This window comes from Lycium barbarum, chromosome 5, assembly GCF_019175385.1.
Source record: "Lycium barbarum isolate Lr01 chromosome 5, ASM1917538v2, whole genome shotgun sequence".
In the NCBI taxonomy this organism is placed as follows: Eukaryota; Viridiplantae; Streptophyta; class Magnoliopsida; order Solanales; family Solanaceae; genus Lycium; species Lycium barbarum.
In genome coordinates this window covers 114,045,011-114,117,099 of record NC_083341.1, presented here as the reverse complement: position 1 = coordinate 114,117,099, position 72,089 = coordinate 114,045,011, and the positions used below count along the sequence as shown (strand labels likewise).

Genomic DNA, 72,089 nt, shown 5'->3' with positions numbered 1-72,089 from the left:
ATGCCAAGGCAAGTTGTGTGTTCCCGATGTTACAGGACTACGCCGCCAAATATTGAAAGAAGCCCATTGTTCTCGTTATTCTGTCCACCCCGGAGCAACAAAAATGTATCATGATCTTAAATCTATATATTAGTGGAATGGGATGAAGAAAGATATAGCGAAATTTGTTGCTCAATGTCCCAACTGTTAGCAAGTGAAAATCGAGCACCAAAAGCCGGGCGGATTGTTGCAAGCTATAGAAATTCCAACTTGGAAATGGGAAGTAATTAACATGGATTTTATTACAGGCTTACACCGATGCCGACATAAGTATGATTATATATGGGTGATTGTGGATAGACTTATGAAGTCAGCTCATTTCTTACCGGTCAAAACTACATATGTAGCAGAAGATTATGCAAAGTTTTATGTTAAGGAGATAGTGCGGCTTCACGGTGTTCCAGTATCTATTATCTCCGATAGAGGGACTCAATTTACAGCAAATTTTTGGAAATCTTTCCAAGAAGGTTTAGGGACTCGTGTGAGCCTTAGCACGGCATTTCACCCACAGACAGATAGGCAGGCTAAACGTACCATTCAGACTCTCGAGGATATGCTACGGGCATGTATATTGGATTTTGGAGGTAATTGGGATGATCACTTACCACTTATTGAATTTTCTTATAATAATAGTCATCATTCTAGCATCCAAATGGCTCCGTATGAGGCTTTATATAGGCAAAAGTACAGACCCCCAATTGGGTGGTTCGAGGTAGGAGAGACTAAATTGATAGGGCTAGACTTGGTCCAGCAAGCTATAGAGAAAGTTAAGCTCATACAGGATCTATTATTAACAGCAACGAGTCGTCAAAAGTCCTATGCGGATAATCGTCGAAGGGACTTAGAGTTCAAAGTGAAAGATTGAGTATTCTTAAAGATGTCACTGATGAAGGGCGTAATGGGATTTGGGAAAAGGGGGAAGCTTAGTCCTCGGTACATTGGACCTTATGAGATTATACGCAAGGTAGGTAAAGTGGCTTACAAATTAGATCTACCTCCTGATTTGGAGTCAGTTCACCCAGTTTTTCAAGTATCGATGCTTCGTAAGTGCATCGGAGATTCATCTAGAATTGTACCAATAAATGATGTCCAAGTCACCAAACAATTATCTTATGAGGAAGCCCCCATTGCCAATTTAGATAGGCAAGTACGAAAGCTCAGAACCAAAGAGGTAGCTTCAGTTAAAGTTTTATGGAAGAATAATAATAATAGAGAGGAAATGACTTGGGAAGTCGAAGAAGACATGAAATTCCGGTACCCACATTTATTTTCACCCCCAGAGGAGACTCAGGCAGAGAGGCCATTATCCTCAGGTATGTAATGCTTTTCTTGATGTTTTCTTGGTCGTGTGTGGCCAGGGTATTTGTCGTTGTTGTTGTATCCCTATGAGGCGATGCATTTTGGGTTGCTGTGTAGGATGGAAGTGCCACATTATAGGGGAAACTCTGGCAAAAATTTTATAGAATCCCCGAGAACCTAACACTCGAGGACGAATGTTCTTAAGGGGGGAGAATGTTACACCTCGAAAAAATTTCATGTCGTCGTATGATAGATAGACTAATGCAAGGTGAGATGAATACGATGTTTCTATAAGTAAGAAAGGTTATTAATGATCCTAGTTAAGATTTCAAAGATGTTGGAAGTAAGAGGAGAAAGTTCCTTAAGAAGGGCAAAGTATATGTCGTGTTTCGGAAAAATTCCGTAAAGTACCGAGCTAATGTTCACTTAATGATGTCTTAAAGAAGAGTTGTAACTCTCCTTAGATTGTTAATAAAGTGTTAAACAAGTGTTAAGAAGGTTCCATAAGAATTGGAGATCAAACGAAGCGACGGAAACCATTTCAGGGAAGTGGAGTTATATGACCACTTATACAGTCTGTATAACTCTATACAGTCCGTATAAGGGGTCCGTATAACCCCCAGCAGGAAGATGTTTTTCATGATGGTGAACCACGGCCACTTATACGGACCGTATAAGTGTCCGTATAACACCCGACGGGCTGAGTTATTTTACAAGTATATAAATGTGATCCCAGTTCATTATTTTCATTTTTCACACTTCACCACTTCTCTCCAAGTCTCTAGCACATTCCATACATTTCATATACAACAATCCAAGGGAAACCAAGGGCTCATATCATTAATCCAAGGGAATCAAGTATAAGGAAGCTCTTAGGGGTTGCTAGAGTCAAGAAAACTTTATGGATTGAAGCTAGGGTTTTTATTCAAGTGAAGTATTTCCATCCAAGGGTTATTCCTACTCAATCAAAGGTAAGTTTTATGATCATTGCATGTTATTTGGACTATGGAGAGGTTGAAAGACTAGGGTAGAAGAAGAAAGTAGAAAAGGAAGTCTAAATGTAGCTTTTATGATATTTATGAGTAGTAATCTATATGTAGTCGTGATTCTTAGTATGTTATGGATATAATCTTGTTATGGAAGGTAATAATGGTAATGAATAAGCATCATATGTAAGTGTGCTAAAATGGGTATGAAGTTGTTAGTATGAGTTGAACATGGGGGTGAATATTGAAGGCTTACGGTAATGTGATTGCTTGAATTGGATATTATGAGCGTATTATGGATGTTATTGTGGTTGTTGGGAGTTTTTGCGTAATAGGGTAGAAGTTGACGAAATAGGGAAAATGCTGCCCAATTTTCATTAGGTTATGAATTATTCTAGTTTGGAGTTATACGACCACTTATACAGTCTGTATAACTCTATACAGTCCGTATAAGGGGTCCGTATAACCCCCAGCAGGAAGATGTTTTTCATGATGGTGAACCACGGCCACTTATAAGGACCGTACAATGTTATACGGACCGTATAAGTGTCTGTATAACACCCGACGGGCTGAGTTATTTTTCAAGTATATAAATGTGATCCCAGTTCATTATTTTCATTTTTCACACTTCACCACTTCTCTCCAAGTCTCTAGAACATTCCATACATTTCATATACAAGACTCCAAGGGAAATCAAGGGCTCATATCATTAATCCAAGGGAATCAGGTATAAGGAAGCTCTTAGGGGTTGCTAGAGTCAAGAAAACTTTATGGATTGAAGCTAGCGTTTTTCTTCAAGTGAAGTATTTCCATCCAAGGTTTATTCCTACTCAATCAAAGGTATGTTTTATGATTATTTCATGTTAATTGGACTATGGAGAGGTTGAAAGACTAGGGTAGAAGAAGAAAGTAGAAAAGGAAGTCTAAATGTAGCTTTTATGATATTTATGAGTAATAATCTATATGTAGTCAGGATTCTTAGTATGTTATGGATATAATATTGTTATGGAAGGTAATAATGGTAATGAATAAGTATCATATGTAAGTGTGCTAAAATGGGTATGAAGTTGTTAGTATGAGTTGAACATGGGGGTGAATATTGAAGGCTTACGGTAATGTGATTGCTTGAATTGGATATTATGAGCGTATTATGGATGTTATTGTGGTTGTTGGGAGTTTTTGCGTAATAGGGTAGAAGTTAACGAAATAGGGGAAATTCTGCCCAATTTTCATTGGGTTATGAATTATTCTAGTTTGAATTTAAGATTATCATTAAGGCTTAACCATGGCATAAATCCTTCTAAATGTAGATTATTCAAGCTTCCACGGTGAACGTTAGATAGTTGAGAAGACAAAGAGGTATGTAAGGCAAACCCTTCTTTCAATAAGGCATGGTTTCTTGGCTATATATATATATATATATATATATATATATATATATATATATATATATATATATATATATATATATATATATATATATATATCCTTTTATGAGTTCTATAATGCCCTCCAAATGATTCCATCTCTAACGCTACTAAAGCTCATGATCCTCGATACTTTCATGATTCCACTGAATCCTTTATATGATAGTTGATCCTCCAAGGATAGGCATAACAAAAGAGATAATGGTAATGATGTTGATGATACTTATGGACTCTTAGGTATACGTGTCTAAGTATGTATGACTATTATGTAACACCGAGATTATATGACCGGGTATGATACCTATTGCGCACGCACCATTGTAGTTGGGTATGGATGACACTGAGTCTTGGTAGGGCCAAGTATGTATAATCACTAAGCCTTGTCATAGCCAGGTATGTGAAACCACCGAACCTCCATGGGCAGGTATGCTATGGATATGAATATGTATATGAATACGGATACGAATATGGATACGGATGAAGACATATGTATATGTATATATGTGTGTACACGAGCACGCATTAGAAATGGAAGGTCCCTATGAAAGACAAGTAAGTAATTATGATGATGGCTCTACTATCTCCCGATTCTCCCATCTTATGCTATTTTTTTATGATGTCTCTTAGGCTCCTATTATGATGTTGATTATGCTTTGCATACTCAGTACATTATTCGTACTGACGTCCTTTTGTTTGTGGACGTTGCGTCATGCCCGCAGGTGGCCAGGGAGACAGGCTTGATCCATAGCATTTCTTATTCAGGGACTACTTAGAGGAGCTTTATTTCATCCGGAGCTACAACTTTTGGTATTATTCTTTTGTGTACATACATGGGCAAGGCGGGGTCCTGTCCCGCCTATATGATGTTGCCTACTCTTCTTAGAGGCTCGTAGACAGTTGTGTATGATTAGATGTCTTTAGCCTTGTCGGCTTATATTTTGTACATCATTTTGATGGCCTCATCGGCTTATGTCTATTGATATGGGTATAGTTGTTAATGATGGTATAAATGTGTTGTTGCCCAATGAATTTAGCATTGTTGATGTATAGCATTCACGAGTAAGCTATGTGGTCCACCTAGATGTGAATATGGATGTACGATCAGGGGTGCCCGGGTGGGTTAGCACCTTAAAGGGTTCAAATAAGTTTTATAAATTGTTCAGACCAATATTTTTTATCCTTTAAATTGATGAAAAGTTTTTCATGACATCACAAATTTATTTAGAAATCAATGACTACTTTTTCGACATTTTATGTGATGCTTGTTAGATTTAATCAAAGGAAAAAGGGCATTTTGTTTTAAAATAATAATCACTATCTAATTGTTAAATTGTCAAAAATCAAAATTAGAAAATACTTTATTTCCTTTAATCCATGGAGTTTGAATTATTTAAATAATTAACCATTTCACCCTTTAATATTTCTTGTTTTGCATAATTGTATAATTTGTCAAAATCATTTATAATTATCTATAAATGTTTTAATTAGTCAATTAGTGGTCCTTATTGCAAATTGGTGTTTAAATTATTTAATTATTTTGTTATGACCACAATTAATTTGACCAATTCATGGTTTAAAGAAATTGGGGTCATTTTTGTAAAATTAGTCCCTTAATGGCCTTAATTGAAATGACCAAACTCTTAGCTTAAATTAATTAAGGTCACTAATGCAATTTAATCTTTAAATCTACTAATTAAGCCAAATATGGCCATAATTGAAATAACCAGTTAGATTAAAATCAATTAAGGCCAAATTTGGCCATAATTGAAAAGGCAGTTGGATTAAAATCAATTAAGGCCACATTCACAATTTTAAGCCCATTAAAAAAATTGGCCAATTTTTAATTATTTTAATAGGATATTTATGTCCTGATTTTCTCTACAATTAAAATATCATCAATTTTTGTCTTTACCAATTATCAAATTATCTTTATATATATATATATATATATATATATACATGGTATACATATATATGTATACACGAGGCATACATATACATGTATACACTAGGTATACTTATATATGTATATAAAGGGGCCAACCTTTTAATTTTTAAAATCTAGACCGAGTCCAGCCCAAATGGGCATGACCGGCCCAGTCTCATATCAGATAATGGTTATATCCCCCTTTCCTTTTATTTCTATTTCCAAACGCCCCCTTTCCCTTTCCCTTTTCTCTCTCTTCCTCTTCCAAGTAAAACCCTAATCGCTGCTTGAAATTTTTCTCTTTCTTGTCCAAAAATGGTAAGAAATCATAGCGTGCAGGCTCTCCACATTCTTGGTGTGTCCATTTGCACGAAACCATCAGGGCTTCAGCCCCAATTTCGATATTTTCTTCCCAAATGCGATAATACCCTTCCACCGTTGTAATTTTTCTGTCGATTTAAGTCAAAACAAAACGATTTTCTTGAGCATTTTTGTTTTATTGCACTTGTATGTTCAGATCTCTCATTGGTTCAACTCGAATCGACTGGATCGAGAAAGGACAAGCTCCGATCGAGCCGTTCGTTGTCGATTTAGTTCAATCCAAGCCATAGAATATGTTTTGTTGAGTTATTTTTAGGAAATCTGCCCTGCACCACATCGAGACTTACTTTGTAGAAAAATTTTTGGGATTCTATAAATAGAACCCCAACCCTCTTACAAAAAATAGTTTTTGGAGGTCAGAAAAATTGGAAAAAACTAAAAAGGGGCTAGAAACATCGAATTTCAAGCCTCTTAAGTATAAAAATTTTAAAACTTCGACTTAGTTTGAGATTTTTTTAGTTCTAAATATTTGTTTCTTTCTTGTTTTTTTTCGAGTCGATGTGGTTGAGTGTGATTTTGGAAGTACCAAAGGCTTTCAAGTCCAATATTTTTACCACGGCTATACTTTAAAAAGGTAAAATTTATCCTTTTTTCCTTATTGTTGCTATTTCTCAGTAGCTCTGTGGTGTGATAGTGGCATGTTTGATGTTAGTTGGTTGTTGGGTTACTTCTGGTTCAATTAAGTGACAATGTGTTGTTTAGGTAATGTTTAAGGTTCATTAGATTGTTTGGAAGTGGAGATTACTTCCTTATTTTCAAAGTACATGTTTAACATTAGTAAATATTTGTTGATATATACTGAATGTAAGAGTTTTAGATAATGTATTGATGTTCTGCTATAGATATGGATGAGCAGCTTGTTGTGTGTTTTACTAGATGATTGAAATTTCCTGTTTGGTTGCTCAAACCTTAAACATGACAAGAATCTGATTACATGGGTCATAATAGTAATCTAGAGAACCTTTAAATCAGTGTTGATCCTATTTGAATGTAATAGAATGGTAAAGTACTGTGATGATCTATTTTAAATCATTTAAGGCAGTTGCCCTTTCCTTGGATGAGACTATGCTAAACTTGATTCTTCAATCTACTTTCATAGGTCTGTATGCTTTGTCTATGTCAATTAGAAAGCATGAGTTATAATTAGGATAAAAAAAATAAAGGATCGTGATTAGACTGAAATAAGGCCTAAGGAATCTAGGCATAATTGTAGGAGTCTTTGATAGGTTTAAGGCATTAGATTAAGATCAAGAAGGGCCTGTTTGCATCTGAATGGGTCTGAGTCTATATGAATCTATTTGAATGTGTTTGGATTAGCCTAAAATAACTTTTAGTAGTTGTATGCTATACATTAAAGGTAATTTGAAGCAACAACATTCTAGAATATGATATAGAGAAGTCTTAAAATGAAGATTGGGATTAAGGTTCATTCATTTGGTAACAGGTTCTTAAATAGTTCATTGAGAGATAATGTAGGTTCATGAAGTTGTAAAAACTCATCTAAAATGAATCAGAAGACCTCGATACAACTAGGATGATTGAGTCCTGATATACTATTGATTATGAAAAATGATTAAACAACTAGTGAAAAGGAGTTGTTTGAGTCTAAGGGTTGATGCTCAGCCTAAACTTAAGCTTTAAATGATTATGTTGTTCAAACCTTCTCAAAGCAGTAATGTCTAAAAGGAATTCAAAATAAGTTTTGACATATTTGAGACCATAGACTGAGTTGATTAAAACTTTTAACTGATGTGGCCAACTAGATGTTTAGAAGAAAATCAGTTTAAGGGCAGTGCCAAACTAGCCTTGACCACAAGGTCTTGGTGATTACTATTAGGTATTAGGATAAGGTAAAGGAGTTGAGGTTGCCTTGGGAGAGTAAAATATGAGCTTAGGTATGAACTAGAGGTAGTGAGCAGTAGGGCCATTGATCCTTTTTTACTGAAAGTAAGACTCAGGAGAGGGATGGGGAGGTGATGACCTCACCCTATCTTGTTTTTCTTTCAGGATCCTCAGGCTTCCTTGTCTCCTAAACCTTGTTCTCATGACTGTGGGATTCACAGAGATCTTGGGATTGGTCAGGGATATTTTATCATGCTTTAGGAGGATCCTTAAGATTTCATGCTATTTAAAACTAAGTTAAAACAAAGGGTAAGAGTCTGTCACATTTTTGTCATAATTAGAGGGAATAAAAACTGCTATCAACTAAGTTTTAGGGGTAAGTTATTCACCAGGGCCTAGATCTATGTTCTCAGAGTCTAGCCTACTTGCTTTTCTGTTTGCTTTATGATGAATATGTTTAAAACCTTGTATGATACATTTATGTATGGACCTGTCTGTGTTGTATACTAGACATAGTTTGAATTTAGAAGAAAGGCATTTAGTTAACTTAAGGTTGGTGAGAGCCTTTATTCTTGAACCTGAACAGTTACACTTAGACTTTAGTGTGCATTGTAGTGTAAATTTGGATTGAAAAGGTAAAATTGTACTCTGTCTAGTAAGGTTTGATCCTATACTGTTTGGTGTGCTTAAAGTCCTATCATATTAGGAACTATGGAATGAAATAGTTGAATATTGAGTCTGTGTTTTAAAAAATGAATAGGAATGAGCTAAAATTGGTTTGATGTTGTTGTCTGGGGATATTGTGAGTACTCTTAAAAGCAGTTTGAACCACTTGGCCTAGGGTGGTCTTTTCAAGACACCTTAAAGAGGGGGCAGGGAAGAGTCAAGTCTAGCTTGACTCATAGTACCTACCCCCCAAATGAGGGGTGTCATGACACAGCCTATGGACCATTGGGGGCATTCTTGTCATGAGGGTACATTGGCCTTCCTTAAATCTCACCATTGTATCAAAGGGTTGGAAACAGAAAGCGGTGGGAAAATTGGCTTGTTTAAAGGTCTAAAGGTAACTTAGGAAGTTAACAAAAAAGAAACTATGTATTTCAAGAGGATGATCTTTGCTTTCTTTAAAGAGAAATGAACTAGTTTGTGGTTGTAGACAATAAGTGTCCTGTTAGGAGTTATAAAAAATCCTGAAGTTGCAATAAATTGTTTAAGATTTATGCCATTCTTTTCTGTGAGACTTGGTGGCATACATAGTTGGTCCTTTTCTCCCTTATTTCAAGTGGCAACTTACATGAAATCTTGTTATGAATGTGCTCTTACTACTGTTTGGCTAGAACAAAGGTTCATTTCTGTTGTTTTTTCTGGGAATATAAAGTTGTACAATCTCAGTTCATTTGATGTTGTGTTAGTTCAGACCTCTTGGTGCTCCAACCCTGTCTTGGTGATAATAAGTTATATAATCTTTTCTCTTTGTCTGGATCTCCCTACTGTGATTATGTTATTTACATTAAACAGGTCTCATTTCCTGCTATGAGGTCTGCTAACATATGAAGTTGATGAATCATTTATTTGATGTGTATAAGAGTTAAGTTAGACTTTAATTAGCTTTAGTTTTGTCCTGAACACTGCTCTAAGGGACAAGGTTTAGTTAAGTGAATGAAATGATCTTGAGGCCTAAAGTTGAACACATAGAGTGTGGATATACATAAAATATGTATAGGTTAATGAAAAGGAAGAGGAATATACACATGGTATACGCTGGGTATACACATCACATGTGTATATCATAAGTATACTATGTGTATATAAGAAAATGGGTTGGTTATATGTAGCATATATATATATATATGAGTAAAAGAGGATGGTTTGTTGTATCACCTATCTGACTAAGTATCTTGAAGCTGTTATGTTATTGTTTATATATCATTGCATTATCATATCTACCTCAGTCTCTCTGTCATGACTTTGAAGTTTACTTCTAATGTTGTTTGCATTTAAACTACTTCCTATGTAATGATGCTTGTGCATAACTTTAGGGCTCTGATTGTATACTATGGCAACACTGGCTTTGGATAGTTTGAGGTGGTTTGGGGGATAGGTCTAGCCACTCCCCGATGTCCAGCCATGCCTGGGGTTCGTGAAACCCCTTGGAATTTGTACGGCATCGGGAATAAGGGTGGTGACAACCTTTTCCCTTTGGTATGGTATGAGTTGCAGTTTTCAGTAAAGCCAATAGTGTATGATCAAGTCCTTTAGTTGTGCACTTGTAATCAAATGGGATACATATGTATATATGCATATAATTATGCTAGTAATAGGTTCATCAAACATAGACTAATTTGGTTCCTTTTCCCTCCCCCCTAATGCATGGCCATTTGGGCTGGAGTCCAACCACCTTGTTGGGCCAAAGGCCCAATAAGAAATTTTCTTTCAATGAACTATTAAGTTCAAAAAGAAAAAGGGAAGCTAATATTATTGAAGACCCAGTCATGAGTGAGAATGGTATGAAGGCCCAACCATAGGTCAAAATGGTCCATTAGGGGTTTGGTACACCCTAACATATCTCTTTTTCCCTTAAATTTCATTATGCTAGTTTCCTTAATTGATTAAAGTGTTGTATTTGTAAAACAAAACTTACATTATTATTGGAATCGTTTATGGTTTGGACTAGGCATCTTAGGTGAACGGTACATATGCCGTTTAGTTCAACTTTAGGCCCCTAACGTGATTTTTCAAAACCCGAATTAATATAAACATTTTCTAGAAATAAAAATGGCTAAAATCAGTAAAGGAATAAAGAGGATTAGTTTCATTCTTACTGAAAAAATATATGTTGTTATCATTTTTCCTAAGCAAAGAAAACCAGGCTTAACATATATAAACTAGAAGAACGTTTTTTCCGAGTCGTAAATTCAGTTTTCTAAAGCTCTTTTTCTGTCCAAGCAGAAAAATAGGTTTCAAAATGCATTTAAATGATATGATTTTAAAATACCAAAAATTAGTTCTTTCTTTTGTAGTTAAAAAAAATCAGACAGAAAACGATTTCTAGATTTATGTATATGTCATGTATTTGTAAAAAAAAATCATCTATTTTCTGGGTTAAATTCAGTCGAAGGATTGAGATTTTTTAGGGCTAAGGCCCAACCTAAAATCATATTTTAGGCCCAACTTAACCATATTTTTTCGAAGATAAAGAGAAAAACATGTTTTGGGTTGAGCCCAGTAATTAAAGAAAGAAATGAGATTTTGGGCCAAAAAACCCAACAGACCTTAATTGATTTTTCAGGAAAAGAACACAAGTTTGTGCCAAAGCCCATGTCAAAAGTGTTACTGTTGTGTTGTAATTAATTTGGTTTTAAAGACAAAATTCCATAACAAAAAGTTAGTCGATCATATAATCAGACTCTTGTAAATCAAATCCGGGTAAACTATTTGTAAAACACAAAGTTTTAGATAAGGATGTTCTGAAAAAAGTATTAAACGGACTGACCCGGACCATGTATGAGTCAAGCATGAACAGAATTTATTTATCCCATACTTTTAAAAAAAAAACTTTTTATCTTTACAAAAACAACTATTATCATATATGAAAGGAGCTAATTGTAACCGGATATTATAAATCCGAACCTAAATACCCTATATGTAAAAGAAATATATTCAATTCTTTTTAAAAAAAAATGATATGCAAAATGACAGACTTTTTTGGGGAAATAAACACCAAAATAAACAGTTCATGCAAGTACTCACACATTGGAATTCGAAGGTCAACCGTATAGTACGGATCCTTAATACTAGGGTGCCTAATACCTTCCCTGAGGGATCACCAGAACCCTTACCTATAACGTTGGATTAAGAAGGATTTTTCACGGTGTATACTTCAAAACTGGTTTTTCTAATTTCCTAAAAATTAGGTGGCGACTCTTTTAAAACAAAATCCGAAAGAGCACCAACGAGTTCGAAGTAGCTTTTCCGAGCGCTAACCCAGTTGCGAAAATGCGAACCATAACAGGTAGCCAACCTTAGTTTCCTTGGCTAGATTTAGTCAAGTTGAGGTGCTTGCAATCGGTGTATTGCAAAGGTTGAGGGACTACAGGAGTTAGTTCATGCAAGTATTCACACATTGGAATTCGAAGGTCAACCGTATAGTACGGATCCTTAATACTAGGGTGCCGAACACCTTCCCTAGAGGATCACCAGAACCCTTACCTAGAACTTTGGATTAAGAAGAATTTTTCACGGTGTATGAATAAACCCTTCAAAACTTGTATGAATAAACCCTTCAAAATTAGTTTTCCTAATTTCCTAAAAATTAGGTGACGACTCTTTAAAATAAAATCCGAAAGAGCACCAACGAGTTCGAAGTAGATTTTACTAGCCCCCCCCCCCCCCCCTCCCGAAAATGTGAACCGTAACAGATGGCGACGCCGCTGGGGACTAAAGGTTCTAAACATAAGGATTCCAATATAATGTGGGTATATTTTCTTTAACTGTTTATGTGTTTACTTTCCCACAAATTATCAATTGTCATTACATGCATATCATAGCTCTGCCACTCCTGGCATTTATTTTACACTTTGTTCCAAAGGCGACTTTGCGGAGCACGCGGTTGTACCTTCACTATAAAACAAAAATATTTCTTTTGAAATCGTTATGAGGCGGGGTTGGTTCGTGGTCGTCCAACAGCCCTAACAGTTCAGCCCCAGTTGTCCGCTCGGGTTCCCGGTCTTTTGTGAAAAGCCCACTTTAGTAAAACTAGGATAAAGCTAAGCCAAATCCCTACTGAACTAGAGCGTTCATACCTAGACGAGCTTTGGGTATCTTAGACCTACCTAAAGCTCATTAAGAGAGACCACCCTGTGTTCGGACGGTCGATAACCCAAAGAGCACCACATCTCATTTATGTGCTATGTGGAAGCCTGTTTCATGCCTATGTGATGAACCATCGACCCTGTGGGGATGGGGTAATCTTAACCGTGTTTTGTTTTGTAGATATAAGGCTGAATCTGCTTTGACATAGTTATCGAGGCTCTGGATTTATTGAGAGTATGGTGGGAATGGTTAGGTGATACTCACAGAAGGACAGTTAGCTGCACTCTAGGTCGCCTACTCTCTATCATGACGATGAAGGGTCGTCTGGAACTAATAGAGGTATTAGTCGGACAATGGGACGACAATGAAATATTGTTCCACTTCGGTGATATTGAGATGACTCCAACCCTGGAGGGGATTAAGGATGCAATAGACATTAATGGAACCTGTCTGAGGAGACGACACAAGTCAGATCACAACCTGTTATTTAAACAGAGGCCCACAGTCATCCAAATCATGAAGTTTCATGCATTGACTGAGGCACCCTGGGCACGAGAACCAATTGTAGCCTTTAGGGATCTGTATCGGAGATTCGAGGATGTGACCGGTTATACTCTGTATTAGAGGGAGTTCAAGAGCAGAGAAGAATGGGAAGCTGTTAGACCTTTGGCGTTTGCCATAGCCTTGCTAGGCACTATGGTGTTTCCACAGGACGAATCATTGGTCGTAGACACTCGAGTGATCTACTTGGCCCATGCTATCTTTTAGGGTATAACCAAGGATCAGGAAACGAGGTATCTTGACCTAGGACCCATCATACTGGCAGACATTTTTCGGGCTTTACAAAAAAGCCGGAATCGCTTCCGATACTTCCAAGGATGTAGCATGTTATTACAATGGTGCATTATCAAACACGTCAACATGGCTAAAGAAGTCCAGTATCTAAGCCACCACAACAGGATAAACCTCCTTACAAATTATTGGTCGAGCCTTAGTTACATGTCCAAAGGAGCGTGGGCCCGCTTCTTTGAGGAGTTGACTGAGAATAGGGTCCAATGGATGTTTTCCGACTTCATATCCGAGATCGTGGTGGTTCAGGGTAAAAATTGTCCCTTTGTACCATTAACAGGGGTTCGAGGAATCCGCTCTTATTATCTATCTCAGGTTTTAAGGCAATTTGGTAGAAGGTAAGTGATACCTCAAGTAGGAAATCCCGAGCAATTCATCATTGAGCATACAGAGCAGAAAATCAAGAACACCGGGATGATCCTCAAAGAGTAGAATGGTCGTGTGAGTTGGGGTCCAGATACTTTAGCTCCAGACAGGTTCGAGGCAGGATGTGACCCAGGGTATCATGAGTGGCTACAAGGACACTTGACCCGTGCATCCATTCCAGGACCCACACTTGCTCATGATGTCCGAGAAGAAGAGCGCTTGAAAGAATGTTTGGAAAGCACGGATGAGCAATTGGCCAAGATTTTAGAAGAAACAGATCTGGTGATAATCAAGATGGAGATGTACCAAGCATGACTTCGAATTCAGACCACCCTTCAAAGGGTCAATAAGGCAAAGACAAGCCAGGCCTCAACATCAGCCGCTAGAGGAGAGCCTTGCTGATTTATTGCTTTATGTCAAGCCCCATGTCGGCTTCATCATCTTTGTAATACCTTCGGGGAAGATATTTTTATTATTATTTATTAACTAATGATGATTTTTCGGGTCAATGGTTCATCTTCACAAATGGAACTTGCATGTTTCAAGCGATTAAGAGAGTCTTAACTCAAAAAGGCCTTAGGAACGCGAATAGTATAAATGTTTGCAAATTACATGAATGCTTGTTACGTGCTTCACATGCCTATTTGCTATGTGTGTGATCATATATTAAGTCTTGAGTACATTTGATCTGATGATCTAAACTACATACCAAAAGAAAAACCTCAAAGCTTAAAACTTACCCAAATTTATTTCCATAAAAGGTTGACTTACAATAGTAAACCAAAGAGAACATGAAACGCGAACTCTAGGAAAGACAGCTGACATGCTGAGAGACAAGGTACTACAAATGGAGAAACACCTCCAAGAAATATGGAAGAAAATTGAGGAAGTGGAAAGATCGCTGAAGATGGTTGGGAACCCGCCAGAGGGCATACCCTAAAAACAATACTATGGGAATGTCCCAAATGAAGTAAGGGATTTGGTGCTGAACTATATACCTTAAGAGAGGTGGCCTATGACGCCTAAAGAGGGGACCCCGGAAGGAATGAATGAAAACCAAGGAGCTAGCTCAGACCCATGGGTGATAGAGTCAGACCCGCAAGAGGAGTCGGAGCCTCAACAGGAAGCCTCCGAACCCGTCGAGGAAGAAGAACCAGAAGAGCAAGAAGAAGAGCCCCGGGATATGGAGGGGGAGGAATTAGAGCCCGTTGACATAGAGGCTGAGCGAGAAGAAGAACCCTTTGAGATGCTTCCTGAGTTTGCAGAAGAAGAAAATGAGGCGAATGAGGAATCTGACTACTATGCCCCAACCAACGAGGGATCTGACTTATATGCACCCTCACCCACGCTGGTACCTGCAACCTCTACTACGGCGTCAGAGCATTTTGGAAAGGCAGGCCCTTCCGAACCCTCCTGTTGGGAGATAGCTTTCAAAGCCCATTCCTCCCCATTCAAAGTGTCTTCACGGCCCGTCACCTGTAAGGAGGAATACGAAAGGATGGTCGCCACAGGAGTGTCTTGCACTACAACGGCTAAGTTGTCACCGCCTGAGTTGGTGTACGCGTACAAAAGGTGCCCGTTTCACCGCAACCAGGCAGGCCATGCCCTGAATGAGTGTCTGGCATTAAGGAGAAGAATTTGAAGCTTGATAGATGACAGGATCATTGGGACTTTTTGAGGGCCACACACCCTACTAGTCCATAACCCTATTATCCCTAGAGAAGGAGTCACCGCTAGTACTCAGATCTGGTGATATGATTCCACAGTCTTCGAGGAATCGTACGCCCGTATCTTCTACACTCTGGCTACTTTAAGAAAGATCAGACCTGTGGAACCTGCCCACGAACCCACGCCATTGGCGCCCAATAGGAATAAGTTTTGCCTGTATCATACAGGAGCTATAAGGCACGACATAGAAGAGTGCCACGCATTCAAGCTCAAGATCGAGCATGAGATTAGCACATGAGAGATCTTCATCATCCTCCCACCACAATACTAAGAGGAAAGGAAAATGAGAGAGCGAGTTCGTTAGGACAGCGGCTCACGGAACAGTATTTTTGGGTAGATATTAGGTGTCCACATTTTTTGCACATTAAAAGTTACTCCCTCCCCCATAAATATTGTAAGGAATCGTGCCGACCTGACGTCCCTATAGAGAGATACGCGGGAAGCCCTAGCCGGGCCTGTTCTGGGATGTCTTTAGCTAGGTTTAGCCCAAAGGATATTTAGGAAAACTGTATATCCTTCTTTGGTAAAACGAACTACGATAGGGCCTGATTTCCCCTGGTGGGATACATAAGCAGTCTACGTAAGACTCAGCCCTTATATAACATAAATTATAATTCCCCCCATTTATTCTATAACAGGAAAGGGTTTGCGAAACTAAGTCGACCATGAAGACCATTAAACCAAGCTCCACCCAGACTTCAAAGGCCCATAAAAACCCGAACCTTTAGAATAAAGGATCAAAAGTATTCAAGCTTTAATATGTGACTTTATGTGCTAAGTGCGCTTTAAATATCAATATGTGATATTTTGCCTTTCTATTTTGTGATAAGTAACTAACTTTGTCTACTGTTGAGTTATTTTTGTCTTATAGAACGAGGCTGATTAGCGTAGTATTGAAAGCTGGCATACTTCACAAGATCCAAAGCCGCGTTAGCATCCCTCGCAGATAAAGGCTAAGAGAAGATGACTGGTATACCCGATAACAGAAATGAGCTCGCTCTCCGTGACGGAGATGCCCAAGACCCACAAGAAGTATTATCTCAAGAAGATGTGATTGCAACATTACTAACCGCCGTCACGGCCTTCCAAGAAAAGGTGGCTAGGAATGAGGCAACAAATGCAGACAAAGATGCCTCGATAGAGCAAAGGTGACCTCCTCCTCCCTTCCCTTCGTTAAGCTCCCCAATGCCTGATCACTTTCCTCTATACCTACCAGGAACCATCCCACCTCCACTAAGCTCCACCAACCCGAACCATGTTAGTCCTTCTTACCGCACTCCACCACCAATAAAATACACTCAAATCCCAAGGACCACTCACTCAGTTCCTTCTTATCAGGTTCATCAGCCGGTTTTCATTAATCCGGCAAGCCAAGTACTTGCTCCAGCTCCACCAGCTGGACAAGCCACCACTGCCCCGCTCAACCAAACCACTCACCAAGTGTCATTCTTCACTCCCAACATCCCCAGTGAATTCTCCATAGGGCAGAAAGAGCTAGATCATTATGAAGAAATGGAAAAGGCTTGGAGGACTGAGCAGGATAAGCGTGAGAAAGATATGGAGAAGAAGATGGAGAAATTACTGGAAAAATCCAACAGGTCCGCAAGGAAGGCTACAGGTCTAGATATGATGATCTGTGCATGCATCCAGATTAGGACTTACCAGAAGGGTTCAAAATCCCAAAATTTGAGATGTTCAACGGGACCGAGAATCCAAAGGCACACCTCTGATCCTACTGCTACCAATTGATTGGAGTAAAGAAAAATGAACCTCTGATTATACCACTAATAAGTCACAGTCTAACCAGAGAAGCCGCTGAGGGGTTCGCCACTCAAGATATGCGCCAATGGCACACTGGAAAGATATGGCAGAATCCTTCATGGAAAAATTTCGCGTTAATGTTGAAACGGTACCAGACGGCTATTACCTTGAAAAGGTCAAGCAGAAATCAATAGAAATCTACAAGGAGTTTGCCAGCATGTCGAGGGCCGAGGCAGCCCTTGTGCAGCCACCGATATGTGAGGGAGAGCTAGTCTCTGTGTTAATTAGATCCCAGGAGCCTGATTTCTACAACAGAATGCTGTCCATGGTTGGGAGGCCGTTTGCTGAGTTGGTCAAAATGAGAGGCCATAGAAGACGGTCTCAAATCCAGGAAAATAGTTAGTGTTGTTAACTAGGCATCTGGACAAGCTACAGTAGGAATCTTCTGCAAGAAGAAAGAGGACGTGGCAAGCATATCCCACATTCCAAACACAAGCCCAAAAGAACCACAATCCTCCCACATAACTACACCCTTCATAAATTATCCAACACCTGTGTACTATGCACAAGCAAGCTTCACCACCAATGTACCAACTTACACGGCTCCGCCTAGTGTCCGTGTGTCTGCTCCCACATACCAAACATCTCCATAACTAACCTATCAACCACCACCTCAACAAAACTACCGACCATTACCAAATAATCCACCACAAGCATATCAAACACCTCAGAATTACCAAAATCAACCACCACCCTCAGCATACAATGCTCAACGTCTTTCAAACGAAAGCCAGTAAGAGAATTCACAACACTTCTCGAATTTAGGGCTCTGCTCTTTGAAAGGCTATTGGCCACCGGATTGATCCAGAAAGTCTCTCTAAACCAGCAGAGCCGGGGAACAGATTTTACAGAGCTGATCAGTTTGTGCTTACCATTCAAGAGGAAATAGGCACAGCACAGAAGACTGCATAAATCTCAAGCACAAAATCCAGGATCTGATCGACAAAAGGGAAATCATTTTAGAAACTGCAGCTCCCAATGTGAACACAAATCTGTTACCCAATCATGGAAATAACGGAGTCCATATGATTAAGAGGAATGAGGACTGGGAAGCTTACAGAGCATTGGTCCCCAGAGAGATCGAATCCCTGGAACAAATAGTAGCCTCCCTCACACTCTAGAGCGCCCCAATTTTAAGGTTTTGATCCCAGCACCGGGAATCACGAAAGCTACAACGAGGTTCAAGACCTTCATTCCAGCACCCATGGTAGCACAGGCAGCACAACAAATTGCACTCACACCCAAAGAGCCAATCACTGTACAAGCAGCAATTGCTCAAGGCATGACCCGTTCGGGGAGGTGTTACACTCCTGAAGAGTTAGCTCAGAATGCTACAAGTAAAGAAAACAACCAAAAGAGAGCAACAACTGAAGGAGAAGCTGAAGATTTCGGGCGGCGCATACAACCAAAACACTACTCCATCGTTGAACATCTAAAGAAGACACCAGCGCAAATATCGGTATTGTCATTACTAGCCAGCTCCCCATCACACAGGCAAGCCCTCATGAGAGTGTTAAACAATGCACACGTACCAGCTGGTATGAACAGTGAGGACTTAGCTGGGTTGGTAGCCCACATTATCGGAAAACACAAAATCTGCTTCTCAAAAGAGGATTTTCCAGCAGAAGGAACCTCCCACAACAGAGCCCATAATATCACCATGGAGTGTCATGGCAAAGCAATAGGGAGAGTGCTTGTGGACAATGGATCGGGCCTTAATATTTTCCCTATCACCATATTAACACAACTTGGTTATGACATGAGCAAAATTCGCCAGAGTGGGACAAACATCAGAGGATTTGATGGATCCCAGAGTGATTCCCTGGGAGAAGTAGATCTACAAATCCAAGTTAGGCCTGCCTCTTTCACCGCAGAATTTCAAGTCATGGCGATCACGGTCAACTACAATATGCCCCTGGGAAGACCCTGGATACACTCCGCCGGCGCAATCCCGTCAACTCTGCACCAAGCCATAAAATTTGAGTGGCAGGGACGAGAAATTGTAATTGCAGCTGAGAGGGATATCCAGAAGTATCCTTACAACATCATACCTGTGACCGAGGGGAGTCCTCACATGTTAAACTTCCATGTGGTGGAATACGTCAGGGCCACCCACGTAGAAGAAGAGGTCAATAAGCCTATGCCAGCAGTCTACAAAATGATTGCTTCCACTATGCTGAGAAGTGGTTTTGAAACGGGAAAAGGTCTAAGAAGGGACCTCGAAAGGATAACAGAGCTTGTGCCAATCCCAAAAGAGAATTAACACTTCATTCTAGGGTATACTCCAAGCGAAGATGAGCTCACAAAGGCTATCAAGAGAGAACCCAGAATAAGGAATTTACCTCGTCCGATTCTGGATCTGTACTAGTCATTTTCCAGAAAGATACCAATGTTGAATTATGAAGAAACTGATGGGGGTCTCGAGTCGCTGTTCCAAGAAGAGGGATGCTACGCAGTCGTTGAAGAAAGTCAGGAGATGCTCACCATACGCAGTCTGAGGCCAGGAGAGCGCTTGAACAATTGGACATCTACTCCCCTCTTGCCTCCTCAATAAATAGATGGATTTTTCTTAAAAACCTTTTGCTAAAAGCGGCGACATTGGCTGAGGCTCGAATGATTGCCTTTTCTAAATTACTTCGTGATGTTTAAAATGGAAATAGTCTGACATTGTTCCAAACCAGGTCCACAGTTTATAATCAATCACTCTTGAATTAATGAACAGCCTCGATCTACATAAACTGCTACCTTTACCAGATAATAATAATGAAAATTTTCTAACTAACTACATGTAACGAACAACAATAAACCTAAATTTACTTTGCCTCACCTTTTCAGTAGTAACCATAATAAAACAACCGAAAATGTCATGGCGTGTCGAGAAACGAACGAGGAAAACAGCCAACAGAAATATGAGGAGTACAATGAATCGACATTGATGCCAGAGGGACTGGTAGAGGAGTTGGAAGACCTAGAAGATAAGAAGAAGCCAAATATGGATGAAACTGAGGTGATCAACCTCGGTGACGAAGAGGATGCCAAGGAGACACGAATCAGTGCTCACTTAGGAGCTTCACATAAAGAAGAGCGCATAGCTTTGTTAAAGGAATATGTGGACGTCTTGGCCTGGTCATACGCAGATATGCCGGGATTGAGACAGAAATAGTGGCCCACATATTACCCATTAAGGAGGGCTTTGCCCCAATCAAGCAAAAGACGCGAACATTTAAGCCAGACATAAGTATCAGAATAAAGGACGAAGTAGAGAAACAAATCAAGTCTGCAATAGTGGAGGTGACGTCCTACCCCACTTAGGTGGCCAATATAGTGCCAGTACGCAAAAAATACGAAAAGATTCGAATCTGTGTGGACTACCGACATCTCAATCGAGCCAGTCCAAAAGACAACTTTCCCCTCCCAAACATCCACATTCTAATAGACAACTGCGCCAAGCATGAGCGACAGTCATTCGTGGATTGTTTCGCTGGGTACCATCAAATGCTCATGAGCGAAGAAGACACTGAAAACACAACCGTTATCACCCCTTGGGGAGTCTGCCATTACAGGGTAATATCGTTCGGCCTCAAAAATGCAGCGTCATATATATGAGAGCTATGACTACCCTATTCCATGATATGATGCATCGAGAGATTGAAGCATATGTGGATGATGTCATCATAAAATCAAGGGAAAGTTTGGAGCATACTGTGCACTTGCGTAAGTTCTTTGACAGAATTCGCAAATTCAATCTAAAGTTGAACCCTGTAAAGTGCGCGTTTGGAGTGCTTGCAGGAAAGTTGTTAGGATTCATAGTCAGCTGTAAGGGTATTGAACTAGATCCTACCAAAATTAAAGCAATTTAGGAGTTACCGCCTCCCAAAACCAAGAAAGAAATGCTTCTTGGGAAGGTTAAACTACATTGGACGGCTCATATCCCAGTCAACTGTGATCATAGAGCTAATCCTTAAGTTGCTCAAGAAAGACGCTCCCACAAATTGGACGGAGTAATGCCAAGAGGCATTTGAAAAAGTCAAAAGATACCTTTCTAATTCTCCCGTCTTAGTGCTGCCCAGGCTTACTGTACCTGTCGGTGTCAGAAAATGCTTGCGGGTGCATGCTCGCCCAGCATGATGAAAAGGGAAAAGAGGAACATGCCATCTACTATTTGAGCAAGAAGTTCACTTCCTATGAGGCGCGGTATACGCTAGTAGAAAAAACCAGTTGTGCTTTGACCTGGATTGCCCAAAAGCTGAGACACTACCTATCGGTGTTCACCACTCACCTCATATCCAAAATGGATCCACTGAGATACATTTTTCGGCAACCGATGCCCATAGAAAAATTGGCCAAATGGCAGATGCTACTGAGCGAATTCGACATCATGTACGTAGCGCAAAAGGCGATCAAAGGACTAGCCCTAGCTGACCTGCTGGCAGAAAGTCCTGTCGATGACGAACTTATACCATTATGGACTTTCTTCCCAGACTAGGAAGTGATAGTTATGGAAGAAGAGGTGGCAGAACCATACTCGGGCTAGAGACTATTCTTCGATGGAGCAGTCAACTATAAAGGATCAGGCATCGGGGCAGTGTTGATATCAGGAATAGGACAACACTATCCGATGGCCGCAAAGCTCAACTTCACATGTATCAACAACATAGCGAAATATGAAGCATGTGTCCTCGGCCTTAGGATGGCGTTGACATGAACATACAAGAGTTGTTGGTCATTGGGGACTCTGATTTGCGCATAAATCAAGTAAAAGGAAATTAGGCAAACAAAAATGATAAGATACTCCCACACGTGAATCTATTACAGAGATTGTGCGGGAGATTCAAGAGTATTGACTTCAGAGATACTCCAAGGGCTCAGAATGAGTTTGCAGATGCATTGGCTACGATAGCGTCTATGATCCAGCACCCTGAGAGTACTCACATCGATCGGCTAAAGATCACACTGAGAGGAGAACAGGCTCATTGTGCCCATGTCAAGGCCGAGCCAGATGGCCAACCATGGTATGCCGACATTAAGGCCTACCTGGAAAAAGGAAGTATTGTACAAAAGGACCCCTGACCTTGGGTTACTCAAGTGTGTGGACGCCGAGGAGGCTACAAAATTACTAAAAGAGGTGCACGCAGGGGCATGCAGAACCCACATGAATACATTCACCCTTGCTAAGAAAATCCTTAGAGCAGGATATTACTGGATGACCATGGAGCACGACTCTTGTAAATTCGTACAAAAGTGCCATCAGTGCCAGATACATGGGGATCTGAACAAGGTTCCCCCTACGTAATTACATACAATGAGCTCGCCTTGGCCTTTCGTGGCACGGCGAATGGACATCATAGGAGCCATCGAGCCTCCGGCCTCCAACGGACATCATTTCATCTTAGTCGTAATCGATTACTTCACTAAATGGGTGGAGGCGACTTCCTACAAATTGATGACCAAGAAAGTCATGGCTAACTTCTTCAAAAACAATCTAGTATGTCGTTACGGTGTGCCAGAATCCATTATACCAGACAATAGTGCCAATCTGAACGGCCATTTGCTGAAAGACATCTGTGAACAATCCAGGGCCACCCACAGAAACTCTACTGCCCATAGGCCACAGATGAATAGAGCCGTAGAGGCTGCCAACAAGAACATCAAAAGAATTCTGAGAAAAATGGTCGACAACTACAAGAGTTGGCATGAGCAGTTGCCATATGCTTCATTGGGATATAGAACGACAACCCAAACTTCCACTGAAGCAACCCTATACCTCTTTGTTAACGGTACAGAAGCGGTCATACCCGCAGAAGTGGAAATCCCTTCGCTCAGGATCATCCAAGAGGCGGAACTAAAAGATGTAGAACGGGTCATAACCGTTATAAACAACTGGCCATAATAGAGGAAAAACATAGTGCTGGTATACCATGGATAGCTGTACAGGCAAAGGATGTCTCGAGCCTTCAACAAGAGGGTCAGCACCAGACTCTTCCAGATCGGACAACTCGTACTCAAGCGAGTCTTCCCTCAACAAGGGGAATATAAAGGAAAATTCGTGCCAAACTGGCACGGACCATACATGGTTAGGAAAGTACTCTCATGAGAAGCCATAGTCTTAGCCGAGATGGATGGACAAAAGTGGCCTAAAGCCATCAATACAGACGCTCTCAAAAGATGCTACGTTTAGGATTCCATTTGCTTGTAATCGCATTATTATTTTCTTGTAATCGTACCTTTTACTTATAATCGTACTCTGTAATAGAATAGGGGAAAACAAATCATCTATGTAATGAACTACGCAATGACTTGACTTCCCCACAGTGGGATACATAGGCAGTCGATATCGGACACGGTCGCTTTATTAGTAAAACCAAAACTCAATTATTTTATTCTGAACTACGTTCGACCTGAATTCCTGCTGCGACAGGATACGTAGGCACTCTCAAGCTCGATCGTCATAAAAGAAAAACCAAGAAAACCTTAGGAAACCGCAGAGATAATAAGGCAGGAAAGGTCAACAGGATCAAGCTTGTAAGGGTCAGCATAAGAATCAGACAGCATCAACCCTACACTAGAAAAAATTTTGAGGGAACCTAAAACATTCCTATCAGAAACAGTCAACAAGGAAAGAGACAAAGTAAAGCAATACACTGGGGCAGAAGTTTTTAGTATCCCTCAAAAATTCCTGCATAAAAGGACAAAGCAAGGGTCACTCAGAGCAAATCCTGAAACCGGGGCAAAATTTTTAAGAGAGAACTCAAAAATTCTACCAATACGAAAGTCAGCAATCATACCTTTGGGAAGAATCGGAAGACCTCGTTCGAAGGAAACACACGTCATGACACATGAAAAATGAAACAAACGTTTATTTTAAGAAAAAACAACATGCATTCTATAAAAAAAATTACTCTGGATTTTCAAAAAATAGCATGATTTCATCCCAGAAACATCTCTCGAAACACCGAGCATAATAGGGTTTAAAGAAGCATCAAGAAGCAATGTCGGACAGGAGGACAGCGACGTTGATCGGCTTCTTAGGAAACTCACAATTTTTCTGTGGATGCAGGTTTCTTTTTTTATAACAGGACAGCAGGCACGCCACAAACCGCTTTACTCACAGCAAAACTGAAAGGCAAAACTCAGCCCAGCAGAGAAGGACCAAAAAGGTCACAGCAAAATGGGTAATAAAGACACATCTAGTCGCAAGGGTCACGAAACAAATGAGCGTGAAGATAAATCTGACCAAAAGGGTCAAACGAAGAGCGAATAACAAGGATATATCAGACCAAGAGGGTCATCATGAATGAGCATAAAGATATATACGACCAAAAGGGTCATGACAAGGACAAAAGGGCATATCCGACCACAAGGGTCAACAGCCAATACAACGGACGAAAGAAAGATTATCCAGCCACAAGGGTCATATTTGTCATCTGCATACCGAGAGGGTCATTCATTTATTTAAAATGACGAGAGGGCCATTCATACAAACTGCCGAGAGGGCCATTCATATCAAACTGCCGAGAGGGCCATTTATACAAACTGCCGAGAGGGCCATTCATACAAACTGCCTAGAGGACCATTCATATCAAATTCCCAAGAGGGCCATTCATATCAAATTTCCAAGAGGGTCATTCATATAAAATTTCCAAGAGGGTCATTCATACAAACTATCGAGAGGGCGATTCATTCAAACAAAGACAAAAGGGCCATTCATTCAAACAACCGAGAGGGCTATTTCATCTTAAATTCCGTGAAGAATATCTGCATCTTGTCAAATCCAGGGAAAAAGGCACACAACCTCCAGAGAAGAGCCATCTTGCTGAACCAGATCCGGACAAATTACGGAGCAAACGTGAAACTTTTTCTTACGCAGCGTCAAAATAGGGTGCCCATGAGAGTCAAGCTCTTCGGCCAGGATTTGGAAGCCATCCGATCTCAGGCTCAGCCACAATTTGTCTTGTTTTCATTTTCTTTTCTAAAAACCCACAACCGGTCGGACACACACCGGGAAATTTGAAGGTATTCCTATATAAGGGACATACTCTTCTCCAGCAAGTCGAGCTACACGTGACCTGATTCCCATAGACCAGGGATATGTAGGCGAACTCAAGACCAAAGATTCGGTCACATTCTAACAGTCATCCGGAGGAACCCCAGTCACAACACTGAGGATCGCAGGACTTTCCTTCCTGAATCACTTAAAAGTCCTTAGCTGAGTCGAACTACAAGCGGCCTGAATTCTCATATAACCCGAGATATGTAGCAAACCCAGAAACCAGGGTCCGGCCACGTATGTGAAAATTACATGAAGAGATAAAGGGTGAAACGAGTCAGTTCAGTCAAAAATTAGGGCTAGTCAAATTTCGTTGCTCAGGGATGGTCCCGCCATCCCTGAACACCGAAGGGGCAGTTCTTGACACCTAATTTTTTACCTTCCATAATTTATTTTAATTACTCAGAGTCCTAAGAAAATAAATAAAATGAGATATGCACCTTAAAGGGTTCAAATAATTTTTATAAATTGTTCAGGCAAATATTTTTTCTCCTTTAAATTGATGAAAGGTTTTTCATGACATCACAAATTTATTTATAAATTAATGCGTACTTTTATGACATTTTATGAGATGCTTGTTAGATTTAATCAAAGGAAAAAGAGCATTTCGTTTTAAAATAATAATCACTATCTAATTGTAAAATTGTCAAAAATCAAAATTAGCGAGTACTTTATTTCCTTTAATCCATGGAGTTTGAGTAATTTAAATAATTAACCATTTCACCCTTTAATCTTCAATGTTTTGCATACTTGTGTAATTTGTCAAAATTATTTATAATTATCTATAAATGTTTTAATTAGTCAATTAAGTGGTCGTTATTGCAAATTGCTGTTTAAATTATTTAATTATTTTGTTATGACCACAATTAATTTGACCAATTCTTCATTTAAAGAAATTGGGGTCATTTTTGTAAAATTAGCCCCTTAACGGCCTTAATTGAAATGACCAAATTCATTGGCTTAAATTAATTAAAGTCACTAATGCAATTTAATCTTTAAATCTGCTAATTAGGCCAATATGGCCATAATTGAAATAACCAGTTAGATTAAAATCAATTAAGGCCAAATTTGGCCATAATTGAAAAAATCAGTTGGATTAAAATCAATTAAGGTCATATTCACAATTTTAAGCCCATTAACACAATTGGCCAACTTTTAATTATTTTAATAGGATAATTATGTCCTGATTTTGTCTACAATTAAAATATCATCAATTTTTAGTCTTTATCTAATATATATATATATATATATATATATATATATATATATAGGTTTTGCTAACGTACAACATGAAGGTTGTAGGTTAGCAATGTACCCATTTTTAATTCTCCAAAATATCCTTATTATACACAGCAAGCACATTAAATATAGGGATATTCTTGTCCATTAACAAAAATCTAAACCCAGTCCAATTTTGTCTATTTTCTTTCCTTCATGTCAATGAACAAATTAGGAATTGGATGTCGTAATTGATGTTTCGAGAATAAGATTGTCGGCAACGTAATTACAGACATATCAAGATTAAGCATCATCAGCAATCCAATTACATACCAGGATTCACCACAGCCAAAAATGAATTAATCTCATAGCAAAAAAAGAATACTTCTTCATCTTTATCTTTCTCTGTAAAAATTCACTCAGAAGCTAAACCCAATACATCATTGTTCGTCTAATCACATTTCTCCTCAACTTTTTCCTTTTCTACTTCTATGAGGTCTTTTATAATTATCGATTTTAACCCAGTGAACTGACTTTGCAATGTATTTTTAACAATATAAACCTTAGTTACTTCATTTCAGGAAAACAAAGATTCAATATAAATGATGTGACTTAAAAGAGTTTACTTTCTAACACAAATTGATAAATTCAATCCTTACAAAGAGAAAGAGCAAAAAAAAAAAAAAAACAAAGCAGAAGAGAAAGATGGTAACTCAATTGCAAAAAGCACATATTGGATCTTACAAGAACAAATAGAACTGCAGAAATATGAGATATAATCGAGAGAGAAAAGAGGTACAAATGAAAAGAGAGACTAAAGAGGAGAAAATCAGATTTAGCCCCTTTTTTGGAAAAGGACTACAAACTCCCTCTACCCCGTCAAGTGATAATTAAAATTTAAGGGTATTTTGGAGAACTAAAAAATGGTTACATTGCTAACCAACAACCTTCATGTTGTAGGTTAGCAACACCCTATATATATATATATATATATCAGGTATACATATATATGTATACACGAGGTATGCATATACATGTACACACTAGGTATACATACATACATATATATATATATAAAGGGGCCAACCTTTTAATTTTTAAAATCTGGACCGAGTCCAGCCCAAATGGGCACAACCCGGCCCAGTCTCACATCAGATAAGGGGTATATCCCCTTTTCCTTTTATTTCCATTTCCAAACGCCCCCTTTGCCCATCCCCTTTCTCTCTCTTCCTCTTCCACATAAAAACCCTAATCGCCTCCTTGAAATTTTTCTCTTTCTTGTCCACAAATGGTAAGAAATCAGAGCGTGCAGGCTCTCCACAGTCTTGGTGTGTCCATTTTCATGAACCATCGGGGTTTCAACCCCAATTTAGCTATTTTCTTCCCAAATACGGCAATACTCTACCACCTTTTCACTTTTCCTTCGATTTAAGTAAAAAAAATGATTTTCTTGAGTATTTTTGTTGTATTACACTTGTACATTCACATCTCTCATTGGTTGAACTCGAATCGACTGGATCGAGAAATGACAAGCTCAGATCGGGTCGTTCGTTGTCGATTTAGTTCAATCCAAGCCATAGAATATGTTTTGTTGAGTTATTTTAAGGAAATCTGCCCTGTACCACGTCGAGACTTTACTTTGTTGAAAGACTTTTGGGGTTCTATCCCAACCCTATTACAAAAAATAGTTTTTGGATGTCATAAAAATTGGGAAAAACTAAAAAGGGGCTAGAAACATCGAATTTCAAGCCTTTTAAGTATAAAAATTTTAAAACTTCAACTTAGTTTGAGGTTTTTTGAGTTCTAAAGATTTGTTTCTTTCTTGTTTTTTTTTTTTTTTTGAGTCGGTGTTGCTAAGTGTGATTTTGGAAGTACGAAAGGATTTCAAGTCCAATTTTTTACCATGGCTATACTTTAAAAAGGTAAAATTTATCCTTTTTGCTTATTGTTGTTATTTCTCAGTAGCTCTGTGGTGTGATAGTGGCATGTTTGATGTTAGTTGATTGTTGGGTTACTTTTGGTTCAATTAAGTGACAATGTGTTGTTTAGGTAATGTTTAAGGTTCATTAGATTGTTTGGAAGTGGAGATTACTTCCTTATTTTCAAAGTACATGTTTAACATTAGTAAATAGTTGTTGATATAGACTGAATGTATGAGTTTTAGATAATGTATTGATATTATGCTATAGATATGGATGAGCAGCTTGTTGTGTGTTTTATTAGATGATTGAAATTTCCTGTTTGGTTTCTTAAACATGACAAGAATCTGATTACATCTGTCATAATAGTAATCTAGTGAACCTGTAAATCAGTGTCGATCCTATTTGAATGTAACAAAATGTTAAAGTACTGTGATGATCTATTTTAAATCATTTAAGGCAATTGCCTTTCCTTGGATGAGACTATGTTAAACTTGATTCTTCAATCTACTTTCATAGGTCTGTATGCTTTGTCTATGTCAATTAGAAGGCATGAGTTATAATTAGGATAAAAAATAAAAGATCAAGATTAGACTAAAATAAGGCTTAAGGAATCTAGGCATAATTGTAGGAGTCTTTGATGTGTTTAAGGCATTAGAGTAAGATCAAGAAGGGCCTGTTTGCATCTGAATGGGTCTGAGTCTATATGAATCTGTTTGAATGTATTTGGATTAGCCTAAAATAACTTTGAGTAGTCGTATGCTATACATTAAAGGTAATTTGAAGCAACAACATTCTAGAATATGATATAGAGAAGTCTTAAAATGAAGATTGGTAACAACTTCTTAAATAGTTCTTTAGGAGATAATGTAGGTTCACCAAGTTGTAAAAAATCATCTAAAATGAATCAGAACACCTAGATACAACTAGGATGATTGTGTGTCATGTTTGTTCATTTGAACAGAGATCAGTCCTAACATTCATGTTGTTAGACCCTCCCTTTTTACGTCTAATTCATGTTTGAGTTTTCAAAAGGATTCTAATGGGATTAAAAAGGATAACTGAGTCCTGATATGCTCTTGATTATTAAAAATGACTAAACAACTAGTGAAAAGGAGTTGTTTGAGTCTAAGGGTTGATGATTAGCCTAAACTTAAGCTTTAAATGATTAAGATGTTCAAACCTTCTCAAAGCAGTAATGTCTAAACGGAATTCAAAATAAGCTTTGACATATTTGAGACCATAGATTGAGTTGATTAAAACTGTTAACGGGTGTTGCCAACTAGATGTTTAGAAGAAAATCAATTTAGAGGGCAGTGTCAAACTAGCCTTGACCACAAGGTCTTGGTGATTGCTATTAGGTATGAGGATAAGGTAAGGGAGTTGAGGTTGTCTGGGAAGAGTAAAAGGTGAGATTAGGTATGAACGGGAGGTAGTGACCAGCGGAGCCTTTGATCCCTTTATACTGAAAGTAAGACTCATGAGAGATATGGGGTGGTGATGACCTCACCCTATCCTGTTTTTCTTTCAGGATCCTGAGGCTTCCTTGTCTCCTAAACCTTGTTCTCATGACTGTGGGATTCACAGGGATCTTGGGATTGGTCAGGGATATTTTATCATGCTTTAGGAGGATCCTTGAGATTTCATGCTATTTAAAACTAAGTTAAAAAAAGGGTCAGCTTCTGTCACATTTCTATCATAATTAGAGGGAATAAAAACTGCTATCAACTAAGTTTTAGGGGTGAGTTATTCACTAGGGCCTAGATCCATGTTCTCAGAGTCCAGCCTGCATGCTTTTCTGTTTGCTTTAGGATGAATATGTTTAGAAACATGTATGATACATTTATATATGGACCTGTCTATGTTGTGTACTAGACATAGTTTGAATTTGGAAGAAAGACATTTAGTTAACTTAAGGTTGGTGAGAGCCTTTATTCTGGAACCTGAACTGTTGCACTTAGACTTTAGTGTGCATTGTAGTGCAAATTTGGACTGAAAAGGTAAAATTGCATTCTATCTAGTAAGGTTTGATCCTATACTGTTTGGTGTGCTTAAAGTCCTATCATATTAGGAACTATGGAATGAAATAGCTGAATATTGAGTCTGTGTCTTAAAAAATGAATAGGGATGAGCTAAAATTGGTTTGATGTTGTTATTTGGGGATATTGTGAGTACTCTTAAAAGCAGTTTGAACCACTTGGCCTAGGGTGGTCTTTTCAAGACACCTTAAAGAGAGGGCAGGGAAGAGTCAAGCCTAGCTTGACTCATAGTACCTACCCACCAAATGAGGGGTGTCATCACACAACCTATGGACCATCGGGGGCATTCCTGTCATGAGGGTACATTGGCCTTCGTTAAATCTCACCATTTTATCAAAGGGTTGGAAATAGAAAGAGGTGGGAAAATTGGCTTGTTTAAAGGTCTAAAGGTAACTTAGGAAATTAAGAAAAAGAAATTGGGTATTTCAAGAGGATGATCTTTGCTTTCTTTAAAGAGAAATGAACTAGTTTGAGGTTGTTGACAATAAGTGTCTTGTTAGGAGTTATAAAAAATCTTGAATTTGCAAAGAATTGTTTAAGATTTATGCCATTCTTTTCTGTGAGACTTGGTGACATACATAGCTTGTCCTTTTCTCCCTTATTTCAAGTGGCAACTTACATGAAATCTTGTTGTGAATGTGCTCTTACTACTGTTTGGCTAGAACAAAGGTTCATTTATGTGGTTTTATTCTGGGAAAATAAAGTTGTACAGTCTCAGTTTATTTGATGTTGTGTTAGTTCAGACCTTTTGGTGCTCCAACCTGTCTTGATGATCAAAAGTTATATAATCTTTTCCCTTTGCCTGCATCTCTCTATTGTGATTCTGTTATTACATTAAGTAGGTCTCATTTCCTGCTATGAGGTCTGCTAATCTATGAAGTTGATGAATCATTTATTTGACGTGTATAAGAGTTAAGTTAGACTTTAATTAGCTTTAGTTTTGTCCTTGAACTAGTCTTGATTGACGAGACTCGTAGCGGAGTTAACTCTAAGCTAAAGGATTGGAGACAGACGTTAGAGTCTAAAGGATTCAAGTTGAGTAGGACCAAGACAGATTACTTAGAGTGCAGGTTCAGTGGCGTACCTCAGAAGGCTGACGTGGAAATAAAGCTTGGTACACAAGTTATTTAAAAGAAAGGAAGTTTCAAGTATCTTGGGTCTATTTTACAAGAAAATGGGGATATTGACGATGATGTCACACGTCGTATTGGTGCAGGATGGTTGAAATGGAGGCTCGGTTCCGGAGTGCTGTGTGACAAGAAAGTGCCACTAAAACTTAAGGGCAAGTTCTACAAAGTGATGGTTAGACCGAATCTGTTGTACGGGGCAGATTGTTGGCCATTCAAGAACTCTCATGTGCAGAAGATGAAAGTCACGAAAATGAGAATGCTGCGGTGGATGTGTGGGCACACTAGGAGAGATAGGATCAGGAATGAGGACATCCGGGACAAGGTGGGAGTAGCATCGGTGGAGGACAAGATGCGGGAAGTGAGACTGAGATGGTTTGGGCATGTGAATAGGAGAGACATTGATGCCCCAGTGCGAAGGCGTGAGAGGTTGGCTATGGACAGTTTTAGGAGAGGTAGAGGACGGCCAGAGAAATATTGGGGAGAGGTGATTAGGCAGGACATGGCGCAGTTTCAGATTACCGAGGACATGACCTTAGATAGGAGGTTGTGGAGGGCTCAAATTAGGATAGAAGGCTAGTATGTAGTCTCGCTTTTCTGTCGCACTAGTAGGCGTAGTTTTGCTCTACTTTTTATTTCCCTTTGATCCCTGCTTTTATGTGTTGGGTCTTGTTTTTTCATGCTGTTATCATGACTTCTTTACTCTTGTTATTTCTCATTTTCGCATTGCTTTGATTTGCTTGTCGGTATCTGACTTTTTTCCCTTGCTTTCTTTTGAGCCGAGGGTCTTTCGGAAACAGCCTCCCTACCTTCCAAGGTGGGGGTAAGGTCTGCGTACACTTAACCCTCCCCAGACCCCATTCAATTGGGTATGTTGTTGTTGTTGTTGTTGTTTTGTCCTTGAACACTGCTCTAAGGGACAAGGATTAATTAATTGAATGAAATGATCTTAAGGCCTAAAGTTGAACACATAGAGTGTGGATATACACATAATATGTATAGGTTAATGAAAAGGAATAGGAATATACACATGGTATACACTGGGTATACACATCACATATGTATATCAGAAGTATACTATGTGTATATAAGAAAATGGCTTTGTTATAGGTAGCACATATATATGAGTAAAAGAGGATGGTTTGTTGTATCACCTATTTGACTAAGTATCTTGAAGTTGTTATGTTATTGTTTATTTATCACTGCATTATCATATCTACGTCAGTCTCTCTGTCATGACTTTGAAGTTTACTTCTAATGTTGAATGCATTTAAACTACTTCCTATGTGATGATACTTGTGCATAACTTTGGGGCTCTGATTGTATACTATGGCAACACTGGTTTTGGAGAGTTTGAGGTGGTTTAGGGGATAAGGCTAGCCACTCCCCGATGTCCAGCCATGCCTGGGTTCGTGAAACCCCTTGGAACTCTTGCGGCATCGGGAATAAGGGTGGTGACAACCTTTTCCCTTTGGTATGGTATGAGTTGCAGTTTTCAGTGAAGCCAATAGTGTATGATCAAGTCCTTTAGTTGTGCACTTGTAATCAAATAGGATACATATGTATATATGCGTATAATTATGGTAGTAATAGGTTCAGCAAACATAGTCTAATTTGGTTCCTTTTCCTGCCCCCCCCCCCCCCCCCCTCTCCTACTGCATGGCTATTTGGGCCGGAGTCCAACCACCCTGTTGGGCCAAAAGCCCAATCGAAAATTTTCTTTCAAAGAACTGTTAAGTCCAAGAAGAAAAAGGGAAGCTAATATTATTGAAGGCCCAGTCATGGGTGAGGATGGCATGAAGGCCCAACCATGGGTAAAAATGGTCCATTAAATTTCATTATACTAGTTTCCTTTATTGATTAAAGTGTTGTATTTGTAAAACAAAACTCACATTATTATTGGAATCGTTTATGGTTTGGACTAGGCATCTTCAGTGAACGGTACATAAGCCGTTTAGTTCGACCTTAGGCCCCCACCGTGATTTTTCAAAACCCGAATTAATAGAAATGTTTTCTAAAAATAAATATGGCTAAAATCAATACAGGTGTCACGACCCAACTAGAGGGTCATGACGGGAACCCGGAGCTAACCCACCGAGCACCTCTAAACATAAATCCCATAATCATTTCTAGGTGGACGACAAGGATATCTCATGGGTGTCACACTCTGTAAGGGCACATGTTACAAGATAGTGACACATCTCTATATAACATCAACAGCTATGCCGATAAACACTAGCCAACAAGGCTGCCATAATATAATACAATAATATGAACTGATATCTAAATGGGACTTCTAGCTACACACATCTGTCTACGAGCCTCTATATATAATACAGGAATCCGTGAAGACGGGGCAGGACTCTGCCATGCCTAAGTATAAATATACATAAGAGTAGTACCAATAATCTGTAGCTCTGAAGCAACTGGAGCGCTTTTGAAACTCCGCTGATGAAGCTCCTAAGGGTCTAGTCCGTCTACCTGTCTACCTGCAGGCATGAACACAGCGTCCATAAGAAAGGACGTCAGTACGAATAAGGTACTGAGTATGTAAGGCATAAGATTAATATGTACATAAGAATCATGGAAAAACATCTGAGACATGCCAGTGTGTCTGTGAATTTGAATGAATCTGTATGACTATATATCAGGAACGCCACATCGTCACCCCCTGTCAAATGTGCCTTATATATACATATACATGAACGCCGAAACATAGGCCACATCGTCACCCCCTATCAAATGTTCCTTATATATATACATGAACGCTGCAACATAGGCCACATCATCACCCCCTGTCAAATGTGCCTTATATATATACATGAACGCCGCAACATATACCACATCGTCACCCTCTGTCAAATGTGCCTTATATATACATGAACGCCGCAACATAGGCCACATCGTCACCCCCTAGCAAATGTGCCTTATATATATATACATGAACGCCGCAACATAGGCCACATCGTCACCCACTATCAAATGTGACTTATATATATATATATATATATATATACATGAACGCCGTAACATAGGCCACATCGTTACCCCCGTCAAATGTGCCTTATATATATACATGAAGAATGAGAATGAGTGCAATGCATAAGTAAGATGAAATAATAGGACTCCCTAATATCACAAAATAGCTATATACATTTATTATATTCATAGCATGCATGAGAGCCCAAATAAAAGCTACTACTTTATCGGAGTGACGTAAGGTCGGTAACCTCCAATTTATATTATGGAACAATCATCATCGCTATATCTCACCCTGAAGGAACAATTATCATAAGGTGAGATCAATAACAATGAATGAAATCAAGAAAATCATGAAATAAACTCAATAATCTCATAATAGCATCAAGACCATAAGCTTTGAAATCTCTAGAAATGGAATCATCATTGTTACACCTCGGAAAATTTTCCGTTTATGCACAGTGAATAGACTGACGAAGAGTACGACTTAGGAGATGTTTTGATAAGTAATAAATAGCATTTGATGATCCTAATCGAGATTCAAAGATATTTAACGAAAAAGAAGAAGGTTATCAAGGAAAGCAAAGGATATGTTGTGCGTCGGGTAAGAATTATGAGCGATGAGTTAATGATGGCGTAATGATGTCTTAGAGAAGAGAGATAAGGTACCTTAGATTGGTATTAAGGTGTTAAACAAGTGTCAAGAAGGTTCCATAAGGATTGGAGATCAAACGAGTCAACGAGAAAGAGTTCGGATGAACTGCGCATTATACGGCCCAACATACTGGCCGTATAAATTATACTGGCCGTATAATCAGCCCAAAATGTCATGTCTCACTGTACCAAACATACGGCTCGTATAAAATGTACGGACCGTATGTTGGTCCATATATCTTGGTCGGGACAGGAATTGAAATGATATAAGGACCCTCCCCTCATTTTATTTCATTCCATTTCCACTCTCCACTCTTCAAGAAACCTCTAGAACTCCCTCCATTATTCATCCACAAGAAACCAAGGGAAATCCATGATCAACTACATCAAAACCACAAAATCAAGTGTAGGAAACCTAATAAAGGTTCATCTACACCAAGAAATCTCAAGGGAAGTGAACTAGGGTTTTGGGCAAGAAGAGAAGTTCCACTCAAGGTTTATTCATCCATCATCTAAGGTGAGTTTTATGATCATTTCATGTTTTTTAAGGTGTTGTAAGGATAAGACACTTGAATTGTAGAAGTATATAGGAAATGGGTCATGAATGTGTGAATAGTGTCATTGTTGGGTAAAGGCTTGGATTGAGTTATGATTATTGATATGTTGTGATTATAAATATTTTATGAATGAAATTTAGAACATGGAAGAAGTATTATATGTGAGAGAATGCAATAATGGACTATGACCATGATTATGGAGAAATTGGAGTGAAATGGTGAATTGTGGGTAATGTAGATAAATGATGATTGTTGTTTGCGATATTGTGAATGTTGTTATGAATGTTTGGGAGTTGATATAAAATATGGGAAAAGTTGTATAAACAAAGGAAATTTTGCCCAATTTTCTTTAGCTTTAGAAAGTACGTCTAAGTAATCGATTAGCTAATGTTCATACGACTTCTCTTGAAGGTAGAAACGTGGGCGTTGAAGGAGAACAAGCACGCGATAGATTAGCTAAACGTAAAAGGTATGTGAGACTAGTCCTTTCTTTCTATGGCATGAATCCGATGGCATGATTTTTCCTTCTTCTCCATAAATCCTCTATACCCCGGAAAGCTAAGAGTCTATCATGAATAGCTACATGAGATAAGAGATACATTACGAGCCCAATAATGACGATGATGGGCTTAAGTATAAAGATCCTAGAGTTCATGATATGATGTTCCTATGTAGTTAATGATGTTGTTTATTCTATACACTCACCTTATATACTATTTCCTTCAAGGTGAGGCAGAATACTTATAAATGCTCCACAATGAAAATCGGGGGTTCACGACCTTATGTCACCTCGACATAGCCATAGTTGCCTTCATGTTCTAATGTATGTTTTTAACGATAAATGTCTAATGATGCTAAGTCATGATATGTCTATGGGATGATCAATAATGTAAGTTTATAATATGCCCATGCCATGTATGAAAATGTTGAGTTACGATGGGTATATGACGATATGATTACACTGTGCCTAGATGGCCGGACATGTCACCGCTAATGCGGGCTTATTATGATTACACCGTGCCTAGATGGACGGACATGTCACCGCTAATGCGGGCTGCTTATGATTACACCGTGCCTAGAGGACCGGACATGACACCACTAGTGGGCGGCATATGATGGTTACCCGGACGCGGGTTAACGATGATGATGCGATGATACATGTGCTATGAGTATACGATATATGTATGAAATGTATTCCTATAAAACTCATGCAGGTTATATCTTCCTCCTATGGTTTATGATTCTTCTATTATGCTTATTTCATTCATGTCTTACATACTCAATACAATATTCGTACTGATGTCCGTTTTCTTTGGACGTTGTGTTCATGCCCACAGGTAGACAGGGAGACGGTGCAGATCCATAGGATCCACCAGTAGATTTACAGGAACTCTCCATTATTCCGGAGGTGCTACTTGGTTTATTCTTTTGTGTAGATATGTAAATGTATTTTGGGCACGACAGGGTCTTGTCCCGTCCGTATGTCTAGTATTCTAGTAGAGGCTCGTAGATACGTATGTGTGGGTAGTATGGTCTCACGGATTCTCCTCGTATGTATATATATTATTTTGATAGCCGGAAGGCTTATGTATATAAGGTAATTATGTTTCTAAATGGAAAAATGGTTTTTCCTATGATTATGGGCATATGAATATTAAAGAAGTGTATTATGAGTATGATGAGCAATAGAATGAGTGGTGCTCGGTGGTTAGCCCCGGGTACCCATCATGGCCCCTAGTCGGGTCGTGACAATCATCATCATCGTTTTCATCATACAAAACATCTATCTTTAGCATTATAAGAACTTTGAGAATCATGAACTTCTAGCTTTTTCGAAATAAGGATATTATGGAACATATGTATGGGTTCATAAGAAAAGAATCATGCCTTTAGAAAGAAAAGGACTAGCCTTAACATACATTTTTGGTCGCCTTAACTTTAACTACTTAACGCTTGTCCTCCCAAGCTCATAAATATACATTCAAGAGAATTTATACTATTGTTAGGCTTATCATCATATGCTTGTCTTAAGCCCTCAAATTAATTCCTTTTAGAATCTGTCGAAATTCGGGCAGCATCTCCCTATATCCTCTACTCCCTCTAATATTCAAAAAAACTCCCAAAGCACAATAAAAAAATCAACAATTCCATAATCAAAAGATTACATTCAAACTATACTCAATTCAATCCCAAAACTTCTTTTCATAATCAATCCATAACAACAACTTCATACAACCCCTTATACACTCGTATACGACAATTCCTTAACATCATTATTTTCCCTCATAACAAGATTATTCTCAAAACATACTAATAATTATAACTCAAGTTAATTTACAACTCAAAATATCATCGAATGCATATTTGAACTTTTCCTCCAATTTTCTTCTCCTCAAATCTTAACATAATTACCAAACAAACTCATAAACATGAAACTAAGATGAAATCTTACCTCAAAATTCAAGAACACTTCAATTCCATGGTTACTCCACCTTAAAAATACTCACCCAAACATTTTCAAGAAGAGGAGACAAGTGTAGCCTCACTTGGAAACCTTAACCACTTTAATCTTCACTTTGATCCTTGGTTTGGGCTTGGAAATATGTTGGAATATGTTTGGAGAAGTTTCTAGAACTTCCTGGGACTTGAGGCTATGTTAAAAATGAAATAAAAATGACCCAAAATTATCATATAGACTTGTAGGAATATATGTGCATGTTGTGGGAGTTGAAGGAAGATTCAAGAGGATTTGGGATATTTTTAGGGAGGTTTGGATATTGGATGAATGTTGTGGGAAGTTCTAGAGAGGTGTGGAGATGAGAAAATGGTGAAAAATGATGAGTTAGAGGGGTATTTATAGGTGTGTGGGTCGGGTTAGGCTTCATTGGGCCGAATTAGTGGACCTTAAGTGAGTTTCTAGAGAATTCGCGTAGATTCGCAGGCTTCTAGTAGTCCGTCTTAAAACGCCCATAGCTCCCTACTCCGATGTCGTATTGACGAACAGTTTGTTGCGTTGGAAACTACACTCGACGAACTTCATTTTAGGCTTTTGAAACACCTTAAAACTCTTGATATACCGAGAGATACAACCTCTCTGAAGTTGACCCAAAATTTCTGTCCAAAATTCTGCCAAATTTTCCCAAATTTTCGACAAACTTATTTTCTTCGATTTGCTTGATCCCGAAATCTTTCGAAACTTTCCATACATGATATTTATTACTAAGTATACTTGATAAAGGGTCATGTCCTTTGGTCCCAAGGTTGTCCTTCCCGATTATGACTTACGAGATCATAATTCATCATCTACTTCATTGTTACGTACTTCCCATGGCTTGTACCTTTCAAAACTTCACGGGACGTCTCCGATCCTCCATTAATATGGTGAAATATGTGGCATGCTCATGCTCTGAAAGTACGGGGTGTAACAAAAGGAATAAAGAGGATTAGTTTCATTCTTACTGAAAAAATATACTCCCTCTATTTCAATTTATGTGAACTTATTTCCTTAGTAGTCTGTGCCAAAAAGTATGACCTCTTTCTATATTTAGAAAGAATTTACCTTTGTGCAATAATTTATAGCCACAGAAAATATATGTGATTCATTTAGCTCCACATATTTAAAAAAATTCTCTACTTTCTTAAACTTCGTGCCCAGTCAAATGGGCTCACATAAATTGAATGGAGGGAGTTTGTTTTTATCATTTTTCCTAAGCAAAGAAAATCAGGCTTAACATTTTTAAACTAGAAGAACGTTTTTTCCTAGTCGTAAATTCAGTTTTCAAAAGCTCTTTTTCAGTCCAGGCAGAAAAATAGGTTTCATAATGCGTGTAAATGATATGCTTTTAAAATATCAAAAATGAGTTCTTTCTTTTGGACTAAAAAAAAGTCAGATAGAAAACGATTTCTAGATTTATGCATATGTCGTGTATTTGTACAAAAATATCACATATTTTCTGGGTTAAATTCAGACGAAGGATTCAGGTTTTTGAGGGCTAAGGCCCAACCTAAAATCATATTTTTAGGCCCAACTTAACCAAATTTTTCCGAAGATAAAGAGAAAAACATGTTTTGGGCTGAGCCCAGTAATTAAAGAAAGAAATGAGATTTTGGGCCAAAAAACCCAACAGACCTTAACTGATTTTTCAAGAAAAGAACGTAAGGTTGTGCCAAAGCCCATGTTAAAAGCGTTATTGTTATTTTGTAATTAAATCGGTTTTAAAGACAAAATTCCAAAACCAAAAGTTAGTCGATCATATAATCAGACTCTTGTAAATCAAATCCGTGTAAACTATTTGTAAAATATAAAGTTTTAGATAAGGACGTTCTAAAAAACGTATTAAACGGACTGACCCGAACCATGTATGAGTCAAGCATGAACAGAATTTATTTATCCCATACTTTACAAAAAAACTACTATTATCCTTATATATGACAGGAGCTAATTGTATCTGGATATTATAAATCCAAACCTAAATACCCTATATGTGAAGGGAATATATTCAATTCTTTTTTTTTTAAAATGATATGCAAAATGACAGACTTTTTTCGGGAAATAAACAGTTCATGCAAGTACTCACACATTGGAATTCGAAGGTCAACCATATAGTACGGATCCTTAATACTAGGGTGCCTAATACCTTCCCTAAGGGATCACCAGAACCCTTACCTAGAACTTTGGATTAAGAAGGATTTTTCACAGTGTATACTTCAAAATTGGGTTTTTCTAATTTCCTAAAAATTAGGTGGCGACTCTTTTAAAACAAAGTCCGAAAGAGCACCAACGAGTTCGAAGTAGCTTTTCCGAGCGCTAACCCAGTTGCGAAAATGCGAACCATAACAGGTAGTCAACCTTAGTTTCCTTGGCTAGATTTAGTCAAGTTGAGGGACTACGGGAGTTAGTTCCTAGGTTGCCACCACTGTAAGGGTTGAGGGATTATGGGAGTTAGTTCATAGCTTACCATAGGTTGTAATCTGAAGTTGCTAGTGTAATGGAGTTGAAATCCTACTGGGGTAGGTCGTGGTTTTTAATCCCTTGAGCAAGGAGTTTTCCACGATAAAAATAGTGTCTTCTTTACTTACTGCATTGCATAAGGAAACTGGTACTCAACTAGGTCCCTTCATACATTGTTTGGTGGATGCATAGCCTACATCACTTTTCCTCTCTCCGGCCAAATACCTTTTATCACTCCAGCCAAATACCTTTCCCTCTCTCCTGCCAAATACCTTTTCTTCTCTCTGGTGCCTCTCTCCTGCCAGATCTGGTCAGATCTGGCTCCGCCTCTTCCTCTTTCACAGCCACGCCACCATATCTGAAAAACGCCACTGCCTCCGCCTCTGCCTCTTCCTCCTCCACGGCCTCACTGTTGCTCGTCGGAGCACCACCAGATCACCATAGCCACCACTCCTAAAGAGCTTCAGCGCTTGTTTTCCTTCATCGGAGGAAGAGGAACTGAAATTTTCCATCGTTGGAGAAAGAAACTTTTTGTAAAGAACACGAAAGAAAAAGGAAGCCATTATGCTTCTCAGATCTGACGGATACCGGAATTCATGGCTTCTTCTCCTTGTTCTTTCTTAGATCTGAGTGTAGTCGTTATTTTTTTTAGTGTGAATATAAGTTATATGTATTTGACTGATTGTATTTTGGGGGCAAACTAGATGTATTGACTGTATGTGTTGTTTGAATGATCTATATATAAATACAATGTATTTGAAATTTTGATTGATACATTCAACTTTGCGACGCCGGTGGCCACCTTACTGATTAGAGCTCGAATACATTCACATACAACCAAAACAAAAGGATATATCAATATATAAATATAGTAAAATATACAGCTTAGTCGTGTATTTAAATGCACTGGAATACAATCATTTTGAATACACACGTATTCAGAGAAATAAAGGTTGCATGTATTCAAATACTGACAAGTACACACGAAATCAGATAAGGTTGGACACAACTGAACAGTGTATTCAAATACACTCGAATTTGCCATAAACTAACTACGAATTGTAAATTGATAAAAAGTAGCTACTAATTGTTAACAGCTGTAAGTTGCCCAAATTAAGGACCAGTCCATATGAAGGACAATCAGTAATTTTTTGTAGGGAAATCTATATGGTATAGAGAACATTAGGCGTTATTCATATTTAGTAACTATACTTTGCCCAAATTACATCTCATAGCTAAATCTTGTATGTCAATTACACAAGGTAACTAGTACAGTAAAATTATGTTGTATTTAGTATTAAAAACTATTTTCTTTCTATTCTCTCACAATCTCCTCCCATTTTCCTCCATTTTCTCTCTCCTTCATCACCTCTATCTCGCCGCCGTCTCTCATTCCTCTCACCTCTCTCTCTCTCAGCCATCTTCTTCGCTACTCCGGTGAACCGGAGCAGTCACCACGAACAACAGCTCCGACCAAACGCCACCACAACATCCACCCCTTGCTCCGTTCGCTCCCTCGTCTTCTTCGCTGCTCCTAAGAGGAGCTTCTAGCTCCAGTGAACCGAAGCAATCACCACGAAAATAGAATGTATCTCAGATCTGAGCGAATTGAGTGTATCTCAGATCTGAACCGGAGCATCACGAAATAGAGTGTATCTCAGAAACTTATGAATACACTTTCCTCAACAGCCGTCGTCTTTTATGGCCAGAATCCCGAACCAATCACCATGAAATAAAGTGTATCTCAGATCTAAACGAATTGAGTGTATCTCAGAAATACAATTATAAATACACTCTCTTCCACCACTGCCGTCTTCTATGGCCAGAATCCATGGTCAATCGATCGATTTTTTCTCAGATCTGAGTGCATTTTATTTGTTTTATCTCAGATCTTAGTGTATTTGAGTATATTCGTTATTTTTTTAGTGTAAAATAAAGTGTTTCTTTATGTATTTTTTGCCTTTATTTCGAATGAGACTTTTTTTGTATACAAATAAATACAGTGAATTTTGAATACAATTGAATATCCATGTTTTTTTGCATTTATGTTGTTTGAATACTACCGAATTTAAATTAATAAGTTGAATACAATGTAAAAGTAGTTACGAATGAATTCAACTAAATTGAATACATCCGAATTGAATACAACGAAATATAGCTAAATTATAATACAACCGAAATTGAATACACTTTACTGTAGCTACGAAATGTAATCAACAAATTTTAACTCATTTTCTTCATGAATACAACGAGAAACAAATATTGAATACACGCTGAGCAGGGCTGGAATTTTGTTACGATTTGTAATTATTGAAAATGCAGCTACGCTACTGGTTTAACCCTCAAACGTTAGTCATTTATGAAATTTGCCCTTTTTTGTAAGGGAGAATTTCAATAATGTACAATCCAGTATAAGAAATTACATTTATGTAGCCATATTTTTAAATTACATCCGCATAGCCACTTTTTCATGGTATACAATAATATACAGAAATATACAACTTTATACACCTATTGTAAACAACGTATCAATCTTGTATAAAAGTGTATAAAAATGTATAAGAGGTGTATAAACATATGTTTACGCTGGTATACAATATTATACAAACTTATACAAGAGGTGTTTATACACACTCTTACATTGTATACAATTATATAATAATGGATATCCAGGGGAAATCCGGTGTAGATTTGGTAGTAGATGAAGAAGACGAACCTCTCCGGTGGAGATCCGGCGCCGGCGTATCAAGATCAGCGACCTAGGATGAAGGAGACGGCCGGCTAACGCATGTAAAAAAATAAACATGGGCTAATCCGGATAAATATTCTTTTCAAATTGTGATGCAGCGTTATTTTCCCTTTTCGTAATGCAAATGACCCAAAAAGGAACAAATAAATTTGGGCCTAAGCAAGCCCAAGCGATAGCAAAATCACATTAACTTCACTCTTTTCTTATTCTTCAAGTATCGCCTATTCCCAACTTTGCTTTTTCAGCTCATCACTCATCTGCAACAAGTAAGTCTCTGCTAATAAGTTTCATTTAGTGTTTTTGACTTTCTTAAAGATTCTCAGTTTATTATACTGCAATCTAGATTATTATTTTTAATTTTTGCTATGTGGGCAGGTTTGTAAAATGACGGGTAAGGCAACAATGGAAGTTCCCCAAAAAGGTGGGTTTAATTTTGATTTGTGTAGAAGAAATGATATGTTGGTCAGTAAAGGACTTCGTTCTCCTTCTTTTCTCAAGACTGGTACTACCATCGTTGGCTTAGTTTTTCAGGTACTTTGCCTTTTTTCTTGTTTACTTCAAATTCGATTTGGGTTAGCTTTGTTTGTGTTTCTTGGACTACCTACGTTACAGCTTATTACTCACTCTCTCCCAATTTACGTACAAGAAACTTTTTGACGTATGCCCTTTAATATTTTGAATTGTTTATTATTGTGGCTTTTGTGTAGTTTCTAACTATGTAAATTGTTTTTCAAAAATTTAAAAGATTGTATGTCGGTCAAAATAAAGGAGTTTCACTCTCGAAATCCAAACTGTATCACATGAATTAGGTTAGAGGGAGTACTTTAGAAATTCAAAGTTTAATGGTGGATATTTTTGCAAAGAATGAAAAACTGCAAGTAATGCTTTAGTATTTGGGGTTATAGCCCCAGTGGGGCCTAGGGGATACATATTCCTGATTATTATCCAGATCAATCAGTTAACCGAGCCTCATCTGTGAGGCGGCTCTAGGATTCTTATAACATGGGTGCACCACTAAAAAAGGAGGAAAAAAAAAAGTATTAAGTGAGAATTTATCCCTATTCCTTTTGGTAAATAAATCAGTGTTCAACCAAGTGCACTATTTAGCCTTTTTGGAGCATCGCTGTCAGCAAATAATATTAGATCAATTCTAGGAAATATGTACACAGCCTCTTTACCTCCCAAGGTACGGTTAAGGTTTGCGTAAACACTATCCTCCTCAGACCCCACTTTGAGGGATTATACTGGGTATGTTGTTGCCTAGGAAATATGTATACAAAATACCTATTTCGGCGGAGAGATCCTGGGTCCACGTGCATCATAAATTTGTCCTATAAATCCGCCCCTGCTCATCTCGAAATTAGTTGGAGTGGGATAATGAATCTACTATGCATTCTACTTTATTTGGTTCATTCTGTTCCAACACTACCTCATTTTCCTTTAAAGGTAAAATAGGGCTTCTCTGAAACAAAGGATTCGTAAATTTCACACAATTTTCATGTAGACGTCTGCATATAATCTAGAAGGGTTCTTTTATTATTTTTCTTAGGGAGCTTGATTTTTTGGTTAGAAAATTGTGTATTGTAGCACATAAGGGGATGTATTTGAAAAAAAAGGATGGAAAGAGCCCTTGGGAGTGACATCTTTTCAGCTGGTTAGGTGATAACTAAAGTAAAAACATATATGAGTGGTGGCTCATAGATCTTGTTAAGTATCTGTCAGCCTTCATTTCTCAGTAGATCTGTTGATGTGGTCTTGTGCTTACATGACCAACTGACTTGGTGTGGCCGCCAATGCAAACTTAGCCAACCTATGTTAATTGGATCTTTAATCTGAGAAGTGAGGTTAGTAGGCAATTGTGATGCCTCTCTGTAAAAGAATTGTCTTTTCTATTAGAGATCCTTGGCCTAGTATGGAGAAAAAAGCGGAGAGAAGAGGAATTTTAGAATATCCACTTATCAGCTGAAGGGTCGATGTTTCCTTGTGCTAAAAGGTTCTGTCTTTGTGTGACACCTATTTCCATATCTGGAGGAGGTGAGAGAAAGAAAACTTGCTTAATAGACATGGATTATATGCATTTTTAGGTTGTGCTTTCTTTTTATTTTCTTCTTTTATGCCTTCCCTTATTCCTTCCTATTAGAAATATGGAGTTCCATCTGCAGTGGCCTGTATAATGCATTAATTTGTTAATGCAATGGAACTCTTCTATTTTTGCCCCTTCTAGCGCATTGGCAGAGAGTGATTGACCAGATATCAGCCTCTCGCCAAGCTAAATATGTGATATTGTACGACCATCAAGTGACCATTCATTATCGATATTCCTCCCAAGCTACAAGAGTGGATGTAAGCTTATTCATGTCAACATAATAAACATAGATGAGTTATGGCTGGCAATCAACATAAGATTCAAAATTGTTGAAACCATGGTGATGTAAGGGCTAGGATGATCATTATTGTACTTTATGCTAATTCCATGACAGCTGTTAGGAATACAACTACTTGGTTTTGCTTATTAATTTTTGTTTCTTTTATTTAGACACTTATTTATCTTTATGGTGATTCTGAGATATGATTCTCCACAAAAGATCTGCTTTTGGGATCTAGTAGTTACTTTTGTGCATTTGAAATAACTATTAAACATCTTTATATGCTCCATGCCAAAAAGAAAAATTTCCCAGACCCTGTATTAGTAGCTGGAGTAAAGGTCAACATGAGCAGCCATACTATAATTGTCTGGGAGAGATGGGTTCCGAAAATAAGACCCCCTTAGTTCCACGAGACAGAGGAGAGGATGACCCTACACATTCAAACACCAGCATGAGTCCACAATGTTAGAATCAAATCTTTCTGGTCATGCAAGATTGCTATTGATGACCTGTCTACTTGCAACAGACCTGTTGGAAGTCGTTTAAATAGAGCTTCAATCTGAATTGTTGTATGATTGATTTTGACTTCTCAGAGGCTTATAGAGTTCCTGTCCCTCCATGTAGGCCACATAACAGCTTGCAGGATGATATTTCATGCTCTTTTGCTTCTGCTTCTCCTGCTTTATTACCAGCTTTATAGCATGTGTTCCATAGTTCGAGGTAGTACGCACAGTTCAGACTTTGCAATAGATCAAGAAGTAATTTACATCCTGTCCAGTCTCTTACATAAGAAATACCAACTAAAATGAATCATTTTCTATGGCCTCAAATTTTCAAAAAGTCCAAATTTCTCTGCTGTTTAGATAAATAAAAGTTCAATCTATTGGGTGTTATTGGCCATACATTAGAAGCTGAAAAGTTCCTTTCCTCTCCTTCCAATGGCTGTTGTAAATAATTTGATTGCGACCCGTCAGCAGGGTTGGTTCTCCCACATCAACGAGTCCCTACCAGTTTTTTTTATCATCCCAATTGTATGAGTATATAGCAAAGTCGTCAACTCCTCCAGTTCTTCCCTCTTCTAATTTTGCGAGTCTCTTTTGAATTGTGAGTGCCAAAAAATCATCGTTCCATTTTGCTACATCCCACACTATCGCGTCTTTGATTATAGAGATAAAATAGAGCTTTTTGATTGAAGCCTTTTATGTGCTGTTAGTTCCTTCCTTCTTTTTTTTTTTTTTTTTTTTTTTTTCTGAGATGGTAACAGTTAGTCTATATATCCACAGGTTTACTACATCCAAAAGTGTTACAACTTACATTGCCCTGACTATTACATTATATCATAACCAATCTAAACCTGTATAAATATCTACTGTCTAATCTATCATTTCCTGTTTACACCTAAAGTAGTATAATCCCAGGCAATTCAACTTCAAACTCTGCATGCCACTTTGTTTGTCATCAAAGCATCTCTGATTTCTCTCCTTCCAAATTGTCCACCATATACTCGCTGGGACAATCTTCCATCTCTCCTCCTTCTTTGCTGCATTTCCATCTCTGTTCCAACACTTCATCACCTCTTTTATGTTACCTGGTTTCACCCATTTGATTTTCCTCATCGTGACAAAGATCTGCCAAAGCTGGTCTGTCCACTTTGCAATGTAAAAAAAGATGGTTGACTGTCTATGTTCTCCACATAGGTAACACCTAGAACATAGTTGGAAGCCTCTCTTGTTCAAATTCTCATGAGTCAGAACTGCCTCCTTTGCTAATAGCCGGGAGAAACAGTTTACCTTGTAAGGTACTTTTGTTCTCCAAATCATCCTCCAAGGCCACCCTTCCACCTGAGTATTTGTTGAGTTCAAGTCTCTCTATGCAGATTTGACAGTGAAGCACCCTTTGCTGTCAAGTTTCCATACCAGAGTATCACTCTCCTCTGTTAAGTTGTTAAAGTGAGCAACTGTGTTGTAGAAGTCTGCTATCCTTGGCATTTCCCAGTCATTCAAGTATCTTCTAAATTGTAAATTCCAACCCTGACCTGTCCACATTTCAGCCACTGTAGCCTGTTGAGCTTGGCTTAAATCTGTTAGTTCTCCATCCTTCCCTTTCCATTCACTCATTTTTTTCAGTTAAACTTCTTCTCTTTCTAAATATGGTATGGTCTGTTAATCTGAAGTAGCAAGATGTTGCACCTCCTACAGCTTAGTGCTTGTATTCTAATTTAAAAATAAAAAATAAAAAATAAATATTGGAAAAAAAAGGTGAGACGTATGCCTCAAGGCGTGAAGCGAACGCCTTTTAGGACTTTTTTCTCTTAATATGCTAAAACATTAATATGATCAATGATATAAAAAAAATTAGAAAAAAAGAAAATCAAAGCGATAGAAGCTACATTGATGAAGATTTTGTGGTCAAAAGGGAGAGGAGCTGGCACTAGGGGGGAGGCTGCTGGTGTTCAAAAATTAGGACTTTCTTCGCGCACTTTGCTTTGCTTTAAATACAGAAATTAACAGACATAATTTAAATGGTATTACGAAGGAAACACCCTCATCAATTGACTTAGGGCAAAAAGAAGTAGAATCAGAAGGCCTCACTTAAATTTGAGTACTCCTTGAAATAAGGGTGTAAAAACATTGACAAAAACCATAGGTGAAGGCCTCATTCATAAAAGCTAACTCCTCTTTGTAGTTTCACTGCTGCCACACAGAGCATTTTTGCAATGCCTTTTGCATTGTGGTGCGCCTAAACTATGTCTTTCATAACACTGCTCAGGACTTAATTTAGTGTGAAGGGAATTATTAAATTTTGAGTGCAAATAAGAGGAATGGTTTTGTTTTTCTCTGGCAATTCAGAGATGTTTAAAATTCAGAACAGAAGTTGTGAAAATGAGAACCATCAAGAGGAAAGATGTTTTGACATTATCGTGGTCCAATCTTACCTTAATTTTGTTTGACCATAAAATATGCATTAGCAATTCTTTTTTGATGAAGTAATTGATTCTATTCAAGGCATCCAGAAGATGCAAAGTAGTTACAAAAGATTGAGCACAAGAATGTCAGCTCTAGTACATAACCACTGAGCAAACAAAATCTAAAAGGCTATCAGGGGAATCTATTGGGGATAAAAAGGCCCAACTATGTAAATAAAAAGACATTTAGCTTTGAGCATAGTTTGATTAGTTGAAAGACCATCAAAACATCTTCTATTTCTTTCATTCCATATAGTCCAAAAGATGGTAGCTGGTATCATCTTCCAAATCTTCTTGATGGTGCTGTCAACTTTCCATTGGCTCCAGCTTTCAAAAACTTCCCTGATAGTGTTTGGCATTAACCATTTGAGTCCAAAAAAGGTGAGTGCATTAGGAATTCTTCTCAAAATATTGTTGTGCTTTAGTTATAATATAGCAATAGGATCATATGACATGGCAGAAATCATACAATTTGTTGAAAATAGTGATACTGTAATAATTCAACATAATTAGCAGTTGACTAGAGTGTCCGATAAGGTGACCCTTGGCCTGACTGCTTGTATGATCTGCATTCTTTGCTTTGATAAATAATTTAGCTCGTCTGGCCAGAAGTTTGACATCAACACTACTGTGAAAAGGAGAGAAAAAGACAGATTATAATGTCATTTGATGCTGTGTATTTCCTTGCAAGTCCTTTATCAAAAAATGTTTTTCCTTGTAACCATATGCATGACTTGTCCACAATCTGTGTTCTTTTCACTGTAAGGTGTTAATGTAGAAATCTGAAGCGTAGTTCTGTTAGTTATTGCTTCAGTCGCATTAGAATTCATCTACATAGGACATTAGCTAAAACACCGTAGCAGTTTGTGATTTTCTTAATAATGAAACTCAGCACTTTTCAGTTCTGTCAGTTGCCTAGCAAAAGAGGAAATTAGGTAGGATTATGTGTACTTTTCTGCTTGAAAATGCAGGAAGCTTGAGCTTGCTATTGAGGATGTCACGAGCAGAATTTAATCTTTAAAGATCTAGAAAAGAAGGGGCATCACTTATAGGGGAAAAAAGAAGGGGGGTCATGTAGGTCATTGCTCTGGAGTCTAGACCGTTTAGTTTCTACATTGTGGTTAACTTCATTCAACTGATTATACTTCTCCATTTAGTTTCACTATCTATAAACACATTTAGGCTGTCTTCCAATCCAGGGAATGTAATGAAAAACGGAGTGCTGATCAAAAACTGTATGAGGAGTTATTTGCATTTCAATGAGTAGTATTATTCAAAGATTGCTGCTCCTTCACATCTTTCTCTCTTTTTCCCTCTTTGACAAAATTTCTAGATAAGCAGCATCTTCTGTCTTTTTTATGGACAATGTGGCTCTATTGATAGTACTCTGATTGATTTTCCACGAGTCCTTCCATGATGAATCAGCAGACTCTAGAAGTTATGCTTAATTGACACATTATAACATGCTTGTTAGAAAATGTGACCTTTTTTGGGTACTTTATCTGTTCAATTATGCACAAGTCACACAGAATCTGGAGATGATGCTTTTATAATCAACTTTTTAAGCATGATTCGTGTTCAGGATGGTGTTATACTTGGAGCAGATACACGGGCAACTGAAGGACCAATTGTCGCGGATAAGAACTGTGAGAAAATTCATTACATGGCTCCTAATATATATTGCTGTGGAGCTGGGACAGCTGCTGATACCGAGGCAGTGACCGGTAATGAGTTTTATATCCATATTGTAGCACTCTTTGGGAATTGTTTGCAATATAGCTTCTCCATTTAAGTTTTAAGATCCTTTCTCTCTCTTTCTCTCTCTCTCTCTCTCTCTCTCTCTCTCTATTTTTCTGTCTATCTATCTATGTCATTTCTTAATTAGCAACTGTTATTCTTTAGACATGGTCAGTTCTCAGCTGAAGCTTCATAGGTATCACACTGGTCGTCAATCCAGGGTTGTGACTGCTCTTACTCTTTTGAAGTCCCACCTTTTCAAGTAAGTTTCTGTTGTTAATATTCTTAGAGGCATGGTAGTATCTTTGATTTCATTAAAAGTCAATGCAACAAGCCTAACTATGTCCTCTCTACCAGATACCAAGGGCATGTCTCAGCTGCTTTGGTCCTTGGTGGTGTTGATGTCACAGGGCCACATCTGCATACTGTATGTAGTGTTCAAATTTATATTTGAGTTTGTGTATAAGTGTGTCATGTGTGTATTTTTCCGGATTGTCATCAAAGTTCTGACTGTTTGGTCAATGGATTGTCTCTCAGATTTATCCACATGGATCAACTGATACTCTGCCATATGCTACAATGGGCTCTGGTTCCCTCGCAGCAATGGCTATCTTTGAGTCAAAATACCGGGAGGGGATGAGCGTAAGTTTGTTTCTTCAGCTACAGTAATTTGCTGTATCTGGCTGGTAAATGTATTGTGAATCCTGAATGTTGATGGGAATTTTGTTGCAGAAGGATGAAGGGATAAAGCTAGTAGCAGAGGCCATATTGTCTGGAGTATTCAATGACCTTGGTAGTGGCAGCAATGTCGATATCTGTGTGATAACAAAGGTCAGCTCTCCTTTAAGTGAACCTAATTGGAAAAATAATGCTCTCTTTCAAACGATAGTGACAGAATTTTCAGATATAATGCATTACACCATTTTTCTGTTTTTTTTTAGCATGTGGCTTCTAAACTCTTATCTTGAATATTAGGGAAACACGGAGTACTTGAGAAACCATTTATCACCTAATCCCCGCACCTATCCACAAAAGGGTTACGCGTTCTCTAAAAGGACTGGTTAGTGTTCTCAGACTTGTCAGCCTTCAATGTGATTAAGCAAGTATCATGCTTATTAAGATTCTGAATGGAATTTTGCTAATACGGTCTGTTGGAATTGTTTGTGCTTGCAGAGGTTCTCCTTACAAAGATTACACCATTGAGAGAGATTGTGCAAGTGATTGAAGGTGGAGACGCCATGGAAGAATGACTTGTACTGCAATGATAAAATCCATTTGGATTTCTTTGAACTATTACATTGTCAAACAATTCCATGAGTATTTTAAGTGTTCGAAAAGTTTCAGTTGCATGTCTAAATGAACTACTCTATGTTATCAGATGTAGCTTCCAATGAAATTCCTCGCTAGAAAATGAATGATTGGTTTAATTTGAAGAAAGGATTTTGTAGTTTTTGTCGCCCTTGTGCTGTTAATTATTTTGAACCACTGGCTTCCAGGATCACATGTAATATCATTTGTGCCCAGACACTTGCATGTTTGTGTGACAATGACATTGTTGGGATCAACATCCAAGCAAACACTAGTAGCATCGTGTAGCGTAGAAGACAGGTGCATCTTAGAGTCCGAGATGGTGTCCCATTTTGAGCTATCATCACTGCATTTCATACTAAGTTTTGCTGGCTGCCCGAGCTTATCTGCTTGCAGGCAAAAGTAAGTTCCTATTACCGTCAGTGTTTTCGCTGGAGCATAGCCCCATGCTTCAGCCTCAGAGCATGGACCTAGCTCCAATGGCTGCAGCAATGAAGTTCTTTGAACACAAAGCCCTGTCATAGGATGGAAAATTACTTTGTGTGGACGAGTGTCGATATATCCTGGCCCTGCATTTAAACCAAGGTAAATACTTGGTCCTTTTTCTCATTAAAAAACGTCCGATAGTTATGTTGTCAGTTCTGTGTATACCTTGGAATGGTGGGCGGATGACTGATATCCTCTGCATAAAGCTTGAGTTCCTGATATCAAACCAGTTCCAATCTAAAACACCATAGTACTCATTGAGTCCCACAATACCATCTCTCAAATAATAGCTCCCGACAAGTGTCCACAGCGCCCAATCGAAGTCAAGTTCAGCAGCCAGTCCGAGAAAGCAGTTGAAATACCTGTTGTCATTCACATTGGTGCCTCTTTGATCCACTCCAAACTCACTTACAAACAATGGGTAGCCTAGTTCTAACACAAAAGCTCCTTTGCTCACCATGTCATTCAACACTTCTCCGCACGCTTGGTTTGCGTTGTCTGCTGACCAAGTGTTTCCGTCTGTGAAACCATATCGATGGATCTCAAAAACTAACTTGCCACTGAATGTCAAGTTCACCGGTCTTTGGTGCAAAAAAGAAAGATCCTTGTCGAAACTTAGGCCAGATAGAATGATAAGAATATCTGAGTTAGCTGCATGCACTGCTTCTGCTCCTTTCTGCATGTACCTAGCTCAACGACCACCACATTTTAGTTAAGTACTACTACTGGTAAATTGAGGAAAATCTTAGTTCTTAAGTCGATGGGTTCTGAGTATCACTACATTCATTACCTCTGTCACAAATGCATACAAACTTGGTTCAAATCCAGCAAAGTTAAGAGAAGGACGATTTCTACCCTTATATGTGTTAGCCTTAGTGGGAGAGTTATCCGGTACTTATGCGGGTGGCAGGTAACATATATTGGATGCAATAATCGAGATGCATACAATGAACTTTACCGTTTGGAAAAAAACAGAACTTGACAGAAAACGAGAAGTGGTTTATACCTATACCAATCATCAACATTTTGTAAAGGTCCACGAAGTTCATTTCTTAAGCTCATGCCTACAACATTGCTAGTGCCCTTGAAAGCAGTGGCTACTTTTGTAAGGCCTTGGATCCAAAGGTCAGGGTCAAAGTACTGATCTCCAAAGAAGCCATTGCCATCAAATCTGCTGCAACACCAGCCAGGCTTGCTTATGTGATTGTCCAATATGATCATCACATTGTTTTTTGCAAGGCTAGCCACCACTGCCTGTCATACAACCCCATATTCCTTGTTAGATGGACAATTGGATATTTATATTGAAATAAATTTTCACAAATTTTATTAAGAGGAGACAATATCTAAATAAGAATGCAACTGCTATTACTTGAGAAGAAACAATTTCTCTTGGACTATGATATTTTTATATATTTGACAATATCTTTAGCTATAACAAGTTGTAATTTAGAGTACATTATATTTAGTAAATGTTTTTTTAAAATCGAGCATATAGATCAACACTGAAACTTTAATGTGTATCTCTCATGCTTCGAACTCTGACATTCGGAATTGCTAAATTTTATTTATTTATTTTTCAAAAAGAAAAAAGAAAAGTAGATCTAACTACTTTATGAGATGCACATTTTCTTTAAAGAAATAGAATGGAATGAGTAACTTAAAGTTGTTTACTTTTTTTTTTTTTTTGGTGTAAAGAAAAGTATCCCTGTCGGACACCTAGATCTAATCTAATTACTTTATGCGATGCACCTTTTCTTTAAAGAAACCAAAAAAGATTAGTGGCGTGCAAGAAAAAATGCTATTTTGTTGGGGGGTCACCATCAATAAACCGTCATTTGCTATAAATTAAGTGGTACTTGCCTACTTATAGATTTAGAATATAATAAAATGGATTGAATCAGCAAGGATATTATAATATGATTTTTTAAAATTCCAAACAATAACCTATTTGATTCTTTTCCAAAAGTAGACACATCAAGTTTTAGAAAAAGAAAAAAAAGAAAAAAAACGAATTGCAAAGCTGCACAAAATATTCCCCACTTTTTTGTTTTGATCTTGTTGTTCAAGAATAACTTCAGCTTTATTTCCTAGAATAACTATAGTCACTCCTAGTTCTATGATAATAATTAGGGGGGTAACAAAATTTTCAGTCTCCCTCTTTCTCTGTTATCATTGGCCAACCAAAGATAAGTCTATATTCTTTTGCTACGGTACTGAAAAAGGAGCTGAAGTTTCCATATCAAAACTTACAACTTACAGGTTTTGAACAAATTTCGGTATAAGAAATTGTTTACACTATCACTTCAGTTAAAAAATATTTACAGGTAAGTCTTCTTAAAATAAGATTTGTAATTTTTTCAAATAAACCGTGTTACTTCTTAAACTCTAAAAGAACACTTTAATGAAGCATACTTGCATAAAATTATATTTACAATCCCACAAGCACAACATAAATATGAAGAAAAAATTATTCCTTTAATCTAGCAATTCTTGTCGGTCTTTGAATATATTCCACGTTTTAAAGCGACATAAATTGGTAGGTCTTTTTAATGATTGAATAAAAACCATTCAATATTCTATTTTTATGTCGTTATAAAAGCTTACACTGGTTCTATATTTATCTATATGGTGATCGCAATGGTGGAGCATCACAAAATTATTAAACATGCTATTACATGGACATCATTTGGGATGATTAAAAAGTGAAATGTGGTCAATAATTATTGGATTGGAGGAACATATGATAACCGTAGATTGTTGATAAACTTATTAACTAGGTGTCCCCATTGAAATGTGACTTCTCACCAACTTGTACCTATCGTTTTGTCTTAAGTTTCTCATTTCTTGTTTGACCAAGAAAAAAAAATAAAAAAATAGCATAAGTCATTAGTCAAGCAACAAATCAGCAACCATCTAGTATTGAACAAACAAATTTAATTTATGCACCAACGATATAAAAAAATATATTAATCCAATAAAATCACTTATTATTATTGTAATTACAAGTAATAATATCAGTTGACAACCTGATAAAAACAATAATTAATCTGTGAAATTCTACCATAGTCTAAAAGAAAGTATACTATTTGTGCATATAACTTAAATTCGGAATAAAAAATTTGTTACCTTGTAAGCATCAAGGACAGAGAGATCAACAATGGAAGGATTGTTAGTTTGAAGACCAACAATGGAGCTAAAAAGTCCAAGGTTCTTGAAAGATTGTCTAACAGTAATTGAACCCAAAGAATCATTAGTAAACAAGAAGAGCGGCCAAGTAAGTCTAACACAATTAAAGCCCATGTTGATAATGGATTTAGAAATTGCATCCACTGGCTGATGGTTTAGCCCTTCTGCTAACATAACATCCATATGTGACACCCAATTTACACATGCTAGTTTCACTCTTTGCCCTGTTGAGTTCACTATCCATCTTGAATTTGTGTAAAGTGGCTGTGATGACACTATAACAACATGTTGGTTGATGATTAAAAGAAGTAGAACTAGATGAAAGCTGAAGAAGGAGATGTTAAGGGAAGAGGAAGATGATGATGGTGACTTCCACATATTTTAACACTAGTCTTATATATCTGAGTAGTATTTTTTAGGACTCTGGGGCCATTTGCCTATGGGGAGATGACTATTTATAGCTGAGATCAAAATGTCTGTTTCAAATTAATTAGATAGATAATATATGGCCTTTTCTTGGTCATAGTTTTATTTAATGAATTTTTAATATAAAAATTAAAGGGTGACTCATCTTACCTTTCCAGAAAACCCAAAAGAAAAAAAAAATCAGGAGGGGGAAAGTGTTCTTTGTGCTTTTCATGAAGTCAAAAGTTGTCAAATCACCATTAAGAAATATGATGGAATGTACGTAATCCTTCCATCCTTAATTACAGGTTTTGAATTTGAATTCGTACTTTTTCTTTAGCGAGTGTTACGCGACGCGATTCTGAATTAGTCATGCCAGTAAATTTTAAATATCAAATGATTTTGCGGAAAAAAAAAATGCAAATTGTTGAAGGAATTAGAACTGACCTTCCTTATTGGACAAATGCTCCCATTTCTCGGAGAAAAGCCCCGAAGTTAAATGGATTTGTTTCCGGGTATGCCCTAAGGTATCTTGTAACTGGAGGCCGTTGTGGAACAAGACCCCGGAATGTCGGGGAAGCATAGAAATATGAATATATGATAGAATAGGATAGCATAAGTTTACATTTCTGTATTTTTTTATTTATTTTTTTGTAATAATTTGAATAATATTTTAAAACTTTTTATGCGTGTGCTTGTCTTTTATGAGTTTCATTCAGTTGGTTTTCTATTTTAAGTCAATAAAAGTCAATAAAGCGATCGTGCTAAAATTTACTGTACTCGGAGATGCCTCACACCTTTTTCTCTGTCAAAATTTCTTAACTGAAATCTCTGTCACAAATCAATTTTGGAGTCAAACTTGTTTTCAAAGGGGATATATATTTTAAATGGTGGGACACCAAAATTTACTGTCAAATGACTACTCCTTCATTTTAATCCCTTTTTTAAACTTGAGAAAAGGTCCAAAAATGCTCCTGGACTATCTTAAAATACCCTTTATCCATCTATTGGACTAAAAATACCCTTCATCCTCCTATTTTGACTCACTTATACCCTTAAACTTAGCAATTCTCTCCTTTTTATTATTATTTATTACATGACGCCTCCTTATTGGTAGAAAATAAAACCACACCACTCCCCACTAGATCTTTTCCTTCTACCTGACCCATGAACACGACCCAATTCCCCTTTAAAAAAACATCTGCACATCGCATCCCTTTACACCCAAATGTGCTACAGACTTGGGCAAGGATTTTTTCTTTTTTCCTTCTCTTTAGTAAGGCATTACATTTTCCTACTTATGAATATATGAATAAGAAACCAATAGAATTGTTTGTCTTTAGACTGTGGGGTAGTTAGTTCTACATCCCCTGCTGGTGAACTCTCTACTGTTAATGCTTCAGTATGTATTGAAAAACATTTCTTTGGAATTGTTTTAGAAGTTCTTGGTTTACTGTCCTTTCTAAATATTTCACGATACTTGTCACTCATTGTCTGTGCTCATGTACATTTATTTATATGTGTGTTAGTGGATATGTTACCACGCACATGCATGTGTTACATTAATTGAGAAGATAGCATTACAAAGTTCTTTTTTCTTCGGGAAAAATCAGCAGAAGTATCCAGAGGCGAATCCAAGTGTAGACAATAAAATTCGCGTCGAGAAGATAATAATCAAGACAGGAAAATATCGCAACAATCTTTGTATTTGATTTCAGAATATGAGTGTTACAATCTCTATGATTCCTCTGATTCGTCTTTTCAACAATAATTTCAAGGGCTTTTGAGCTTATTCTTGAACTTGATGGATTTGATCTTGACTTGTACTTGAATTCAAGGGCTTTTGAGCTTATTCTTGAACTTGATGGATTTGATCTTGACTTGTACTTGAATTCAAGGGCTTTTGAGCTTGATCTTGAATCTGGTGGTCTTGATCTTGAACTTGTACTTGGATTCAAGGGCTTGAAGCTTGATCTTGAATCTTCGTCTGGATCCCTAGAACTTCTAGAGAAATACTTGAATGCTTGAATGTTTTTAGCTTGTAGAGAAATCCGCAGCGTTTGATCCACGAGCTCTCTCTTGCTTCTTGTTAGAATTTCTCTGTCCTTTTTCTGAATTATGAGACTCCTATTTATAGTTGTAGGATGGAGGAGTTGTGATAAAGACAGACTTCTTTCGGCCAATCAAATTAAGCTAACATGACGATATTTGATTGGCCGGAACATGTCACTTGTACACGTGGCGCATCCTCATTGACCTTTGATTTGACTAGGCATGTTGCATCATTTTGACACGTGTCATGACCCTATAGGCTCCTTTGTTTGACTTGGCATGCCACAGCATTTGACACGTGACACCAAAGTGGGCCTCATGGAAGATGACATCTTAGGCTTAGCAAAGTGGGTTCATCATTTACAGCCCAAATCGATGGATTAGCCCAACAGAATTGGACCATTAATTAAATTTGTATTAATTGGACTTAAATAATTAATCCAACTATACTAGTCTACAATATTTCTTTAGACTAATATATCTTGAATTTAATATAATCCGAATTTTCTGTGAGTTTAAATTTAATAAAATTTCATTGTCCACAAATGCCCCCTACTTCAGGATTTGTCGGAGATATAAAGTATCGAACTTGAACGACAAGGCTTGAAGTACCTATAAATGCAATATTCCTTAATACTTTTCATTTTATCAGAAGGAAAATCGCATCCCCTTTTTTGATTCCTTGGAGCGTTCTTATTTTAATTGTCCAAGTTCAAAGCCAGTAACCATACCCAAACAAAGACTCAAGTTAACACAATCCATGGATAGTATGCGTATTTCCCTTTTTTATTTAACTGTAAACCAACCAAATGCCACGAGGATTTAGCTAAACAAGCTTGCATGGAAATCTTGCATTTGCTAGCCTAAGCTTTAATTTCAATTCCCCAACTCACGTGGCTTAATCGGAAAACTAGCAATAGACTTCTACCTTTTGAAACGTTATTAAACTACTGCCACAGTCACCAACCTAATCCCTTTAGGAGACTCCAACCATTTTTGTCGGAAATAGATATGTACTCCCACTACACCAGCTCTTCACAATTTGTTTCAACTTTGACATTACGTAGTCTACTCGGATACAAAGTACTATTGTAGCCGCCTTGATGCTCTATAAATTGAGCTCAAATCCATCCTCAACAACCTTAGCTCCAAACGAAGGATCGATTCTACGGGGACGTCGGAGTCCGCATGCAAGGATACACCATCCTTAAGCTGCCTGCCTGCCGAGGTATGACTTACCTTATTGTCCTAAAATCGTAATCCTCTTTAAGTTTCGGACAGTTCGCGGCTAATTATTTCTGCTTCCGAGGAACGTACAACCTATGTTTTATGCAGAGGAGTATATTTTAGCGCAACTTTTGCTCCAAACGGGGAGGTTGAGCATCTGGAGCTGCTAAACGTACGACAATGCTCGTTGCAATTCCGTCAGACGACGCCGTTTATCCAAATAGAGTACATATCAGAGACCCAAGCTTGAATTACGATCAATACAGGAGTCCAGCACCGCCTTGAAACATGTGAAGAAGCTGAAGGTTTCATCGAGATAATGGTTTCCAATGCTGAAATTTGATGTTGCTGGTCTTCAAAGGATTTTGGGTTCTATTCTCATGTAAGAACAGTTATCTTTGCACCCTTAAAGTTGCAATCCAACTACTGATTGTTTCTTCGCAGTTTTCTCAGATTATTTTCGGTAAGCAAAGAGAAGACTTGATTGATTTATTTGGTATCAACATCAGTACCTTCTTTCTCTTACTTGCAATTTTCTTCTCCTTTTTTTTTTTTTTCTGCTCGGATGTTCTTGTACCTGTTTTTCAGATTTCAACAAAGTGAAACAAGTTCATAATTGAGGAGACCTTATATGAAAAAGTTTAAGATGATGATTTTACTCGGGTTCGGACAAAGAATTTATTACTCCAGCGGACGTGAAGAATTTATTATCATGTTCGAGGAGAAGAATTTATTACTTCGTCTGACGTGAAGAATTTATTACTCCATGCGAAGCGATGAATTTATTACTCCGTCCTAGATGAAGAATTTACTACTCCGTTTGAGGTGAAGAATTCATTTACCTCTTTGAGGCGAAGAATCTATCACTCCGTTAGAGACAAAGAATTTATTACTCAGTCCAACGTGAAGAGTTTATTATTCCATTCGAAGCGAAGAATTTATTACTCCGTCCGAGATGAAAAATTTGCTACTCCGTTCGAGGTGAAGAATCCATTACTTCGTCTAAGTCAAGAACTTTATTTTGTTAGAAGCAAAGGCCATTATATCGTCCATGCTAAAGATCTATTCCTTTTTGTCAAATAAAAGGTCATTACATCGTCTAAGCCAAAGACTTTATTTCGTTTGAATCCAAAAATTTACACCATGAAAAAAGCAAGCTTTAAGGTGCACGTGGACTGAAATTTCCCACCTTAAGGCATGAACATTTAGCGATCCTTTTAAGGATAAATTCACTAAAGGCCAATTTAAGGTGCAAAGGGACTAAACTAGTCCACCTTAAGGCATGGAAATTTAGAGATCCTTTTAAGGATAAATTCGCTAACGGCCAGCTTAAGGCGCAAATGAATGGAAACTCGTCCCCGCCTTAAGAACGGTAAGGTAAGCTTACGGCGCAAAGAGTGGCGCAAAGGGATGGATACTCATCCCCGCCTTAAGAACGGTAAGGTAATCTTACGGCGCAAAGGGATGGATACTCGTCCCCGCCTTAAGAACGGTAAGGTAATCTTACGGCGCACAGGAATGGATACTCGTCCCCGCCCTAAGAACGGTAAGGTAATCTTACGGCGCACAGGGATGGATACTCGTCCCCGCCCTAAGAACGGTAAGGTAATCTTACGGCGTAAAGGGATAGGGATGGACACTCGTCCCCGCCCTAAGAATGGTAAGGTAATCTTACGGCGCAAAGGGATGGACACTCGTCCCCGCCTTAAGAATTTAGGGAGTTCATTTGTCAAGGTCTTTGTACCTATGGATATACGTCCAAGTCTGCTACTAATAACTTCTCTTGTCCTTTGCAACTTGAAGAGATGGTTTACTTCAGACACTACACTTCCCCATCCACCAAACTAAGGTATCTCGTAGTTGAGATTGAAGATGGCGCGGACCAAACTAGATTCTTGATTCATACCATACTAGTTGGGCGATATGCGAGTCTGTGGCCTTCTTTGAGGAATCCGCTTCATATGGCAAATTGGACATCGGAGAAAACTCAAAATTCTAATCGATCATCCAAGATGTGGTCACTCCAAGCACCAAACCATCATCATGCCAATATTGTGTCCGCGTTACCATACTTAGCTCGTCGTATAATCCCATATAGATCATCCCAAATAAATCCAAGAATTTGGTTCTACATGCTGAAATGCCAATATTTCTCAAATTCAAGCAGTCTCGCCAAAATATTCATATCTCGACGTAGGGGCGTTGAAATCACGAGCCGCAAAATTCCCAAGAAACTAGACTCATAAATATAGCATGTATCCAAAAATCAATGTCAACAAACATATCGATCATCCCAGATAAATCCAAGAATTTGGTTCTACATGCTGAAACGCCAATATTTCTAAGATTCGAGCAGTCTCGCTAAAAAATTCATATCTCGACGTAAGAGCGTTGAAATCACGAGCCGCAAAATTCCCAAGAAACTAGACTCATAAATATAGCATGTATCCAAAAATCAAAGCCAACAACAATATGAATAGTTCCAGATAAATTCAAGAAGTTGACAATACATGCTAAAACGTCGATAGTTTCAGATTTGCGCAGTTTCATCGAGAAAATTCATATCTCGATGTAGGAACATCAAAATCATGAGCCGCCAAATTCTTAGGAAACTAGACTTACTAATATAATATGTATCCAAAAATCAAAGTCGGAAACCCTTTGGACCATCCCAGATAAATTCGGGAAATCCACCTTAGATTTTTTTTTTCCAACTTGAAAACTTGACGGATTTGAAGGATTGAACTTGAAGGTTTGTTGGATTTTAAGACTTCAACTTGCAGACGTGGTGAATTTAAAACTTTATCTTGAAGACTAACATATTTGAAGTCTTCGCCTTGCAGTTGCGATGGCTTTGGACTTCAACTCAAAGAGTTGCCGGATTTGAGGCCTTCAATTTGGAGACCAAGGGTCTTGCAGACTTTAACTCCTTGATTTAACCACTTGCTAAGAGATTACAGTCATTCCATTGGGGAAACCCATTTATCATGGAGATTTGCCTTCGTTGGACCACTAATATTTAGTGAAAGTCCAAATTGAAACCAAAGGATGCTTGTATGTACGATCTCCATGCGCCTAGTCAGGCGAACTTCATTTTGGACAACACATAGGGGGATGCGTTTTTTTTTTTTACTCATGCGACTGAACTTAGAATAAAACTCTAAGCGCCTACGTACCTCGGTGAAGAGGATCAAGTCATATCGTAGTTCAGAAAAATGAGTTTTTTTTTTATTACTCGTGCGACTGAACTTAGAATAAAACTCTAAGTGCCTACGTACCTCGGTGAAGAGGATCAAGTCATACCGTAGTTCAGAAAAATGAGTTTTTTTTTTTTTTTGTGTCCTAACTTTTGCCTAGGCTGCCCTTTGCGGGATTTTCAACCTAGCGGACATTTTCTTGGGCCGTGCACAGTTTATACTCTTGCGGGCCAGGAGTTACATGCAGTTTATGCTCGTGCCTTAAGGAGCGTCATCTTGCTTCAAGGATAGTACTTTTTCAAGAACTTTGCGTTGATAGGACCGATCCTCAAGTCATCCGCATCAACCAGTTTGTAAGCGCCACTTGAATATGCTTCTTGTATGACATATGGTCCATCCCATTTTGAGGTGAATTTGCCCCCAGACTTATGGGAAATGATGATGAGTCTTCTTACTGCAAGGACTTGATCTCCCACTTGGAAGGACCTCAAGCGAACCTTTTTGTTGAAGACACGAGATAGACGGGCTTGATAACATTCAAGATTTTGTTGAGCCTCCAGCCTTTTCTCATCAAGTGCTTCTAACTCTGCAAGACGCAATCGAGCATTTTCCTCTTCAGTGAGCCCTTCTTGAATAGCAAGTCGTAAAGAAGGTATTTGGCACTCAATTGGTAGGACTGCTTCAACTCCATAAGCAAGCGAGTACGGGGTTGCTTGCGTTGGTGTGCGGTAAGTTGTCCTATATGCCCACAAGGATTCTTCCATTCGTTCATGCCAATCCCTTTTGGACTTGGAGACAACCTTCTTCAACAAGTTACACAAGGTCTTATTGAACGCTTCAGCTAGACCGTTGGCGGCAGCATGATACATAGAAGATTTACGCTGCTTGAAGCCGAAGATATCACAAATCTTGTTCATCAATTTGTTATCAAATGGCTTGCCATTGTCCGTTATTATGTAACGAGGAATGCCGAAGCGGTAGATGATGTTTACTCGGATGAAGTTCGCAACATTCTCCTTCTTCACTTCTTTAAGAGCGACAGCTTTGGCCCATTTTGAAAAGTAATCAGTTGCAGCCAAGATGTACAAGTGTCCACCAGAAGATTTCGGCAACGGACCAACGACATCCAACCCCCAAGCGTCAAATGGCCAAGATGTGACGGTCGGGTGTAATGCTTCGGGCGGCTGATGTATAAAATTCACATGAAACTGACAAGTCTTGCATCTTCGAGCATAGTCCGAGCATAGTCCAAGCAATCTTTCACCATCGTTGGCCAATAATATCCCATCCTTTTTATGTGGAAGTGGAGCTTTGGTCCAGATTGATGTGATCCACATACTCCTAAATGTGCTTCTTGCAAAGCTTGGACTGCTTCATCCTCCCCCAAACATCGCACGAGTATCCCCTCAAAAGATCTTTTATATAAAGTATCCTTGTAGTAAAGGAATCGAGGTGCACGACGACGAATTTCAGTTCTTCTTTTTGAGTCTTCTGGAAGTATCCCATAACTTAGGTAATCAATGATGGGTTGTCGCCAGTATTCCTTTGCAGCTTCAGAAATAGCTACGAGATGCTCAAGCTCACTTTCCGTGCCTTCGTCCTCATTTGGTGGAGGTACTACCCATTTTTGACAGATAGTCACTTGAGTTTGATCTGGCAGAGTTAGTGTTGAAGCTAGAGCAGCTAAAGCATCAGCTTTCTTATTTTCCTTCCTTGGAACGTGCTGAAGAGTCACATCACCAAGCCATCATATCAACTTCTGAGCATAACCATGATAGCGGAGTAATTCAGGCTTCTTGACTTCGTAGCTTCCCAAGAGTTGATTGATCACCAACTGAGAGTCACCAAAGACTTGCAACTGCAACTGCTTCATGTCGACGGCCATTTCAAGTCCAAGTATTAGTGCTTGATATTCAGCGACATTGTTGGAGCAACATTGTGTCAAAGTAAAAGAGTATGGTAGAACTTCTCCTTGCGGAGTAACAAACACCACACCAGCACCAGCTCCATCACGTTGTGAAGCACCATCAAAGTACATTTTCCACGGAGGTTGAATTTCAACGACGATTGCATCTTCATCGGGAAGTTCATCGGTTAGCTCCCAATCATCAAGTATTGGGTGATCCGCCAAGAAGTCCGCCAATGTCTGTCCTTTTACATCCTTTTGGGGGATGTATGTGATCTCAAATTGTTGAAACTGGAGGTACCACCTTGCTAGTCGATCACTGAGGACTGGTTTTGACATTACAAACTTAATGGGATTTGCCCTGGAAATAAGACGAACACTATGAGCTTGAAAGTAGTGCTTCAACTTTTGAATCGAGAAGACTAAAGCCAAACACAACTTTTCAATTGGCGTGTAATTCAGCTCATTTGGTGTCATCATTCTGCTTAAGTAGTAAAGAGAATTTTCTTTCCCTTCACTATTCTCTTGGGCCAATAGCGCTCCAACCGACCTTTCTTGTGCTGAAATGTACAGTATCAATGGTTTTCCAGGTACAGGGGCTACTAAAACTGGAGGCTTCATCAAATATGACTTGATATTCTCGAAGGCATTAGTACATGCTTCGTCCCACTTGAAAAGGGCGCCCTTCTTCATGAGACGACTGAATGGTTGGCACCTCCCAGCTAAATTCGAAATAAATCTCCTAATATAAGCTAGCTTCCCTTGCATACTTTTTAACTCATGAATATTTTGAGGCTCGGGCATTTTCAAAATCGCATCAACTTTGGCTTGATCAATTTCAATTCCTCGATTTCGAACAATGAAACCAAGGAATTTTCCAGAAGCAACTCCAAAGGCACATTTCAAAGGATTCATTCGAAGTTGATATCTCCGGAGTCGCTCGAACACCATTCTCAGGTCTTGCAAGTGGTCACTCCTCTTTCTTGATTTTACCACCAAGTCATCCACATAACATTCAACATTTTTGTGGAGCAAATCATCAAAGATATTCTGCATAGCCCTTTGATACGTGGCACCAGCATTTTTCAAACCGAAAGGCATCACTTTGTAACAATAAATACCCTTGGGTGTACGAAACGCAGTAAGCTCTTCATCTTTTGGTGCCATGCGAATTTGGTTATAGCCGGATGAACCATCCATGAAAGATATTGCCTCGTAACCAGTGGTAGCATCAATCATCAATTCTGGGATGGGAAGCGGGAAATCACCTTTAGGGCATGCGTTGTTAAGATCCCTGAAGTCAACACAAACTCGAATTTGGCCAGTCTTCTTTTTTACGGGAACGATGCTCGAAATCCATGTAGGATATTTAACTTCACGAATAAAGCCAGCTTCAATGAGTTTGTTGACTTCATTTTCGATTGAAGGAACCAAATCTGGTCTGAAATGCCTTTGGGCCTGCTTAACAGGACGGGCACCATTCTTGACCGCCAGATGATGGACTGCTACTTTGGGATCTAATCCAGGCATCTCTTTATAACTCCAAGAAAAAACATCCCTATATTCTTTGAGTATTTCCATGTAAGTGTCTTCTTCATCACCTGTTAGAAAAGCACTTAGGTAGGTGGGCCTTGGGTCTTCATCAGTACCAAGATTAACTTGTTTCAAAGAGTCTACTGTGGTCTTCACCCCTTCTTCAAGTTCTGGAGGAGCATCTCTGGCATCTTCATCCTCTTGAGGATCGCCATCATTGAAAGATATGTGGTAACACGAGGAGATTTCTTCCAACTTCTCGGCAACCTCTATCTGAAATGAAGTATCTTGATCACTTGTGCAGTAATATGATATGAAGAACCTACACTCTCCTCATCTTCGTCACGTTCCTTGGTATACACTACAGTGTGAGACTTTGCTTTTAGCACCTCTCCACATGAAACCATAAGCTTTGTTTGTCGTCTCATTCTAGAAGGAATCAAACTTTGTATATCCCTCTGGGTTCCAGGCAAAGCAAGCGTTTTCACGCTTTGATAATCTCTGTGGAACTTGTTCTTCATTTTCTTCTTCAGTTTTAATGGCCCTAATCTCTCAAATACAGAAGCTTTTGTGGCCGACTTTCCAAGACGATCAAACACTGAAGGCCTTTTATTGGAAACAACAGACTCATCTTCCACAGTGATGTAATTGATACTTGCCCTTCTTATGGATATGCGAACTGGCGGAGGTTGTTTGTATCCCAAACCTTCACGTGATTGCATCATGCTAGCTCCTGATGGAAGTTTCCCTAACTTTGACGGCTCGTTGGGGTTGTACCTAGCCTTGACAAATAACTTGTAAGCATTTGGATCAAAGCCTTCATTTGTACGTTTTGTAGGGAGTGCCATATTTTATGGCAGATTCTGAGCCATGAAGTCTCCAAGTAACTTTGAGGATGAATTTATCGCATCAATTCGTCTGATGGGAAGAGTTAGCCCCCTAGCATATTTTCTTGAGCTTCAGATGGTTGACCTTCCTTTTTCTTCAACTTTGGAACATAGCAGAGCACGGGAGTTGTCTTCTTCTTCTTCAAAGACACGGTGTTCCCTTTATTGGGACTGGAGTGCGACACCTCAGCACCAACTTCAAATTTTCCAATAGTCTCATCAGCTCTTTCAGTTGCGATCTTATCACTCTTGGTCGTTGCGATGTCATCGACTTTTACTTCTCTCACCATGTAGTTCTTCAAGTAGAACTTCGCATTGACGAACTGTGACTCTGTTTCAGTAAATGGCTTATCATCAACAACTATCTTCTTTTCGACACTGCCTTCGAGATACTTCAAACACTGATAGTAGGAGGATGGGACAACTTTGTTCTCGTGTATCCATGGCCTGCCAAGCAACATATTATACGAAGTCTTTGCGTCGATGACATGCATCCATGCACTTGATCGCAAATCTTCGATGGTGATATCTACTTTGACAGCACCTATGGCTCGTTGCCCCCTTGATTGAATCCTTGTATCATCAAGCGACTTTCAGAAATTTCTTCAGTTGTGATGCCAAGTTCCTTCATTATACGAATAGGAAGAATGTTAACTCCAGATCCATCATCTATCAATATTCTGTTTATCCTCTTCTCGAGGGCATAACCCACCATGTACAATGGACGATTATGTAGTGTTTCACCAAGTAGAAGATCGTCATCTGTGAATGTGATTCTTGCATCACATGTGTGTACCTCTTTCGAAGAAGATTCAACAGGCTTTTCAGATGATGACAGAGACAACGTTGATAGGTTTTCATCATTTGCTTCCTTTTTATCAGTATTGAAGCATGATGCCTCAATGTTGTCTCGAGCAGTCTTATTGTGGAACCAGCTTGGTAGGAATTCCCCCAAAGTCACAGGACGTCGTGGTTCTTGGTGGTAGTTCTCCTCTACTTTTGCTTTCCTCGGACGCTCGACTGATTTCTGCTTCCTTGGTCTTCTAACCATCCTTTTCCTTGTTGGTTGTTTAGATGATTCTTTTCGTGGACTTGTTTTACAGCGTCTACGCCTAGTCACCAGAATCCAACCTTCATTATTCGCTTCATCAACTTGGGTTCTATCTTCCTCCAATGGTCCTCCCTCATGTTCTTCAAAGTTGTATATCTGGACCGGATCGAAAAAGCCAACGGTGATAGAGACTTGATTCGAAGTTGCCTTCTCATCATCAAGCATAATCTTGTTTTCATTAGCCAACTGCATAACTTTGTCCTTGAAGACAAAACACTTCTCAAGAGGGTGACCCACAAGTCGATGATACTTGCAATAGTTCGGGTCGTTTGTTCTTCCAGCTTCATTGGGCCGCTTCATCTCTGGTAACTCAATGAGCTTCAGCTCAAGTAGTTCATCAAAAATTTCAGGGACATCAGAATCCAAGAAGGGGTATTCTCTTCTTGCATCTCCTTCAAGGTAGACTTTCGGTTTTTGTTGTCTTGGAAGGAAGTTGCTTTCATACTCCGCGTCTTGCTCACCTTCGTAGTAAACTTTAGAGGCGAGGCTTTGACGTTCATGGATTCTTTATTATCACTCTTGGGGACGAACTTGCTCCATTTCTTGGGTTCCTGCTTTTCCTTTCCTTTGCGAGGATCGTAGACAGGCATTACTTCATTCCCAGTGGAAGACATGCTCAACTCCATGTCATGAGCACGAGTAGCTAGTTCTTCAAAATACTTTGGCTTAATTACTTGCAATATGTAGTGAATCCCCCAATGCATTCCTTGGATACACATCTCTATCGCAGAAGCTTCGCTGAGCCTATCTTTGCAGTTTAGACTCGCATTTCTCCATCGGTTAATGAAATCGATAACTGGTTCGCCCTTCCTCTAGCGAGTGCTTGTAAGATCGACCATGCTCACGGTACGCCTTGTGCTATAAAAGCGATTGAGGAACTCCTGCTCTAGTTGCTCCCAACTATCGATAGAATTAGGCTCGAGATCAGTGTACCAGTCAAAGGCATTCCCCTTGAGAGAGCGGACAAACTGCTTGACAAGATAGTCTCCATAAGTCCCAGCGTTGTTACATGTTTCAACAAAATGTGCAACATGTTGCTTTGGATTTCCCTTGCCTTCAAATTGTTGAAATTTGGGAGGTTGATAACCGGCGGGCATCTTGAAGCTATCAATTCTTGTAGTGTATGGCTTCCCGTAAGTAAACGAAGACTTGGCAGCAACTTCGTACTTATCCTTGATAGTCCCTTCGATGAACTCATTTAGTCGGTCAAGCGAAATCATCCCTTCAGAAGAAACAGGAATTTCCTTGGTAGGTGGTACTTGTTTTGCACGAGGTTCAGTCTCTTGTACTTCTGGACCCTTCCCAGGTGCGTGGCTGGATTCTCCTTCCATTAATTCATCCATCTTGTCCATCAACTTCTCAATCCGAGCGTCTTGATTTTGCACATGCTTGGCCAAGCCATCAATCACCTTTGCCAAATTTGCCAGTGTCTCTTCCATTGACGAAGCGTTGGTTACCATTGCTTGCATGATTGTTGGGGATGTTGGAGAATAGCATGGATTATCGCATAAGTTGATCTTTGACTGGCCTACTTCATGTGGTGTGAGTGGAGAGGATCTGTCACTTGAAGCATCATCGTCTTCCTTCATAGCAGAGTTCTTGGATCCAGAGAGATCAAGTAGAGCTAGAGTTTTCTTAATCTTTTCAGCAATGTTGCTTCCTTCCTCCGATGCATCAGTAGAGGATCTCGCTCCTTTTGGAGATGAAGATCCAAAAACAGGAGTTGTTACGGATGAGACTTGGAGTGCTTGTTGTCCCAACATGCTTGCTTTGCTCCTCGTAACTGGTCCAATGCTACCAAGGTTAATGTCGAGGATGCTTTCCACATCAGCAGAGAACTTGGAGCTAGCAACCTTGGAGGAAACTGATTTGGAGTTGATCTTCTCTGAAGTCATCTCAATGTTGTTAAACTTTGATGATTGAAAAGTTGAGATGAGAGGTAGAGATTGTCCCACTGGGCGTGCCAGAATTTGTAGACAATAAAATTCGCGTCGAGAAGATAATAATCAAGACAGGAAAATATCGCAACAATCTTTGTATTTGATTTCAGAATATGAGTGTTACAATCTCTATGATTCCTCTGATTCGTCTTTTCAACAATAATTTCAAGGGCTTTTGAGCTTATTCTTGAACTTGATGGATTTGATCTTGCCTTGTACTTGAATTCAAGGGCTTTTGAGCTTGATCTTGAATCTGGTGGTCTTGATCTTGAACTTGTACTTGGATTCAAGGGCTTGAAGCTTGATCTTGAATCTTCGTCTGGATCCCTAGAACTTCTAGAGAAATACTTGAATGCTTGAATGTTTTTAGCTTATAGAGAAATCCGCAGCGTTTGATCCACGAGCTCTCTCTTGCTTCTTGTTAGAATTTCTCTGTCCTTTTTCTGAATTATGAGACTCCTATTTATAGTTGTAGGATGGAGGAGTTGTGATAAAGACAGACTTCTTTCGGCCAATCAAATTAAGCTAACATGACGATATTTGATTGGCCGGAACATGTCACTTGTACACGTGGCGCATCCTCATTGACCTTTGATTTGACTAGGCATGTTGCATCATTTTGACACGTGTCATGACCCTATAGGCTCCTTTGTTTGACTTGGCATGCCACAGCATTTGACACGTGGCACCAAACTGGGCCTCATGGAAGATGACATCTTAGGCTTAGCAAAGTGGGCTCATCATTTACAGCCCAAATCGATGGATTAGCCCAACAGAATTGGACCATTAATTAAATTTGTATTAATTGGACTTAAATAATTAATCCAACTATACTAGTCTACAATATTTCTTTAGACTAATATATCTTGAATTTAATATAATCCGAATTTTCTGTGAGTTTAAATTTAATAAAATTTCATTGTCCACACCAGGAATTTAAGAGGATGGGTTCACTATTAGGGGCGGAAAGGTGTTCACCCGAACCCCCTCGACAAATACACACTATATATATTGTAATATTTTTATTTTTATGCGCATATATAAATTTTGCATCCCATAAGCCCAAGACTAGAAGTTGGCTCGGTGGTTTAGGAGTAAGCCCGTCAACCGGTTTGAACCGGACCGGACCGGTAACCAGTTAATAAACCGGCCGGTTTCCGGTTTAAAAACCGGAACCGGCCACCGGTTCCGGTTTACCGGTTTTAAAATGGAAACCGGACCGGTCCGGTTCGAAACTGTCCAAAACCTCTTTTTTTTTTGTATAGTATATATATATATATATATTAGTATTTATTAGTATATTGTAGTTATATTTACATATGTTATATAAGTTTATAAGTAAAGTTTATATATTTACTGACTAACAGCAATACAGTATATACGTATATATATATTAAGTTATATGCTTAAGTTATACTACATATATACCTAAAATATACTAAGAATATACTTATATATATCAATATACTTAGGTTATATAATTTTATATATATATATATTTAAGTTATATGTATACTTATAACTTATATATTATAAATTAAGTTATTTATAGCTTAAGTTTTTTCTAAGTTTGTAAATTCGTATTTTATAAATTAAGTATATTTATACCTGAATCTGTCCATGAAATCTTGAGCCATCTCCCCCCAACCATGCCATTTCTACGGGTCCTGGTACGTATACCAATCGAGTACCTCTCCCGTTAAGCTCCTTATGAATAGTTTCATTCTGATAGCTTGATCTTTTCCCACTCCGACAAGCTTATCACAATACGATCTCAAATGAGCCCGAGGGTTTCCCTTCCCGTCGAACATGTCAAACTTCGGCACCTTATATCCAGCAGGTACCTTCCACGCCAAGGAGGGTTGAAGGGATCGATCCCAATAGCCTTTCACGAGGGGAATATTTTAGTTATTTTTCAAGTATATAACTTTCTAGTTTTTAATTTAAGTAGATGTATATTATAAGTATATTCTTAGTATATTTTAGGTATATTCCTAACTTAATATAAGTAAAAATATGAACACAAGTAAATAGAAGAAAGCTCAATGAGCCATATATTTTAT

The 72,089-nt window shown here is 38.4% G+C and overlaps 2 protein-coding genes across 2 annotated transcripts; one reads left to right on the top strand and one right to left on the bottom strand.

Moving 5' to 3' along the window:
* Nucleotides 1-43,829: 43,829 nt before the first annotated feature.
* Nucleotides 43,830-52,237, top strand: LOC132641183 (proteasome subunit beta type-7-A-like). Its single transcript, XM_060358080.1, has 9 exons — nt 43,830-43,983; nt 44,093-44,248; nt 50,631-50,772; nt 50,951-51,047; nt 51,143-51,212; nt 51,323-51,427; nt 51,518-51,616; nt 51,761-51,845; nt 51,959-52,237. Exons 2-9 carry the CDS (start codon nt 44,102-44,104, stop codon nt 52,033-52,035), a joined length of 822 nt encoding a protein of 273 aa, XP_060214063.1. The 5' UTR covers nt 43,830-43,983; nt 44,093-44,101; the 3' UTR covers nt 52,036-52,237.
* Nucleotides 52,007-56,216, bottom strand: LOC132641182 (glycosyl hydrolase 5 family protein-like). Its single transcript, XM_060358079.1, has 4 exons — nt 55,709-56,216; nt 53,586-53,833; nt 52,745-53,265; nt 52,007-52,662 (listed from the first exon to the last, which is right to left on the bottom strand). The coding sequence occupies exons 1-4, from the start codon at nt 56,144-56,146 to the stop codon at nt 52,160-52,162; spliced, it is 1,710 nt and encodes a 569-aa protein (XP_060214062.1). The 5' UTR covers nt 56,147-56,216; the 3' UTR covers nt 52,007-52,159.
* Nucleotides 56,217-72,089: the final 15,873 nt, after the last annotated feature.

What these genes read in the sequence shown, in the direction of transcription:
- LOC132641183 (XM_060358080.1), top strand. Translation starts at nt 44,102, where the DNA reads ATGACGGGTAAGGCAACAATGGAAGTTCCCCAAAAAGGTGGGTTTAAT. An exon ending in TCGTTGGCTTAGTTTTTCAG is followed by an intron (nt 44,249 to 50,630) that starts GTACTTTGCCTT and finishes ATTCGTGTTCAG; the next exon opens with GATGGTGTTATACTTGGAGC. An exon ending in CGCGTTCTCTAAAAGGACTG is followed by an intron (nt 51,846 to 51,958) that starts GTTAGTGTTCTC and finishes TTGTGCTTGCAG; the next exon opens with AGGTTCTCCTTACAAAGATT.
- LOC132641182 (XM_060358079.1), bottom strand. Translation starts at nt 56,146, where the DNA reads ATGTGGAAGTCACCATCATCATCTTCCTCTTCCCTTAACATCTCCTTC. An exon ending in CTGTCCTTGATGCTTACAAG is followed by an intron (nt 53,834 to 55,708) that starts GTAACAAATTTT and finishes GTTGTATGACAG; the next exon opens with GCAGTGGTGGCTAGCCTTGC. An exon ending in CATCCGCCCACCATTCCAAG is followed by an intron (nt 52,663 to 52,744) that starts GTATACACAGAA and finishes GTTTAAATGCAG; the next exon opens with GGCCAGGATATATCGACACT.